At 41.2% G+C, this 72,089-nt stretch overlaps 1 protein-coding gene across 1 annotated transcript; it reads left to right on the top strand.

The window, feature by feature from the left end:
* The first annotated feature begins 46,074 nt into the window (after window positions 1–46,074).
* On the top strand, window positions 46,075–58,835 carry zgc:162592 (uncharacterized protein LOC561993 homolog). Its single transcript, XM_060941902.1, has 2 exons — window positions 46,075–46,882; window positions 58,552–58,835. The coding sequence occupies exons 1-2, from the start codon at window positions 46,075–46,077 to the stop codon at window positions 58,833–58,835; spliced, it is 1,092 nt and encodes a 363-aa protein (XP_060797885.1).
* The last annotated feature ends 13,254 nt before the right edge of the window (window positions 58,836–72,089 follow it).

Genomic DNA, 72,089 nt, shown 5'->3' with positions numbered 1-72,089 from the left:
CTGCTCATTAAGGCTTAATTAGTCCCTTAACTTCATTCTCTCACCCCTCTCCTGATTGGCCTAACACCTGTCAGCAGATCAGCTTTTCCATTTATCCCAATCTTTAAATAATTTGGCTTCCATTACAGAGTCCAAAGATGTCAATCTTGCTGTGAGCGACTCAGTAATGTTTTGGATCCATAGCTTTCTTGGCCGTCCTACAGGTCTTTTAGTTGTCATAATCATCATTTTTCCCCTTCCACTCCTTCAGTAGGTTGGGTGCCTAGGATTAAATGCTCCAACAAAGGCAGGAAGCTTGACTTGCACTGCATTTCTCTTTGTAGTTGCATTGTTGCGAGTCCAGTGAGTTTTTCGTAGCTTTTCCAGATATTATGAGTACACGGCTTATTGTTAGATCGGAACAGAATTTGTTTCTGGAGGGCAGAATTAGGAAGTCTAGTTATATGGGCAATATACTTCAGGTGTTGAGACAGACAGAAGTTAAAGATGAACTGAGGTCATTTTTAAACTTGCTTTATTTCTTAATTAACGTGTTATTCAATTACGTTTTCGGTTTTAGTAACCTTATATCATGACTCGTATTGGCAACTAATTGCAATTAAATATTATACTTATTGGCCTATTAGTTTTTTAGCCATGTTGAATTTAGTTCATTTGGTCCATGGCAGGCGTCACTTATCCGCGCGATCTTCATGAGGCTTGTGTGAGACTTCGAAACGTGAAGTGTTAACCAGGTTTTAGTGCTGCCATTTTGAAAACTATTTTCCCAAACGAAATATTGCATGAGTTTAAATGATGATTACTGCCTACTTTTTTCAAACTTTCCTGACTGCTGACAAAACAAACAAAATGTCAGAAGTGGCGAGCTGAGGTGAGGACCCAAGAGCAGTCTCAGAAAACAGACAGTGTAAAGAGAAAACTTCTTTAATGAAGTAGATGGCAGAAAGGAAAAGGTACAGTAGGGCTCAGGCAAAAATCAGTAGACAAAAAAAAACAGGCCAGGAGGTCAAAAACACAGAGGAGCAGGTAGACAAGATCAGGGACAAAAAAACAGGACAGAAAAACCTCACAAAAACTGATGAACACAGGGACAAGGGAAATCCAGGCAGAGGTAGCAAAAGACACAATTCAAAAGAACAGGCAGGCAAAAAACAGGGACAAAAAACCTTGACAAATAAAACAAGGAGAAATTCAGGCAGGGGGAATCAAGAAGATACAATATCAATGAGCTGTAGCGAGGCGAGGAAAGTCTACAAGAGACAGTCTGGCAAATGGAGTAGCTCCAAACAGTTCTTAAAAAGCCCTGGCTGATGGGAGAGGAGTGGTAGCAGGTGTGGAAGTGCTGCTTCAGGAAATGGCCTTCAGCAAGGCAGGACTGAATTCCTGTCCTGGAGCCGGCGTGGAAGTCCCACAATCTAAAGTATGGATGGACTGGACTGGACTGTAACAGTACCCCCCCCCCCAACGGGCACCTCCAGGCACCTTAGGAAGTGCCTCAGGGTGTTGTTGGTGGAAGTCCATGATGAGGGTGGGATCCATGATGAACCTGGCAGGAACCCAGCTCCTCTCCTCAGGACCATACCCCTCCCAATCAACCATGTACTGGAGTCCTCTGCCTTGGCATTGTACCTTCAGCAACCTCCTGACGGTGAAGACCTCACCACCATCTATGAACCTGGGAGGAGGAGGGGGTTTGGAGGGTGAGGACAGGGAACTGGAGACAAGGGGTTTGACTTGGGAGACATGGAAAGTTGGGTGAATACAGCGCATGGTTATGGGCAGAGACAGTCTTAGGGAGCAGGGATTAATTACCTTGGAGGCGGGGAAAGGTCCTATGAACCTGGGAGCCAATTTGCAGGAGACTGTCTTGAGGGGCAAGTGGCAAGTGGAGAGCATTACCCGCTGCCCCACTCAATAGATGAGAGCTGCTGAGCAGTGTTTGTTGGCTTGCTCTTTAAACATCTTGACAGAATGTAGGAGCTTTTTCCTGGTCAATGCCCACGTTCTCCTGCAGCAGCACACAAACAGCTGGGCAGAGGGCACGGCGACGACTTCTTCTTGTATGGGGAAGAGTGGTGGCTGGTAACCCAGAGAGCGCTGGAAGGGGGAAAGACCTGTAGCAGAGGTGGGTAAGGAGTTGTGAGCATACTCTATCCAAGGAAGGGTCTTGCTCCAGGAGGCAGCACCCTTGGACACCATGCACCTGAGAGCCACTTCCAGCTCCTGGTTGGCCTGTTCCATCTGTCCATTGGTCTGAGGGTGAAAACCTGAAGACAGACTGCGAGAAGCACCAATGAGTTTACAGAAAGCCTTCCAGAATTGGACAGAGAACTGGGGTCCACGGTCTGATACGATGTCTGAGGGGAGTCCGTGTAGACGGAAAACATGGCGTATCAGCAATTCGCCGGTTTCCTTGGCAGTGGGAAGCTTGGGCAGAGGGATAAAATGAACAGCTTTAGAAAAACAGTTGACAACAGTGAGGATATAATTATTGTTACCTGAATTGGGGAGTCTTGTGATGAAATCCAGGGCTATGTGTGACCAGGGCCAGTGGGGAACAGGAAGAGGTCTCAGCAGCCCAGCAGAGGGTCTGTTGCCAGTCTTGTTCCTGGCACAGATGTCATAAGCTGCCACAAACCTCTGGACATCCTCCTTGATGGATGGCCACCAAAAATGTTGTCGGATGAGTGCCAGAGTCCAGGCTGCTCCTGGGTGGCACGCCATTCTGGAGCCATAACCCCACTGCAAAACCTGTGCCCGCACAGAAACAGGAACAAAAAGATGGTTAGGAGGTGCATTACTGGGCCCTGGGTCCTACTCATGGGCCTTCTGGACCAGGGTTTGCACCTCTAACAGAGCAGCCCTCACCAGGCACCATGGAGGAAGGATGGTCTCAGGGGAGGTCGATTCCTCCTGGAGGGGAGAAAACATTCTGGGCAAAGCATCGGGCTTACCATTCTTAGAGCCTGGGCAGAAGGAAAGTGTGAACTTGAAGCGAGAAAAGAAGAGAGACCATCAGGCCTGACGAGAATTGAGGTGCTTGGCAGTCCTGAGGTATTCAAGGTTCTTGTGATCTGTCCATACGATGAAGGGAAGGTCTGACCCCTCCAACTAATGTCTCTGTTCTTCCAAGGCCAGTTTAACGGCCAACAGTTCCCTATTGCCAACATCATAGTTTCTCTCAGAGGGGGAAACCCGATGAGAGAAGAAGGAGCAAGGATGAAGCTTGTTGTCACTAGCCGATCTTTGGGACAATATGGCCCCCACCCCTGAATATGAAGCATCGACCTCAACCACAAACTGCTGGGACGGATCTGGAATGGTGAGTATAGGCGCTGATGTGAATCTTCGTTTGAGCTCGAAGAACGCCTTCTCAGCCCCTTCCTCCCAACTGAAAGGGACCTTGGTGGAAGTTAGAGCCATGAGGGGCCCAGCCACTGTACTAAAATTCCTGATGAATCGCCTGTAGAAATTCGCAAACCCAAGAAACTGCTGGAGTTCTCGCCAAGAGGCTGTGATGGGCCAGTCAGCAACTGCCTTAAGTTTCAGGGGGTCCATCTGAATCTGTGTGGGGGAGATAATGAAACCCAGGACGGAGACAGAACTTCTATGGAACTCACATTTCTTGGCCTTAACAAAGAGTTTATTTTCCAGTAGTCGCTGAAGGACCTGCCTGACGTGGATGTGGTGTTCATCAAGGGAGAGGGGAAAATATATATATATATATATATATATATATATATATATATATATATATATATATATATATATCATCCAGATAAACAAAAACAAAAACGTTAAGGTAGTCCCTCAGGACATCATTAACGAGGGCCTGGAAAACCATGGGAGCGTTAGTCAGGCCGAACGGAACCACGAGATATTCGTAGTGGCCCATGGGGGTGTTAAACACCGTCTTCCATTCGTCCCCTTCCCTGATCCTCACAAGGTGGTAAGCATTATGCAGGTCTAGCTTGGTGAAAATCTGGGCTCCCTGGAGTAACTCAAACGCTGTAGACATGAGAGGTAGGGGTAATGGTTCTTGATGGTGATGTCATTTAGCCCATGGTAATCAATGTAAGGGCACAAGGATTTGTCCTTCTTCTCCACAAAAAAGAATCCTGCCCATGCAGGAGAAGAGGAGGGATGAATAATTCCAGCTGCTAAGGACTCAGTGATGTATTTATCCATGGCTTGCTTTTCAGAAGGAGAAAGAGAGTAAAGTCACCCCTTAGGTGGTGCAGTCCCAGGGAGAAGGTCAATTCCACAGTCATAGGGCGTATGGGGAGGAAGGGAAACAGCTTGAGACTTGCTGAACACAGGTTTTAAGTCATTATACTCGGGAGGCGCATTAGAGAGGTCAGGTTATTCACCAATGGTGGGCTGGAGCAGCTTGGCATGAGGGAGGGCAGATCTCAGGCATGATGATAAACAGAATTGACTCCATCCTAAAATGGTGTTAGTCCAGTTGACATAGGGGTTATGTAGAGTTAGCCAGGGCAGACCAAGAACTATGGGCACATGGGGATTACTCATGACAAAAAACTGGATGGATTCAGAGTGGTTGCCAGAAATTCTTAAGGTGACCGGGGCTGTTCTATGGGTGATGGTGGTCAGACCAGTACCGTTAAGGGTCAGGACAGTGAGGGATGGGTTCAGAGCCAGTAGTGGAATCCCCAGGTGCTGGGCAGTGGTCGAGCAGAACAGGTTTCTGTCAGCCCTTGAATCAATGAGTGCCTGGAGGTCATGGGGCTGATTGCCATGGATAATGACCACTGGGAGTAGTGGTTGATCGGTAGGGGGCTGATTCTGGACATTGCCCACCAGGGCCCCTAAACTCACCGGTGGGCTCTTCCTTTTAAAGGGCAAGATTGGCAGAAGTGCCCCAGCTGTCCACAATAAAAACATGCCCTCATATCCCGATGGTGCTGTCGTTCCTCAGGTGAGATGCGGACTCAGTCTACCTACATTGACTCAGCAGAAGGAATGGGAGGCTGAGGGGGAGCAAGACTAGTCTGAGTTCTCTCTTTCACCCACTTTCTGATCAGGGAGTCAATACGACTGGCGAGGTCCATGAGACCAGGGAGATCAGGTGGCAGTTCTCATGAGACCAGCTCATCCTTGATGGAGTCTGACAGCCTGTTCAAAAATGCGTCAAACAAGGCACTCATTCCAGCCACAAGATGCCACCAAAGTGCGAAACTCAATCGCATAGTCAAAAGTGGACCGGGCACCCTGCCGCGGCCCCATGATTTCTCTTGCTGCCTCTCTGCCAGACAGAGGGCAATCAAAGGTTTGCACCATCTCTTCTATGAAATCCTTGAAGCTGGCACAGCATGGTGCATTGGCATCCCACATAGCTGTTCCCCACTCCCTAGCTTTGCCAGTGAGGAGAGTGATGGTGTAGGCCACTCGGGAACGCTCTGTAGGTAAGGCCAGTGGTTGAAGCTCAAGGGTTAGAGAGCATTGAGAAAAATGATCTGCAGGTGCCTGGTTCTCCGTCGTATGGCTGTGGGGCAGGAAGTCTCGGCTCTCTGAAGAGGGCTGGAGCAGGAGGAGCGGTAGGTGGAGGGGGTTGTGTAGGAGCAGACATTACTTGAAGCTGTTGTAGCTGAGTGGCAAGAAGATTGAGAGTGTAAAAGATGGTGACAAGGTTTTGATTCACCTGTTGGATGTCCTGTTGGTGGGTCCCAAGGAGAGCTCCCTGTTTCTGCACTGCTGCTCTTAGCTGGGCGAAATCTGCTGGGTCCATGTTGGCCAGACTGTGCTGTCAGGAGTAGCAAACTGAGGTGAAGTGAGGACCCAAGAGCAGACTCAGAAAACAGGCAGAGTAAAGAGAAAACTTCTTTAATGAAGTAGATGGCAGAAAGGAAAAGGTACAGTAGGGCTCAGGCAAAAATCAGCAGTCATAAAACAAGCCAGGAGGTTAAAAACACAGAGGAGCAGGTAGACATGATCAGGGACAAAAAACAGGACAGAAAAATCTTCACAAAAACTGATGAACACAGGGACAAGGGAAATCCAGGCAGAGGTAGCAAAAGACACAATTCAAAAGAACAGGCAGGCAAAAAACAGGGACAAAAAACTGGACAGAAAAATGAAAAAAAAAAACAAGGAGAAATTCAGGTAGGGGGAATCAAGAAGACACAATATCAATGAGCTGTAGCAAGACGAGGAAAGTCTACAAGAGACAGTCTGGGAAATAGAGTAGCTCCAAACAGTTCTTAAAAAGCCCTGGCTGATGGGAAAGGAGTGGTAGCAGGTGTGGGAGTGCCACTTCAGGAAATGGCCTTCAGCAAGGCAGGACTGAATTCCTGTCCTGGAGCCAGCCTGGAGCCGGCCTGGAAGTCCCACAATCTAAGACATGGATGGACTGGACCAGACTGTGACACAAAACTTCCAGCTTGATTACATCAGCATTTGAAAGAGGGCGTGAGTGTCTTTTGACAATGTTGGCAGATGTTGGTCACTTTGATTTCCGCTGTACGTTTTACTTCCATCCTACCATGTCTCTCACAGGTCTCAATGAATCTTGTTTATGGCCATTGCTTTGACATATGGACTGATATATTACATAGCATATTTCAAACACTCATAACTTGCTATAGCAGTGACAAAATAGCGATCAAAAATGCATTCCTATATTTAATAAAATGAGATAAATAGAATTTTGATAATAAAAAATTTGCCTTCAGTTCTCCTTTAAGGATTGATGAGGAGTGGGTGAGGGAAAGTATGTCACTGTTGGTATATTTGTAGCACCAATCCACATCGTCTTCTTCGATAAATGGGGTTATACAGCTGCCTCTTCTTCTTGACAGTGGGGTATTGACACACTTGAAACCATTGCGGGCAAGTTTTCTAAGAAAATCCATCCACATGGATTCCAATTTTGCCAGCTGCAAGGCATTAAGATTACAGGCTTGGGTACTGTAGTACTGTTTCCAGATGAACCATTTCTTTGGTATTTGGTGGTCCTCCATTCTCATAATATGACCAAACCCACCAAGGTTGTCACACTCCACAAAAGTGAGGACATTCTCCAAACCTACCATTTTAGAAATAGTTTAGTTTTTCCTTTTTCCTTCTCTTTTCCTTTTCCGTTCCTATAGGTCGATTATTCCGAGTGTATCCATCCTTTCCATGCTTATCTTGAGTAACATATGCAATGTTTATCGAGCAGTGGCTTGCTAGGCCTATCCCGCCTTCACCAGAGCCCCTTTAGCCACGCCATCCATAGACAAGAGCGTTATCCAGGATGCATCATGAGGAGGTGGCGCTGGACTTTGTATCCTAACTTCATTAATAATTGTAATGAAGCAAATCTGGATAGAAGTTATATGCAACCTAGGTACCCCTACCTTCATGCCAGAAAGAATCAAAATCAGTGAAGAATTGAGGGACAAGAAGCAATTTGTGTGGAAACTGCTCATTAGGGATTGATTAATTACTCCATATCTTCATTATTAATTGCAATTATGCAAATTTGGGTAAAAGCTACGTATACGCAACCCAAGCAGACCTACCTTCCTGCCAAAAAGAATAAAAATCGGTGAGGAATTGAAAGAGAGAAGAAGTGATTTTTGTGAAATGTGGACAACGCTGGACGGACAGACGACGGACAGCACATGATGGCATAAACTCATCACCTGTCGGCCGGATGAGAATAATAAAAACGAGTCCCCAATGTACAGACGTTTATGCTTTCTTGATAAGCTTCACTTTTTTGTCTTATTAACTTCAAGAGAGAGTAAAAAATAAAGGCTGGTGAGGGAACGACCATTTATAGCTGCTATACTCTACAACCGATACTCCAACTAACTTGTTTTGTCGATGTTCCATAACTTTAAATGGATAAAAAGTACCATGTGCTGATCGTAATTGATAAAACATTGTTAGCATTGGTAAAGTGCTGTGGTATCAGAGGAATAAAGCACTTTGAAACTATTTTTGGAGAATAATCAACTTAAGGGTGGTAATACAGTAGTAGCTCTGCTTTATCGCACCACCCCGTTGTTGCTTATTTTCCTTTCTCAGCATGACACAGAGATTATTCCTTACATAATACTCTAAATATGACTGAATAGCCCTGACTTCCTTCAAGGGAAACTCTCGAATCTCACATTTAAACTGGCAGCCTTCAAATATCAATACTTCCTTGTTCAGCTCAATTTAATACTCTGTGTAGAGTATTTATCAAAGAGTATTTATTGCTTTCTTGTGATAAACAGATCATTAAATCTGCTCAAGGTGTGATCCAGGACTATCGTTCCTTACTGCACTTGTGATAGATCCTTATAAAACTTTAATGTGGAAAACATGCAGATCTTCTTCTGAGAAGAGAAAACAAGGTTGCAGATAGAGCTTTCTAATTTATCAGAATTATTTTCAACTTCCTTTCGTCTAGAAAATTTCCAGCTGTCATGGTGAAAGCTTGACATCGCTGCCAGGGTTGATAAGTTCACCACACTGCTTTGTGTCTGAGCGCAGCGAACTGGAGATCTGCCAGAACCTCTATCTTTCAGAGAGTTATTATTGTAGATGGTGGACAGTGAGGACAGATACCTATAGATCATCATGTAGTGTAGATGATATGGTTATTAAATTCCACTTCTCTCCAAACCCTGAGGAGATTAAAAGGGTTTTTAAAAAATCAATATAAAAGAGCTAACAGTGGGAGAAGCAGTATATAATAGCAGTAAATGACCATGGTGTTTTTTTAATGGGATGCAGTATGAATCTAAAATATGAAACATCCAGAGATATTTTTATATTAAATGTTGAGAAAGACTAAAGACTGAAAAGCATGATTTTAAAGATGTACTACACACTTAAATATGTTTATTTTACTGTCAACTAAATGATGTGATTGTACTGTGATGATACACATCACTGCTCATGATAATATTGACAAAATTACCATTTTTCTTTTTTAAAAAAAGCCATTTTATGGGTTGAAAATGGGTCAAAACACTTTCTACTGGGTAAAATCATCTTGAACCTTTCAAGGCCGATTCGGATGTAGAGTCATCCATTTGGTACTCTCAAGGTCATGAAATATATAATTAACAGTTATTCCACGAAATCGAGTCGTACATAAGCTGATAGCCAACGAGCCGCGTAGCACCGAGTTGTCTGTAAGCCATGTACGTTGAGATTGAGTGAAATAACTGTTTTATTATGTTCACATTCACTGGATTTTGAGAAACAGCATTTTTATTTTTATTTTTTGCAAATTCGATAAATAAAAACTTTATACAAAACAACAAAATCATTTCTGTTTAAATGTAAACAAACCAGCAAAATGACAGGAGCAATTTGAGAAAAATGTGATAATAATAATTCTTGAAAAATAAAATAAAGATATGTTCTTTTATTCCATACTTTGTTGCTTTTTTTTTGTATTTTTTGGGGTCTTGTTTTCAAGTAGAGTTTTTATTTCGTCCTTGGTTGGTTCAGCAACATGCTCCACCATTTTGTTTTTCTCAACTCACAGTATATGAGCTGATAGCCTAGTAGTAGAGTAACCAATCAGAGAACACGATTGGGAGTCTGGTGAAACTGGTAAAAAACAATAAAACTGCACTCATTTTCAAATATATGCTGATCGAGACTCATTATTCAACTCTTGCCCCTAAACAGTCATGTCTTCCTTCCCACCCCCTCCCAGCCCCTCCCAGCCCCCCTCTCAGCCCCTCCCAGCCCCCCTCTCAGCCCCCCTCTCAGCCCCGGCCCACTTTTTCTTAAAAGCATTTTTCAGAATTATGCAGTGGGTGGAGTTACACTAAATCAAAAAGACTGATTTGCTTTGACTTAAAAACAGGTTAAACTGAGCCATTTTACATTTCCTAATTCCATGTGAACATTTCTAACTAACAACCAACATATAGGTTTATAACAAGATCAACTGTGAGCTACTGCTCTCGCTTATATCAGAATGCAAGCAATTGAAGGAATAGGACACTTATTATGAATGTTGACTTCAACAAATAATTAACCCTGAAATAAGTAAGTAAAGAGCAGTGTCTCTCCCCAGGGATTTCAAATAGCATCCTGGTAAACTGTCATTTTGAAATAGCATTTTGCTTCTTGAAATAGCATCAAAATCCACCCTATATGTATGAAAACAAAGTCGATGTGCGACAAACCTGAAAATGGTATACACGGTCTAGAACCCCAAGCTGAAGCTCGGTACCAAATTTCAAGCAGTTGTGATTTGTAGTTGCTGAGAAAAGTGTTACGAAAATTTTGTAAATCTACCCTATATGTTTCGTAAATACATTCAGTCGGTAAACAGGAAGTCGATGCAGGACAGACGTGAAAATGGTATACATGGTATAGAACCCCAAGCTGAAGTTTGGTACTAAGTACCAAGTGGCTATGATTTGTGGTTGCTGAGAAAAAGGGTGTTTTGGACAGATGGAAAGAGGTAAACCAGTATACCTCCCTCCTTCAATGAAAGAAAGAAATGGTCCTATGGCACAACTGGACCCAAAGGCAGGGGTAACTTGAACTTGAAATGGGGCAAGTTGAGGACCAGGGAGCTAAAGAATACCTGAATAAAACTGAAATAAAACCACTCCACTTTGGAATCCACTCCACATGAGAAACTTAAGAAATAAAACACTTCAGGGTATGAGGTAATAGGAAAATAATCAACAACAGGTTGGTGTAATGAAGCCGAGTTACTGTTGCCACCGTGAAGTTGACAATTTTCCAAAAACAGCATGTCCTGAAGTGTTTTATTCCTTTTATATGACAGCAATTTTCCAATGATTGCATGTTTTGATTCATAAATAATGGCACATCATACTTTTTCATCTGTTTATAGTTCCAATTAATATTGTGAAACGTTCATGAAACAAGTTAGTTTCTGTTCTCATTTACATTATAGCAGCTGTAAACAGTTGTTCTAAGGGAATCCATGGCCTAAAGGTTAGAGAAGCAGCTTTGGGACCAAAAGGTTGCAGGTTCGATTCCCTGGCCCAGTAGGAATGGCCAAGGTGCCCTTGAGCAAGGCACCAAACCAACTGCTCCCTGGGCTCTTACACTCACTGCTGTGGGTATAAGGGCATCTGCTAAATGCATGTAATGTAATGTTCTCTCACCAACCAAAAAAAAAAAATGCATGTTACTGAGAAACTGTAAACTTCTGTCCTCAAGATATTGGAAAACATATACAGTAGTTACAGCTTTACTTCGGACTGTTAAAAAGGCGCCGACACTAGAGACTGTTCTGTAAATGTTAAATAAATATCTTTTCAACAGTTACTTGTGTTTTTAACAGGTTAAATTATAAGATCTTCGAATGAGCGTATTACAATAAACCTTACAGTCGGAACTACTGTCAGGGCTGCTGTCTTAGGAAATGAATCAACCCCTTCTGACCAATCAGAATCCTGAATACAACAGCACCATAGTATCATTGTCAGTAACACATGAACCTTGTGGCTCAGATAAAGCTTTTAAACTCATTTAATGCTTTTCCCATAAACAGTGGTGATATGTCGGAGAAAATGGCACCAATTTGCCACTGTAGTGCTTTAAAGCGTGCATGTGGAACGATGACGTAGGTGAGGGTTAAAATGTCCTCAAGGTCACAGGTGTCCATTTGCAGAGAACAGGGAGACAGGGAGCAGCTGGGAGCAGACAGAAAAACAGAAATAACTCAGAGTCCCAATGCACTCAAAAACACACATCTGTTTAAAGGGTTTGGTAGAAACACACACACACACACACACACACACACACACACTTTTTTTGTTGTTGTTGTTAAACCAAAAACCACACTGGCTGGAGAGAGATGTGGATGCATTAAAGCATGGAGCTGAAAACCAGACTGGAAGCTTTTTAGACAAATCATTCTGATGGTTTTTATGTAAGACAAGATCCTTCTAGGTCCATCCACAAATCTTTACATGCAATTTAAATCATCTTTAATAAGCTTAAGCTCATCGTGCTGTTTGAGGAAAACAATCTACAGCATGGTGATGTGATGAAGTGGAGTTATTGCTGCCATACTGAAGTGTTTTATCCATCCATCCATCCATCCATCCATCCATCCATTATCTGTAGCCGCTTATCCTATTCTACAGGGTCACAGGCAAGCTGGAGCCTATCCCAGCTGACTATGGGCGAGAGGCGGGGTACACCCTGGACAAGTCACCAGATCATCGCAGGGCTGACACACAGAGACAAACAACCATTCACACCTACGGTCAATTTAGAGCCACCAGTTAACCTAACCTGCATGTCTTTGGACTGTGGGGGAAACTGGAGCACCCGGAGGAAACCCACACAGACACGGGGAGAACATGCAAACTCCGCACAGAAAGGCCCTCGCCGGCCACGGGGCTCGAACCCAGACCTTCTTGCTGTGTGTAGTGTTTTATTCCTCTTATAATTTATGACATAAATTTGTCAGTGATTGCAATTTTATATCAGTTGACATAGACGTTTCATCCATTTATTATTACATGTAATGTGTTTGTTCATGTTTTTACTTATGTTATAGCAGCTGTTTAACAGTTATTCCACGAAATCAAGTCGTACGTAAGCGGATAGCTATAAGCCATGTACAACAAGATTTCATAGAATAACTGTTTTATTCTATCCACATTCACTGGATTTTGAGAAACAGAGCATTGTTATTCTAATTTTTTGCAAATTCGATAAATAAAAACTATACAAAATGTCCGACAAAATTGTTTCCGCTTTAGAATGTAAACAAACCAGCGAAATGACAAGAGCAATTTGTGAAAACCATAATAATAATAATAATAATAATAATTCTTGAAAATATATTTTTTTAAATATGTTCTTACCATCAAATACTTTCATTCCATAGTTTGTTGCTTTTTTTGTTGTTGTATTTTTGAGGCTTTGTTTTCAAGTAGAGTTTTTATTTCGTCCTCGGTTGGTTCAGCAACATGCTCCACCATTTTGTTTTTCTCTACTCATAGTATATGAGCTGATATCCTAGTTGTAGAGTAGCCAATCAGCACATGATTGCTCATATCCAGTGAATGTGGACTCTTTCTCTCTCTTTCTCTCTTTCTTCTTTGAATCAAACAAAGCTTGTCATGCTACTGAGTAACCACAAAGCAAAAATTCCTCTCTCTCTGAAGTTTTCAGGTAAAGCTACACCACTGACACTGGAGACTCCTTCCATAAATGTTAAATAAATAGAGGATATTACACACTGGCGCAAAGATATGAAGTTTATCTTTGAGTGATGAACATACCGGTATTTCACGAGTGAGCGAAGCGAACAAGTGATATTTTTCAACACGAGAAGATAAAGTTCACAGCTTTGCATGACCATGTAATGTTCCTTATATTATATGGACACATCCACAAAAAAAATGCAAGTTAATCAAAAGAATTTTAACTTTGAACCGGTTCGCCATTTTGACAACGCACATCTAGTCAGTGGGAAAACACTGGGAGTGACGTCATCTGAGTGAAATATCGGGAAATATGTCACTCAGCACCGCAATGTGTTTCATATGAAAAATGTGAGTTTTTCAAGCCAATGTGTGAATTTTCTTTTTATTATATCAACACATTCACAAACAAAAAGTACCAAATTTATCAAAACAACTCACTCATCGATTTCCTCACAAGTGACATACGGTATGTCCTGGTCTTGGTTCTCCACGTCCCGGATGGAGCTTGGATGAAAAGTACGAGTGGTGTATTTCCCAATAAAACACTCGTGTCTATATAATATATAAAGTTCTCCTTACAGAAAACTTCATCATATCAGTGAGTATGGCTTTTTTTAATCTGCTTATGTAAAGTAAGTTTGCGTAAGTTGTTACTATGGAAACGATCTGATGAGTGGAACTACTGTCAGAGCTGCTATTTAAGAAAATGAATCAACACCATTCAAGAATTCAACAGCGCTGTGATGTACAGGTAGTCGTCGACTTACGACCTATGCGACTTACAACTGATCGACTTTACGACCATCTGGTTATGACTGGCAAGTGTTTCCCAGCTAAGATAGCTGAGCGTACAACAGTTTCCGCCCCAGCTCCCGGCAGCGCCTCTCGCCACGTACAACAGTTCCCGCCCCAGCTCCAGGCACATGCGCAGTCTCTCTCGCGCTCCCTCGCGCACTCCGTCATACAGTTTCCGCCCCAGCTCCTGGTTTATGAAATGAGCAAATCCTCCCACCAGCCCGGGCGCTGCAACAGCTGATGATGTAGACGACCAACAGCCAAGCACCAGTGATGCCAGCGGTCACTAAGTTTTGTATTTTGCTATGTTTTACATTTGTATTTTGGTATATTTCAAACTAAAATGTTTTCTATTTTTCACACCTGTATTTCGGATTTTTTGTTTTGCACATATTAAACGAATTGTACTGTACGCAGTGTAGTATGCAGTGTTTGACTTAAACCAAATAATGAGCCAAGGTAATGAAATAAGAAAATGTTGATAAAATAAGACTTTAAGATGATTACAATATCATTACACATCACAATATACTTACGTTCATTTAACATAGGCCGACTTACGACCAGATCGGTTTACGACCGGTCAGTCGTAACCAAACGCAGTCATAAGTCGATGACTACCTGTAATGAAAACAAAATTTAAAAAATAACTAACAAGCTTTGTGCACTTCTGGAAGTCATTATCAGAGAAATGTTGTTCATTTGACACAGACATGCAGTCATCTGTCTCTCTCCCTCTCTCTGCCTGTTGTAGTCATCTGTTCATTTCATTTGCCTTGCTGCTATCTCTCTGCATCGGCTATGTGGCTGTGTGTATTTGCTTAGAAAGTTAAAAGAAAATAAATTATCACAAAGGTTTTCAATGTACACTCTATGGCCAAAAGTTTGTGAACACCTGACCACCACACTTATGCTTGTTGAATATCCCGTTCCTCATCTAGTCCCTCTTTTCTGTAATAATAAGCTGCACTCTTCTGGAAAAGCTTTCCTCTATCACATATTCTTTATTAAACATTAATTAAAAGCTGTTATTCTGTATAAGAGGAATAAAACACTTCAGGATGTGTGTCAATTAACAATTATTCACCGATATTCACTGAGCTTGAGGCAGGTAATTGTTTTAGTAGAAATACACAGGTGATTATTACAAAAAAAAATTTAAAAATTGTATTAAATATTTTTTTTATTTCAATCTTCAAAAGCAGCATGTAAATGTAATAAACGCATGGTGCAAACTTGTGTCACTTATCTACACCAAGTCACATAAAATACTTTGTTTTGAAATCGATAAAATAAATTCCACAATCTTTCACAATTCCACTTTACCTTTGAATAGTTTTAGACCAAACTTTGGAGCATCTTTATTGCTTTTAGGAACAGCATTTTCTTTCATCATTTGTAATTCTTCCTCACTTACAGTGACGAAGCGATTGGATGCCATTTTGCCGAGTCACTTGAGGTAATTATCGAGAAATAGTCTGAATTTCTTGACTAATCAGCACGCACGATTTCCTATAATCACCTGCATATTTATACGAAAGGAAAATAATCAATTTTGGGTAGTAACAGTAATATATATTAACAAAATAGTTTTTTTAAAAGACATTTAAAAACAAAAACAATAATAAAAGCCCATGGCTGAAATTTATTTCTAAGACCAATATAAATTTATTTCTGAATCAAAACATATTTTAAGAAGTAATTTTTTACATAAAATTAAATTGTTTCCCCAAACAAGTATTCCTGATATTGAACTTAAGAGAAGCAGAAAGAAGCTCAGGTTAATCTGTGATCTTTAATGCTCTTTATCTGGTTGAATCCGGTTTGAATGATGCAGAATGTGTGCCGAGTTTCATCAGGAAAATTAATTACACTTTTCTTAATCACTGCATGACTCCATGTGTCATTTCATAGTGTTAAATTTAAAGCTTAATGTTTCCATTATTATTAAAAAATAGTAGAAAATTGTGAAAGAAAGACTTCTATGACCAGTGTAGTATCTAGAAAGAAAGAAAGAAAGAAAGAAAGAAAGAAAGAAAGAAAGAAAGAAAGACTTATATGACCAGTGTAGTATCTAGAAAGAAAGAAAGAAAGAAAGAAAGAAAGAAAGAAAGACTTCTAAGATCAGTGTAGTATCTAGAAAGAAAGACTTCTATGACCAATGTAGTATCTAGAAAGAAAGAAAGAAAGAAAGAAAGAAAGAAAGAAAGAAAGAAAGAAAGAAAGAAAGAAAGAAAGACTTCTATGACCAGTGTAGTATCTAGAAAGAAAGAAAGAAAAAAAGAGAGAAAGACTTATATGACCAGTATAGTATCTAGAAAGAAAGAAAGAAAGAAAGAAAGAAAGAAAGAAAGAAAGAAAGAAAGAAAGAAAGACTTCTATGACCAGTGTAGTATCTAGAAAGAAAGAAAGAAAGAAAGAAAGAAAGAAAGAAAGAAAGAAAGAAAGAAAGAAAGAAAGACTTCTAAGATCAGTGTAGTATCTAGAAAGAAAGACTTCTATGACCAATGTAGTATCTAGAAAGAAAGAAAGAAAGAAAGAAAGAAAGAAAGAAAGAAAGACTTTTATGACCAGTGTAGTATCTAGAAAGAAAGAAAGAAAGAAAGAAAGAAAGAAAGAAAGAAAGAAAGAAAGAAAGAAAGAAAGAAAGAAAGACTTCTAAGATCAGTGTAGTATCTAGAAAGAAAGACTTCTATGACCAGTGTAGTATCTAGAAAGAAAGAAAGAAAGAAAGAAAGAAAGAAAGAAAGAAAGAAAGACTTCTATGACCAGTGTAGTATCTAGAAAGAAAGAAAGAAAGAAAGAAAGAAAGAAAGAAAGAAAGAAAGAAAGAAAGAAAGAAAGACTTCTATGACCAGTGTAGTATCTAGAAAGAAAGAAAGAAAGAAAGAAAGAAAGAAAGACTTATATGACCAGTGTTGTATCTAGAAAGAAAGAAAGAAAGAAAGAAAGAAAGTTTGCAATTACAGAAGCATGTTCACGTCCCTCTCGGTACCTTTTTGTTGAAAGTGTTGTGGTCTTGTGCTTTAATTGCAGGTACCATTTGGACCATCGTTCTTTCATCTGCTTAATGCATCCATTAGAAATCCCACCACTGCAGCTCCACAGAAGAATAGACACAGAACACTGTTCAGCTCTGAGTGGAGTTTTGGTTTTTTTAAGAAGCCTGTCATATTTCAGCATTCAGAACAGGTTCAGGCTGAATTTGTTGAATCTGTTACAGGAAAAAAAACCTGAGATGCTTAAATATACAAGGCAAGGCAAGTTTATTTCTATAGCGCATTTCATACACAGTGGCAGTTCAATGTGCTTTACAGAGGTAAAAGCAAAACAGTAAACAATAGAAAATAAAATTACATAAAATAAAGGGGAAGAAGAGAGAAAAAATAATAAGAATTAAACAATAGTAGAAATAAATAATAAAATGAAGTAAAAGTTCAGTAAAAAACAGCAGAATAAAATAGAATAAAAGTTAAGTAAAGTTTAAAACATGCAGAGACTGTAAAAGTTAAGTAAAGTTTAAAACATGTAAAGATGATGATATTTATCAGTTAGCAGAAAGCATCTGAGAACAGCTTGGTCTTTAATCTAGATTTAAAGCTGCCAACAGCAGGAGCATTTTTGATGTCCTCTGGGAGTTGGTTCCATAGCTGTACTGCATGGGAGCTAAAAGCACTATTTACACTAAAAGTCTGGCGTTAGCAGGTGCATGGGTGCAGATCCTGGGGGGGACATGACCCCCCCCCCATTTCTGAAAAGCATAAATTGTCCCCCCCCCCCATAAAAATCCCCTAAATTATTCAAAATTGTACAAAAAAAAGGATTTTCAGACAAATGATTCCCTGTGCAGTACTTTTTGAATGATGTGGCAAGCCTCTACGAAGTTGTGATTTATGGTTGCATGGTATGAGTTGCATACGGGCAAAAAAAAAAAAAAATCACTTTTGTGTCTCCCCCCCCCCCAATTCTGACATCAGATCTGCACCCTGAGTGGGTGTATATTCACCTCACAGGAGCAGTCAAATGTTTGGACACACCCTCTAATTCAGTGTCGTTTCTTCATTTATTTTTAGGTGTGTCTCGTTAAGTTAATTAGTGGATGAGTTATTTGCCTTCTTAATGTGTTTGAAATCATCAGACAGTAAATAGCAAATAATAAATATACAGTAAATAGCCCTATTCCATCCACAACTGTAGTAATCCATACGGTATTATATCAAGAGACAGTCAACTAAGTAAAGAGAAACAACATCCATCATTATTTTTAGACATGAAGTGACTTTAATTCTGTTAATTGAAAAGCATTCCAGGTGATGACCTCATGAAGCTGGTTAATGACAATAGTGTACAAAGCGTCATCAAGGTAAACACTGGATACTTTGGAGAATCTAAAATATGAAACATATTCGTCTTTTGTTTTTTTAACACGTTTTTTGTTCACCACATAATTCCATCTATGTTCCAGATATTATTTCATAGTTTTGACGTCTTCATTATTGTTCTACAATGCAGAAAATACAAAATACAGAAACACCTATGAATGAGTAGGGCTGTACAAACTTTTGACTAGTACTGTAATATATATGACTTGTGATTTATTGATTAAACTCCTGTAAAACCACATAGCACAATGTGTTCTTAGAGATTTTATTCATTATTTAAATTATTTGATAATAAATTATGCTTTGTTTATCAGCAAATGATCTACAGGTTCTGATTTCTGCTTTCCAAATATGACGTGTTGTTTTTCTAGTAAATTTTACATTACTATTTGTCTTCTTCCATCTTCCTCAGGTGTTTTATAACAACATGGCTGGTGGTTGAATTATAAAATATTTGTAAAAAAAATTAATGAAATAAAATAAATAAAAAATAAAAAAGAGAGATCGTGGAATATATTTATTGGTTGGTTGGTTTTTGTTTTCTTTTAGATATTACTCACTTCAAAGTGTGATCAGTTTTTTATTACATATAGACATGAGTGTTTGACTGGGAAATACACTACTTGTATTTTTGATATAAACTACATCTGAGATATTGAGTCACATATTTTCCAATACCCTTACTCGTGAAGATATTGATGAGTGACTTGTTTTGATAAATTTGGGGACTTTTTGTTTGTGAATGTGTCAATATAATAAAAAGAAAATCAGACATTGGCATGAAGATATGAAGTTTATCTCCTCATGTTGAAAAACTTGCATTTTTCATATGAAATACATTGCGGATCTGAGTGACATATTTAAATAACAACTGGCTGGCTTTTTTTCGTGGTATATCAGATATATTCCATTCAGCTAGCATGATACTGAACAAGTTGAAGATGAGTAGCTGAATGGAATATATCTGATATACCACGAAAAAGGCCAGCCAATATTATTATTATTATTATTATTATTATTATACATACACATTCCTTTCAGGTGTTCAACATGTCTTTCTCTTTCAAAATTCTCTCAAAATCTTCCGTATTTAACGAAGCAAACCTGGCGGCCATGTTTGTTTACAAATTGTCAGTCGCTTGCTAGCGCGGAATTTTTACGTCTCCAAAGTGTGGCATTATGTTGTTTTGACAACCATGGAATATCGTAAACCATATTCAACGCTCATTCTCCATTGGGTAGAGTGACGTAATACACGTATGATAAGCGATATGCTAACAATATTGCATGCTGTCAAACCAAATGAATGAAACCCACTAGAAGGGAATAGAACACATGTTTTTATTCCATGGAAATAGTGTCCTGTATGTATAAGAATTCCCAATATTTCACTTGATGATGTCACTCCCAGTGTGTTCCTGCTGACTAGATGCACGTTGTCAAAATGGTGGACCAGTTCAAAATTAAAATTCTTTTGATTAACTTGTGTATTTTTTTTGGGGTTGTGTGGATGTGTCCATATAATATAAAGAACATTACAAAGTGAGGCAAAGATATGAAGTTGATCTTCTTGTGTTGAAAAGTATGTTCACCACTCGAAGATAAACTTCACATCACCATGTAATATCATATATATATATATATATATATATATACAGTGACATGAACATCATCTTGGATATGAATGTCATGGCAATATTTGGGCTTTCAGTAATTTCTTTGAACTGTTCTTTTTTTTTTTTTTTTTAAAGATATTTTTTGGGCTTTTTGCACCTTTATTGGATAGGACAGTGTAGAGACAGGAAATGAGCGGGAGAGAGAGAGACGGGAAGGGATCGGGAAATGACCTCGGGCCGGAACCGAACCCGGGTCGCCCGCATTCATGGCACGGCGCCCCAACCACCCGAGCCACGACGCCCCCTGAACTGTTCTTTTTCTGTGACAGAATGATTGTACAGCATACATCTTTAATTAAAAAAAACACTAGAATTTGGTGCACAAGTTTTAATTTTCTTTGGGTTTTCTGAAATCAACACGGTCAAACATTTACATACGCTAATGTAGATTATTAATTCAGAGGTGCTGAAACTTCCAAAATATCTCTTATCTTGCCAAGGCCAAGGCCTCTAAACTTCCTTTTAGTGATCATGATTGACTACAGCTGGTAGCTTCTCTGTGCCTTCATAAAAAGGGTTTGTTTACAGCACTCATTGAATTGACCAACACAGTAAAATGGGAAAGTCCGAAGAGCTCAATGCAGATCTGAGAAAGAGAAATCACAGATATACTGTACACAACTCCGGAATGTCTCTTAGAGCAATTTCTAAACAACTGTAAATTCCAAGATTCCTGCCAAGAACTGGAAGCTGATGGATCACTGTCTACAGTTCAGATCACCAAGGACGAAGAGGCTGCTATCCAAGAAATAACCCCCTGCTCCAAAATTGACACCTTCAAGCTTAACTAAAGTTTGAAGCTGACCACACGGACAAAGAAAAAGCCTTTCTGGAGGATACAGTGGTGCTTGAAATTTGTGAACTCTTTAGAATTTCCTATATTTTTACATAAATATGACCTAAAACAACATCAGATTTTCACACAAGTCCTAAAAGAAGATAAAGAGAACCCAGTTAAACAAATGAGACAAAAATATTATACTTGGTCATTTATTTATTGAGGAAAATGATCCAATATTACATATCTGTGAGTGGCAAAAGTATGTGAACCTCTAGGATTAGCAGTTAATTTGAAGGTGAAATTAGAGTCAGGTGTTTTCAATCAATGGGATGACAATCAGGTGTGAGTGGGCACCCTGTTTTATTTAAAGAAGAGGGATCTATCAAAGTCTGATCTTCACAACACGCGTTTGTGGAAGTGTATCATGGCACGAACAAAGGAGATTTCTGAGGACCTCAGAAAAAGGGTCGTTGATGCTCATCAGGCTGGAAAAGGTTACAAAACCATCTCTAAAGAGTTTGGACCCCACCAATCCACAGTCAGACAGATTGTGTACAAATGGAGGAAATTCAAGATCATTGTTACCCTCCCCAGGAGTGGTCAACCAACAAAGATCACTCCAAGAGCAAGGCATGTAATAGTCGGGAGGTCACAAAGGACCCCAGGGTAACTTCTAAGCAACTGAAGGCCTCTCTCACATTAGCTATTGTTAATGTTCATGAGTCCACCATCAGGAGAACACTGAACAACAAAGGTATGCATGGCAGGGTTGCAAGGAGAAAGCCACTGCTCTCCAAAAAGAACATTGCTGCTCATCTGCAGTTTGCTAAAGATCACATGGACAAGCCAGAAGGCTATTGGAAAAATGTTTTGTGGACGGATGAGACCAAAATAGAACTTTTTGGTTTAAATGAGAAGTGTTTTGTTTGGAGAAAGGAAAACACTGCATTCCAGCATAAGAACCTTATCCCATCTGTGAAACATGGTGGTGGTAGTATCATGGTTTGAGCCTGTTTTGCTGCATCTGGGCCAGGATGGCTTGCCATCATTGATGAAACAATGAATTCTGAATCATGGAGCACTTGCATGTGACGTCACATCCGATCCAGATTGTAAACAGACGCCACCTTGTCAGTCAAACACCATATTTCCGCCTTCTATTTCTACTTCTGCTTCTACTTCTACCTTTTCTTCTGGAAAACCCTACTATATACAATTCTACTACAACGTCAACTCCACTGAAAATCAATAAAACATAAGACGAGTGGAATCCTGTGTCCGAGTCCTTCCCTTTCAAGTGTGGGAAACCCATGATGCTCACATACACTTGACAGTAGGCTGTCACAGGACCCTGACAGGCGTGCAAAATGGATTGCTGCTATCAGGTAGACCATATATACAGTAATAGTGATAGACTACTGATACTTGATCTAACTGATAATATAAAATATTCAACCATAATAGTGGATATGGCGGCGCATGGTGGGGATGCTGTGGCTACAAGCTCTCCCTACCTGTGCACGGTTTTTATGTTTTTTGTGTGTATTTTTACATGTTGTTCGTCTGTACCGGACTTCAATATCCACTACAACCGTATGGACTTACTGGACATTGGTTTCCAGCAGAAAATGACGGTTTGTAGCGATTTCCATCACATGCACAACATTCCGGACGAGATAGCGAGACCAGCGGGGTCTCAATACTTAAGTGACTTACCCGTCCAATGAGGATTGTTATTTTCTTGTTTACAAGATGCCACATCTGAGGGGGGCTGACAAATCCTGAATTTCTGTAAAGATAACTGTCCAGAGATTTATAAGCACGCAGTGCTTCACCACTGAACAGCGAGGGAAAGTTAATGAGGTAATTATACACATCTGGGTATTCCGCTGGCAGTTCAATATCCACTGACACGGTCGTGAAAACTACGTCCGGTAATCGATAAGGGTCACTAATCTGTAGGTCATTTATTTTAGACATCTAGTTATCTGTTCATTAGAAAAATGAGCCATGTAGTCCGTTGGTTGAAATTGATCCATTTTGTACACGAGTGCAGCAGTATTCAGCTGTGTTTTTTACCGACAAGATGGCGGCTGTTTACATTCCGGTCACGTGACTGCAAGAGGTCTATACCAGCAAATTCTAAAGGAAAATGTCAGGACATCTGTCCATGAACTGAATCTCAAGAGAAGGTGGGTCATGCAGTAAGACAATGACCCTAAGCACACAAGTCATTCTACCAAAGAATGGTTAAAGAAGAATAAAGTTAATGTTTTGGAATGGCCAAGTCAAAATCCTGACCTTAATCCAATCAAAATGTTGTGGAAGGACCTGAAGCGAGCAGTTCATGTGAGGAAACCCACCAACATCCCAGAGTTGAAGATGTTCTGTATGGAGGAACGGGCTAAAATTCCTCCAAGCCGGTGTGCAGGACTGATCAACAGTTACCAGAAATGTTTAGTTGCAGTTATTGCTGCACAAGGGGGTCACACCAGATACTGAAAGCAAAGGTTCACATACTTTTGCCACTCACAGATATGTCATATTGGATCATTTTCCTTAATAAATAAATGACCAAGTATAATATTTTTGTCTCATTTGTTTAACTGGGTTCTCTTTATCTACTTTTAGGACTTGTGTGAAAATCTGATGATGTTTTAGGTTATATTTATGCAGAAATATAGAAAATTCTAAAGGGTTCACAAACTTTCTAGCACCACTGTAGCTGTATGGTCAGATGAGACAAAGATTGAGTTGTTTGGCCACAATGACCACCATGTACAGAGGGACACTGTACCAGCTGGTGGTGGTGGTAGGGTCATCATGCTCTGGGGCTGTTTTGCTGCCAGTGGAACTGGTTCATTGCACAAAGTTGCTGGAATAATGAAGAAGGAAGACTACCTCAGAATTCTTCAGCATAAACCATCAGAAACTTGAACATAACTTGGGACTTACAATAGGACAATGAACCCAAACACACATCAGAGCTGGTTGTGGAGGATAAAGCAGGCTAACATTAAGCTTAAAACAAGTCCTGACTTCAACCCTATTGAAAATATATGGACCGTGCTTATAAATTGAGTCAATGCCAAGAAAAAAAAATTAATTGAACTCTACTAATTCTACTATGAAGAGTCGTGAAATATCCAACCAGAATTCTGCCAGAAGCTTGTTCATGGTCAAGGTGAATCTAGCAGAGATATTTTACCCAAATATTAGGTGTTTTTTATGTATATTTTTGACCCTGTATATATAATTTTGACCACGTGCTGATTTCAGAAAACCCCCAAAAAATTAAAACTTGTGCACCAAATTCTAGTGTTTTTTTTTTTTAATTAAAGATGTATGCTGCACATTCTGCCACAGAAAAAGAACAGATCAGAGAAATTACTAAAAGCCCAAATATTGCCATGACATTCATATCCAAGATGACATTCATGTCACTGTATGTCAACTTCTGACCACAACTGCATCTTTCTATTGTGAATGAACCTACGGTATACATCCCAAAGTAAAACCTAGTTAGTGCAACAAAATGTGATTCTGAATTTAACCAGTCAAATCTAAGTGTACAGTCATGGCCAACAGTTTTGAGACTGAGACAAATTTTGGTTTTCACAAAGTTTGCTGCTTCAGTGTTTTTAGACCTTTTTGTCAGATGTTTCTATAGTAGACTGAAGTACAATTATGAACATTTTATAAGTTTCAAAGGCTTTTATTGACAAATACATCAAGTTTATGCAAAAAGTCAGTATTTACAGTGTTGACCCTTCTTTTTCAAGACACCTGCAATTCGCCCTGGCATGCCGGATATCAGCTTCTGGGCCAAATCCTGACTGATGGCAACCCATCTCATCTCATCTCATTATCTCTAGCCACTTTATCCTGTTCTACAGGGTTGCAGGCAAGCTGGAGCCTATCCCAGCTGACTACGGGCGAAAGGCGGGGTACACCCTGGACAAGTCGCCAGGTCATCACAGGGCTGACACATAGACACAGACAACCATTCACACTCACATTCACACCTACGGTCAATTTAGGATCACCAGTTAACCTAACCTGCATGTCTTTGGACTGTGGGGGAAACCGGAGCACCCGGAGGAAACCCACACAGACACGGGGAGAACATGCAAACTCCACACAGAAAGGCCCTCGCCGGCCATGGGGCTCGAACCCAGACCTTCTTGCTGTGAGGCGACAGCGCTAACCACTACACCACCGTACCGTGATGGCAACCCGTTCTTGCATAATCAGTGCTTGGAGTTACCCAAATGTTAGGTGTGCTGCATGTATATTTTTGACCACGTGTTGATTTCAGAAAACCCAAAGAAAATTAAAACTTGTGCACCAAATTCTAGTGTTTTTTTTAATTAAAGCTGTATGCTGTACAATCATTCTGCCACAGAAAAAGAACAGTTCAAAGAAATTAATGAAAGCCCAAATATTGCCATGACATTCATATCCAAGATGACATTCATGTCACTGTATGCAAACTTCTGACCACAACTGTACATACCTACATACATCCTTATTTATTTATTTATTTATTTATTTCTATCTATCTATCTATCTATCTATCTATCTACATTCACTGGATATGAGCAATCATGTGCTCTGATTAGCTACTCTACTACTATGCTATCAGCTCATATACCATAAATAGAGAAAAACAAGACGGCAGCGCGTGTTGCTGAACCAACCAAGGACGAAATAAAAACTCTACTCGAAAACAAAACCCCAAAAAATACAAAAAAAAGCAACAAAATATGGAATAAAAGTATTTGATGGTGAGAATGTATCTTTTATTTATTTTTCAAGAATTATTATTATTATAGTATTTTTCACAAATTGCTCCTGCCATTTTGCCAGTTTGTTTACATTCTAAGCGGAAATTATTTTGTTGGACGTTTTGTCTAAAGTTTTTATTTATCGTATTTGCAAGAAATAAAAATAAAAATGCTCTGTTTCACAAAATCCAGTGAATGTGGATAGAATAAAAGTTATTCCACTCAATCTTGTCGTACATGGCTTATAGCCGGCTCGGTGCTACGCGGCTCGTTGGCTATCAGCTCATGTACGACTTGATTTCGTGGAATAACTGTTATATAACAAAGTATTATTAATATTCTCTGGGTTTTTTCCTTTAATATATTGGGTTCCAAAAAAATTTGATTTTACATTTGCAAGAAAACAAAGTGTCCCTGTGCAGGAAATTAAGCAGTTAAATATTTACGGTAAATAATTAGTTATCCTGCCTTATAAATTAGTTAAATAAATAATAAGTAAATAAATAAAGGGTGGCATGGTGGTGTAGTGGTTAGCACTGTCGCCTCACAGCAAGAAGGTCCTGGGTTCGAGCCCAGCGGCCAACGAGGGTCTTTCTGTGCGGAGTTTGCATGCTCTTCCCGTGTCTGTGTGGGTTTCCTCCGGGTGCTCCGGTTTCCCCCACAGTCCAAAGACATGCAGGTTAGGTTAACTGGTGACTCTAAATTGACCGTAGGTGTGAATGTGAGTGTGAATGGTTGTCTGTGTCTATGTGTCAGCCCTGTGATGACCAGGCGACTTGTCCAGGGTGTACCCCGCCTTTCGCCCGTAGTCAGCTGGGATAGGCTCCAGCTTGCCTGCGACCCTGTAGAAGGATAAAGCGGCTAGAGATAATGAATGAATGAATGAATGAATAAAGGGTGGCATGGTGGTGTAGTGGTTAGCACTGTCGCCTCACAGCAAGAAGGTCCTGGGTTCGAGCCCAGCGGCCAACGAGGGTCTTTCTGTGCGGAGTTTGCATGCTCTTCCCGTGTCTGTGTGGGTTTCCTCCGGGTGCTCCGGTTTCCCCCACAGTCCAAAGACATGCAGGTTAGGTTAACTGGTGACTCTAAATTGACCGTAGGTGTGAATGGTTGTCTGTGTCTATGTGTCAGCCCTGTGATGACCTGGCGACTTGTCCAGGGTGTACCCCACCTCTCGCCCATAGTCAGCTGGGATAGGCTCCAGCTTGCCTGCGACCCTGTAGGACAGGATAAAGCGGCTAGAGATAATGGATGGATGGAATAAATAAATGAGTTAGCCAGCCAACAGGTATTCAAACAGCATTTTGAGTAATGTAGGAAAGTGAAAATAGACCAATATGTCAATGGAAGATGTTCAAACCAAAGATATTAAGTAGGAAAAGTTTTGCGATGTTTCAACACTATCTCCTCAAATTCCTCCACAAACTTGGCTGCTTGGCCTGTGTACATTATTCTGTATGCAAACTCCATTGTTTTCACACATTTAACTAATTATTTAACATTAGAAACTGCTTCAAGCTTCTATCATTTATATATATAAACACTGTACATATATTGGAGCATGATCCTGAGCTTGATGATAAAAACATTCACGAATCTGAAACCTTTATAACCACAGTCATACATCATTAAAACCTGCAAATATACTGCAGTTTACTCTCATTTCTATAATCCTGGATTTGGTAGTAATACAGCATTTGTAATTATTTTCAGCAAAGCTCTTCTCACTAAGATTCCTCCTGAATGGTCTTATCATCACCACCGCCTGCAGCGCGAAGCATAATTGCAGTATTAATGTAAATTTTGCTTCTGTTCCACATTGTGCTGGCGGTCAAAAATAGCTTAGCCGTAGCAGTGCCTATGCTAATGCTCTTTTAAAAGCTAATTAGCAAAACTGCTGCTCTGTGAGGCGTGTCAAGTGGTGCAGCAAGTCCAGCCCTGAGCAGCCTGTTCAGTGGCGCGGCAGCTGAAACCTGCCATGATGCATGCTCTTGTCAGTGTCTTAATGAACAGATCCCTGTAGATGAACCCAGTACAACGGCTCAGATATAGAGAAAAATGGCTCTTCCGAAATCCACACAAACCTCCTTGTCTAATGGGCTAGACCTGATCCTGTCTCGAGGGCTGCAGTTCAGATGAGCTCAGGTGTCTTCGGGCTGAATCAGGCTCATTAAAAGCACACTGAGGAAAGCACAAGGGTATTAGAGCCAGAACGTCTCAGACAAGCGGAGGAGGGACTGCAACATGGTGAAGGCCTTTAATGTCTGTATCTTCTCTGATTTCAAGGTTAGAGTTAATTACAGGCATAAATGCATTTATATTGGCAGAATAAAAGAGCCGTAGAGATGACACTTTTCATCCATAAAATAGACCGAAGGCCCTCTTTGGGTCGATCTCCTCTCTCAAAGGGTCAAATGGTTCATTCTGTTGATGCACATGGATTAATTATCATTTCTTTTAATACCATCCTGGAATATACAACTGTTTTGACCATTATAGATATCTAACAAAACATGGTATAATATAAATGGACTGTTTCACAATCATGGTTGTCTTTTTGAACAACACCAACTACCTCCTGTATCTAGGTCCAGTATATTATATATATATACAGTACACACTGCAGTTTCTTCTACCTTATTTTACAGGGACACACCTACTGTAGGGGCGGCACGGTGGTGTAGTGGTTAGCGCTGTCGCCTCACAGCAAGAAGGTCCTGGGTTTGAGCCCCGGGGCCGGCGAGGGCCTTTTTGTGTGGAGTTTGCATGTTCTCCCCGTGTCTGCGTGGGTTTCCTCCGGGTGCTCCGGTTTCCCCCACAGTCCAAAGACATGCAGGTTAGGTTAACTGGTGACTCTAAATTGAGCGTAGGTGTGAATGTGAGTGTGAATGGTTGTCTGTGTCTATGTGTCAGCCCTGTGATGACCTGGCGACTTGTCCAGGGTGTACCCCGCCTTTCGCCCGTAGTCAGCTGGGATAGGCTCCAGCTTGCCTGCAACCCTGTAGAAGGATAAAGCGGCTAGAGATAATGAGATGAGACACCTACTGTACAACCCGACCTACAGCACTAATGTCTCTATAAGTTCTTATAAATATGTTTAAAAGTCAAATGCAGGCTCAGTTTTGATCTTGTGGTCATTTCATTTAATTCTACTTTAATTACAGTGGTGCTTGAAAGTTTGTGAACCCTTCAGAATTGTCTATATTTCTGCATAAATATGACCTAAAACCTCATCAGATTTTCACACAAGTGCTAAAAGTAAATAAAGAGAACCCAGTTAAACAAATGAGACAAAAATATTATACTTGGTCATTTATTTATTGAGAAAAATGATCCAATATGACATATCTGTGAGTGGCAAAAGTATGTGAACCTTTGCTTTCAGTATCTGGTGTGACCCACTTGTGCAGCAATAACTGCAACTAAATGTTTCCGGTAACTGTTGATCAGTCCTGCACACCGGCTTGGAGGAATTTTAGCCCGTTCCTCCATACAGAACAGCTTCAACTCTGGGATGTTGGTGGGTTTCCTCACATGAACTGCTCACTTCAGGTCCTTCCACAATATTTCGATTGGATTAAGGTCAGGACTTTGACTTGGCCATTCCAAAACATTAACTTTATTCTTCTTTAACCATTCTTTGGTAGAACGATTTGTGTGCTTAGGGTTGTTGTCTTGCTGCATGACCCACCTTCTCTTGAGATTCAGTTCATGGACAGATGTCCTGATATTTTCCTTTAGAATTCGCTGGTATAATTCAGAATTCATTGTTCCATCAATGATGGCAAGCCATCCTGGCCCAGATGCAGCAAAACAGGCCCAAATCATGATACTACCACCACCATGTTTCACAGATGGGATAAGGTTCTTATGCTGGAATGCAGTGTCTTCCTTTCTCCAAACATAACGCTTCTCATTTAAACCAAAAAGTTCTATTTTGGTCTCATCTGTCCACAAAACATTTTTTCAATAGCCTTCTGGCTTGTCCATGTGATCTTTAGCAAACTGCAGATGAGCAGCAATGTTCGTTTTGGAGAGCAGTGGCTTTCTGCTTGCAACCCTGCCATGCACACCATTGTTGTTCAGTGTTCTCCTGATGGTGGACTCATGAACATTAACACTAACCAATGTGAGAGAGGCCTTCAGTTGCTCAGAAGTTACTCTGGGGTCCTTTGTGACCTTGCCGACTATTACGTGCCTTGCTCTTGGAGTGATCTTTGTTGGTTGACCACTCCTGGGGAAGGTAACAATGGTCTTGAATTTCCTCCATTTGTACACAATCTGTCTGACTGTGGATTGGTGGAGTCTAAACTCTTTAGAGATGGTTTTGTAACCTTTTCCAGCCTGATGAGCATCAACAACGCTTTTTCTGAGGTCCTCAGAAATCTCCTTTGTTCATACCATGATACACTTCCACAAATGTGTTGTGAAGATCAGACTTTGATAGATCCCTCTTCTTTAAATAAAACAAGGTGCCCACTCACACCTGATTGTCATCCCATTGATTGAAAACACCTGACTCTAATTTCACCTTCACATTAACTGCTAATCCTAGAGGTTCACATACTTATTGCCACTCACAGATATGTAATATTGGATCATTTTCCTCAATAAATAAATGACCAAGTATAATATTTTGTCTCATTTGTTTAACTGGGTTCTCTTTATCTACTTTTAGGACTTGTGTGAAAATCTGATGATGTTTTAGGTCATATTTATGCAGAAATATAGAAAATTCTAAAGGGTTCACAAACTTTCAAGCACCACTTTATTACAGTTGTGTCCAAAAGTTTTGAGACTGACACAAATCTTGGTTTTCACAAAGTTTGCTGCTTCAGTGTTTTTAGATCTTTTTGTCAGATGTTTCTATGGTATACTGAAATATAATTATAAGCATTTCATAAGTTTCAAAGACTTTTATTGGCAAATACATCAAGTTTATGCAAAGAGTCAATATTTACAGTGTTGACCCTTCTTTTTCAAGACTCCTGCAATTCGCCCTGGCATGCTGGATATCATCTTCTGGGCTAAATCCTGACTGATAGCAACCCATTCTTGCATAATCAGTGCTTGGAGTTTATCACAATGTTTGGGTTTTTGCTTGTCCACCCGTGTTTTGAGGATTGACCACAGGTTCTTGATGAGATTAAGATCTGGGGAGTTTCCTGGCCATGGACCCAAAATTTCAATGTTTTGTTCATTGAGTTACTTAGTTATTACTTTTGCTTTGTGACATGGTGCTCCATCATGCTGGAAAAAGCATTGTTCATCACCAAATTGCTCCTGGGTTGTTGGGAGAAGTTGCTCTTGGAGGATGTTTTGATACCATTCTTTATTCATGGCAGTGTTCTTAGGCAAAATTGTGAGTGAGCTCATGCCCTTTGGTGAGAAGCGACCCCACACATGAATAGTCAAGTCAAGTCAAGTCAAGTTTATTTGTATAGCGCTTTTAACAATAAACATTGTCGCAAAGCAGCTTTACAGAATTTGAACGACTTAAAACATGAGCTAATTTTATCCCTAATCTATCCCCAATGAGCAAGCCTGTGGCGACGGTGGCAAGGAAAAACTCCCTCAGACGACATGAGGAAGAAACCTCGAGAGGAACCAGACTCAAAAGGGAACCCATCCTCATTTGGGCAACAACAGACAGCCTGACTATAATATTAACAGTTTTAACATGAGGACAGTTTCGTTGATGTTATAACTCTTCATTGATGGAAACTTGAGTGCAAAACTGTTCATGATAACTGCAGTCCTAAAGTTAGCAAGACAACTGTAGTCCTCAGCCATAAAAGCATTACTGTAAGAGTCCAGAGCATCCTCCAGGTATAACCCTCAACTGTCCTCATGGGGCCGTCCTTCACAGGAGCGGTGCGATAAAACTCTGACCAGACACAGGGCACCAGGATGGACCAAGCAGGTCCGAGGGGCAGAAGAGGCCAGCACCTCAATCCCAGGACCAACATGCAACCCAGAGGGACAGATTGGGGGGGGGAGAGAGAGAGAAAGAAAACACATGTTGTTAGGTATGCCCTAAAAATGACAAGTATTAAATATGTGTGGTAGGCTCGCAGAGACGAGAGTCTTTACATCAGGCATAACACACAACAATGGCATGTCAATATGGTAAAAAATATATCATGACCTGATCTGGCTGGATGCTTGATTGGGTGATGGGAGCACACTCCTCAGCAATGATGAGATGCAGATGGGACCCATAGGGCTGGCCAAGACAATTCAGTTACATTTCACCGGGTCTGGGACACGCGACAGAAAGTCTGACGGCCGATTCCCTGCAGGCTACGATAGCCAGTCGAGGTCTCCACCCTCTCCACCAAAAGAATAGTCTCAGGATGCTTTACTGTTGGCATGACACAGGACTCATGATAGCACTCACCTTTTCTTCTCCGGACAATCATTTTTCCAGATGTCCCAAACAGTCTGAAGGGGGCTTCATCAGAGAAAATAACTTTACCCGAGTCCTCTGCAGTCCAATCCCTGTACTTCTTGCAGAATGTCAGTCTGGCCTTGATGTTTTTCTTGGAGAGAAGTGGCTTCTTTGCTGACCTTCTTGACACCAGGCCATCCCCCCAAATGTCTTCGCCTCACTGTGCATGCAGATGCACTCACACCTGCCTGCTGCCATTCCTGAGCAAGCTCTACACTGGTGGTGACCTGATCCTGTAGCTAAATCCTCTTTAGGAGACAGTCCTGGCACTTGCTAGACTTTCTTGGGTGCCCTGAAGTCTTCTTCACAGCAATTGAATAAACAAACAAACAAACACCCCAAAATTGTGATAAACTCCAAGCACTGATTATGCAAGAATGGGTTGCCATCAGTCAGGATTGGGCCCAGAAGTTGATATCCAGCATGCCAGGGCGAATTGCAGGAGTCTTGAAAAAGAAGGGTCAACACTGTAAATACTAACTTTTTGCATAAACTTGATGTATTTGTCAATAAAAGCATTTGAAACTAATGAAATGCTTATACTTGCACTTCAGTATACCATAGAAACATCTGACAAAAAGATCTAAAAACAATGAAGCAGCAAACTTTGTGAAAACCAAAATTTATGTCAGTCACAAAACTGTTGGCCATGACTGTACACTTAGATTTGACTGGTTAAATTCAGAATCACATTTTGTTGCACTAACTAGGTTTTACTTTGGGATGTATACCGTAGGTTCATTCACAATAGAAAGATACAGTTGTGGTCAGAAGTTTACAAACAGTGACATGAATGTCATCTTGGATATGAATGTCATGGCAATATTTGGGCTTTCAATAATTTCTTTGATCTGTTCTTTTTCTGTGGCAGAATGTACAGCATACAGCTTTAATTTTAAAAAAACACTAGAATTTGGTGCACAAGTTTTAATTTTCTTTGGATTTTCTGAAATCAACACGTGGTCAAAATTATACATACAGGGTCAAAAATATACATACAGCCCACCTAATATTTGGGTAAAATGTCTCTTCGCAAGATTCACCTTAACCAAACATTTTTCTTTACCATTAACAAGCTTCTGGCAGAATTCTGGTTGGATATTTCACAACTCTTCACGGTAGAATTGGTAGAGTTCAAATACATTTTTTTTCTTGGCATTGACTTGACTTATGAGCACGGTCCGTATATTTTCAATAGGATTGAAGTCAGGACTTGTTTTAAGCTTAATATTAGCCTGCTTTATCCTCCACAACCAGCTCTGATGTGTGTTTGGTTTCATTGTCCTGTTGTAAGTCCCAAGTTGTGTTCAAGTTTCTGATGGTTTATGCTGAAGAATTCTGAGGTGGTCCTCCTTCTTCATTATTCCATCCACTTTGTGCAATGAACCAGTTCCACTGGCAGCAGTGGAACAGCCCCAGAGCATGATGATCCTACCACCACCACCAGCTGGTACAGTGTCCCTCTGTACATGGTGGTCATTGTGGCCAAACAACTCAATCTTTGTCTCATCTGACCATACAGCTATCCTTCAGAAGGCTTTTTCTTTGTCCGTGTGGTCAGCTTCAAACTTTAGTTAAGCTTGAAGGTGTCAATTTTGGAGCAGGGGGTTATTTCTTGGATAGCAGCCTCTTAGTCCACGGTGATCTGAACTGGTAGACAGTGATCCATTAGCTTCCAGTTCATGGCAGGGCTGTGCCATGGTGGTTCCCAGGTTGTTCCTGACCATCCAAACCAATTTCCTTTCAGCTGAGGGTGACAGTTTGAGTTTTCTTGAAGCAAAGTGGCTTGGCAAAGTGACTACACCTTACAATAATTTAGATACAATTGTTTGAACTGATCTTGGAATTTGCAGTTGTTTATAAATGGCTCTAAGAGACATTCCAGAGTTGTGTATATCTGCAATCCTCTTTCTCAGATCTGCACTGAGTTCTTTGGACTTTCCCATTTTACTGTGGGTTGATCAATCCAATGAGTGCTGTAAACAAACCCTTTTTTATGAAGGCACAGAGAAGCTACCAGCTGTAGTCAATCATGATCACTAGCAGGAAGTTAAGAGACCTCAGGCTTGGCAAGATAAGAGACATTTTGGAAGTTTCAGCACCTCTGAATTAATAATCTAAGTGAGCGTATGTAAATTTTTGAACCTGTATGTATAATTTTGACCCTGTGTTGATTTCAGAAAACCCAAAGAAAATTAAAACTTGTGCACCAAATTCTAGTGTTTTTTTTTTAATTAAAGATGTATGCTGTACATTCTACCACAGAAAAAGAACAGTTCAAAGAAATTACTGAAAGTCCAAATATTGCCATGGCATTCCTGTCACTGTATGTAAACTTCTGACCACAACTGTATTTAAGTGGAAGTTACATTTTTTTTTTGTAAACTAAGCACCTCTGACAGGATCCTTCATCCATCAAAAATGTCCTCTACGGAAATCTCTCATCATACTTTGATGAGGTTATAAATTATTTTTTAAGAAAATATTTCTCTTCTGAAGCAGAATACTGTTGTTGCGCAGTAAAAACAGGATTTGAAACAGATATAAGACACTTTTGCAATGGAGCTTCACATATGGTTGAAATGTGTCCATCAATAAGTGTCTTCTCTGGAAAATCACAAGGATCATCAGTCCCCACTTCAGTTGTTATTACAGTCACCACCATTTACACACAATGCTGCACAGTATGTACTTGAAAATTTGTCCTTAACATATGTCATGTCCATTTCAACAGTTTTTCACTTTGTATCCCTTACTCTTGTGGACTATAAGAAAGGAAATACAATATGTATACGCCTCTTCTCACCACAGTAACACACCCAGTATATGACCTGTAGCTTGGAAATTCTGCGCCATTCATTTCCATCTCAAAAGGTCATTGTTGGCGGTGTGACGCCCTGGCTCAACCATGCCGTCCGGCGTTACGCCACTGCCTCCCACACTCTATGCTCCCACAGTAATACTAACTGCAGGCTGTGTTTTGATTTTGCTGTGTTCTTTGCATAGCCTGCAGGTGGAGTTGGAGCCTGTAGTCTGGGCGTAACCAGGAGGCGGAGTCCAGGGTATTTAGCTGGGGTTCTGTCACCTGGGAGGGGGCTCACTCATTTCCAGCCCTGGCCTGACGGCGAGAGGCTGGTGGCTCTCTCATTTCCAGCCCTGGCCTGACGGCGAGAGGCTGGTAGCTTGCTCTTCCAGCGGGTGTGGCTGGCGGCCTGCTTGTTGTGTCTTTGCTGGCTTGGTTCATTATTTGTAAATGTTGTAAAATAAATGCGCACATGTATATATACCACTAACAGTGTATGTCTCCTTATATGTGGTGGCTACCTTGAGCCAGGTGGCCCTCACAGCGGCAAAGAAACACAAAAATCTGAGGTTTGATTTTAGACTATTGTGGATCCGAAATGTGTACCCTGATTGTGAAACAGCCTGTACTATTGAGGTTTTTCACCTGACGTCACAGGGTCACGTGACGCCCCGGTGTCCGCCATTTTGAAGGTCAAGCTAGCTAATGTCAACAACAGTAGCTAGTATGTTACTGTAGCAATGTTTACGTTCAGTCATTTGGATGATTGTTAAAACCTTTCAGTCTCAAGTTTTTCCTTTACTGTATTTACTAGTTTACTGTAATTATGATCCGACAGCTATTTATACCGGATCCAGTGTAAATAGCTGCCGGAGCCGACGTCCCAGCCTGCCCGAGCGCGCTAGCTCCCAGCCTGCCCGAGCGCGCTAGCTCCCAGCCTGCCCGAGCGCGCTAGCTCCGGCAAGCTCGGACGTCGGCTCCAGCAGCTATTTACACTGGATCCGGTGTAAATAGCTGCCGGATCATAATTACAGTAAACTAGTAAATACAGTAAAGGAAAAACTTGAGACTGAAAGGTTTTAACAGTCATCCAAATGACTGAATGTAAACATTCCTACAGTAACATACTAGCTACTGTTGTTGACATTAGCTAGTGCTAACAGCTAGCTGCTAGTACACTGCTACAACACAGACACCAACCCTAATAATACAGTTCTTGGTCATTGCCTGGTAACAGCAAATTTATAACGGGCCATGTCTCAACAGACTAAGAAATTATTTCAATGACATTTAATAACATTTTGTTTATCCTGAGGACCGAAAGTAAATGAAAATGTGAACAAACCTTAGCTGTAATAAGATGGCGACCACCGGCTCCAGGGACAACCCGCTGATGTAGGCATGTTACCCAGCCTGACACAAAATATTTGTAGGCATCCAAACTCTTGTACGCTTTCAGATCAATACCTGTGTATGGCGATGGGTTTTTAACGACATAGGTATACAGATCATGTGGGCCGAAGTCAGGTAAAGACGAGGGCTTCGTGTACTTCCGTACGTCAGTGAACAATCCTGGTGGAAGCAGGTAAACGTCGTTCTCTAAGCCTGCTAACCTCAATTTTTGCAAATACCTCTCCCTCTGCTCACCCTGTAAATGCCCTACGTCGCTGGATAGTGAAGGTGTTTTCTGCATCTCGCTCCTTTTTCTTTTATGTTTTTCGTTTGTCGCCTTCCTCGCATTCAAACTGATTTGAGCCGTGACGTCCAAAATGGCAGCATCACATGACTTGGTCACGTGGGTGAAAAACCTCAATACATACTCCACATGGCAAAAACATACACAGTACTACTAGAAAATGTTGTTTGGTGTTTTGTTTGTTTGCTTTATTATTTTATGTAATACATTTCAAATAGTTTAGTTTTGTTTGTGAATGTGTCAATATAATAAAAAGAAAATCACACATTGGCTTGAAGTGTCAGTAAACCTGTTGAAAACGAACAAACTACAAACATGGACACCTTGAACTACAGTTCCCACAAACCACAGCACCCTCTGGCTCCATCCTATTGAACTCAGCTATCACTCGTTTCCCCTAATTACCCATCCCTCTATTTAAGCTCCCCTCACACACACACACCAGTGTGAAGTATTGTTCTGCTATCTCAGTTCATACCAAGCCTTGTATCTTTCTGACTGCCTCTTGTATTTCTGACCCTTTGCTATTTCTCTCACGTTTTCGCTCTTTGTCTTCCCTCTATTATGTTGTTTGCTGGTCGCCTGACCCTCGCTAGTTTACCGACTCCGATTCCAGTCTCTCATCTTGGTTTTGTTGATAGTTTGTATCCCACTCTCCTCTGCACATATATCCATAAGTGCCTGCATTCTAATATGAAGATATGAAGTTTATCTTCTTGTGTTGAAAAACTCGCATTTTTCATATGAAATACATCACAGGCTTGAGTGACATATTTAAATAACATTGGCTGGCGTTGGGTGGTATATCAAATATATTCCATTCAGCTAGCAGGATACTGAACAAGTCGAAGACAAGTAGCTGAATGGAATATATCTGATATACCATGAAAAAAGCCAGCTAATATTATTATTATTATTATTATTATTATTATACATACACATTGTCTTTATATCAGCATTCTCAAAGGCCAACACGAGCTTAACCTCAAGTCGGCACCATCAGTGCAGCAGTGAAGTCACCTTCCAGCCGGTGTAGCATTTATCACTAGTGTTAACAAATGCTAAAAAAGCAGTCATGCCAGTGCTATCGAGAACAAGTAGCACAGGCTAACGACCGAGAAACTAAGATTTCTGTCTCCAGACTCTTCTTCCACGCTGCACGCTCGCCATAGTATTTTTCACTCAGACTTAAGTATTCATTTCCCTGTGTAATTTACTGAGTTACTTTTAAAATCAACATCGATAACTACACACAACGGAGTGACTTGGCAGCCTGCCACTAATCCCTTGCAAAAATCCTTTGCCCTGTGGCTTTTTTGGTGTCTGGCTAAGTTTTGGCTGAGCTCGAGTCCCAGCTCTAATAGTAATGGTTCATCACTGCTTGTAAATATACGTGAAGAATATCTACTGAAGTTTTGGTCGCCTTTCAGGTGTTCAACACGTCTTTCTCTTTCCCAGTGAACAAAGAAATGCTTGTGCATATGCGCAAAAGAAAACTTTCTCATTGGATATTTGCATCAGTTCCAACGTGTGACATCATGTCATCTTAACAACCATGCAATATCGTAAACCATATTCAACGCTCATTCTCCATTGGGTAGAGTGATGTAGGATAAGCGATATGCTAACAATATTGCATGCTATCGAACCAAATGAATGAAACCTGCTAGAAGGGAACAGAACACGTTTTTATTCCATCGAAAACATGTCCTGTATGTATAATAATTCCTGATATTTAACTCTGATGATGGCACTCCCAGTGTTTTCCTGCTGACTAGACATGCATTGTCAATGTTGAACCGGTTCAAAATTAAAATTATTTTGATTACCTTGTGTATTTATTTTACGGATGTGTCCATATAATATAAACATTACATGGTGGTGCAAAGATATGAAGTTTATCTTCTCATGTTGAAAAATATTTTCACTCGTTCACTTCACTCACTCATGATATATATTCACCACTTGGAGATAAACTTCATATCTTCGCACAACTGCGAAAATGTGTATACAGTGCCTTGCAAAAGTATTCATACCCCTTGAACTTTTTCACATTTTTCCACCTTACAACCACGAACTTAAAAGTTTTTTATTGAGATTTTATGTGATAGACCAACACAGAGTAGCACATAATTGTGAAGTGAAACGAAAATGATAAATGGTCTTCAAAATTTTAAACAAATAAAAATCTGAAAAATGTGATGTGCATTAGTATTCAGCCCCCCTGTGTCAATACTTTGTAGAGCCACCTTTTGCTGCAATTACAGCTGCAAGTCTTTTGTGGTATGTCTCTACCAGCTTTGCACATCTAGACACTGAAATTTTTTGCCCATTCTTCTTTGCAAAATAGCTCAAGCTCAGCCAGATTGGATGGAGAGCGTAGACCTGTGAACAGCAATTTTCAAGTCTTCCCACAGATGCTCAATGGGATTTAGGTCTGGACTTTGACTGGGCCATTCTAACACATGAATATTCTTTGATTTAACCATTCCATTGTAGCTCTGGCTGTATGTTTAGGGTCATTGTCTTTCTGGAAGGTGAATCTCCTTCCCAGTTTCAAGTCTTTTGCAGCCTCCAACAGGTTTTCTTCCAGGATTGCTCTGTATTTAGCTCCATCCATCTTCCCATCAACTCTGACCAGCTTCCCTGTCCCTGCTGAAGAAAAGCATCCCCATAGCATGATGCTGCCACCACCATGTTTCACAGTGGGGATGGTGTGTGCAGGGTGATGAGCAGTGTTAGATTTCCGCCATACATAGCGCTTTGCATTTAGGCCAAAAAGTTCAACTTTGGTCTCATCTGACCAAAGCACCTTCTTCCACATGTTTGCTGTGTCCCCTACATGGCTTCTTATGCCTGTCTTTCAACAATGGCTTTCTTCTTGCCACTCTTCCTAAAAGGCCAGATTTGTGGAGTGTACGGCTTATGGTTGTCCTGTGCACAGATTCTCCCACCTGAGCTGTGGATTTCTGCAGCTCTTCCAGAGTGATCATGGGCCTCTTGGCTGCTTCTCTGACCAGTGCTCTCCTTGCTTGCTCTGTCAGTTTAGGTGGACGGCCATGTCTTGGTAGGTTTGCAGTTGTGCCATACTTTTTCCATTTTTGAATGATGGATTGAACAGTGCTTCTTGAGATGTTCAAAGCTTGGGATATTTTTTATAACCTAACCCTGCTTTAAACTTCTCCAGAACTTTATCCCTAACCTGTCTGGTGAGTTCTTTGGTCTTCATGATGCTGTTTGTTCTTCAGTGTTCTCTAACAAACCACTGAGGCCTTCACTGAACAAGTGTATTTATGCTGAGAGTAAATTACACACAGTAGGACTCTATTAACTAATTAGATGACTTCTGAAGGCATTTGATTGCACTGGATTGTATTTAGAGGTATCAGAGTACAGGGGGCTGAATACTAATGCACACCACATTTTTCAGATTTTTATTTGTTTAAAATTTTGAAGACCATTTATCATTTTCGTTTCACTTCACAATTATGTGCTACTCTGTGTTGGTCTATCACATAAAATCTCAATAAAAAACTTTTAAGTTTGTGGTTGTAAGGTGGAAAAATGTGAAAAAGTTCAAGGGGTATGAATACTTTTGCAAGGCACTGTATATAAGGTTAGCAAAAGAAGACATTATATAAATATATCACATGATGTAATGCCATGTTACAATTAAGGTATTAACTTCGTTTTTCTGCTTTTTTATTTGTAACACATTTCTAATCATGGACATATATAAATATCAGAGTTAGACAACCTGAACATTGTTTTGTACCACTCTATTTCAAAGTATGAAAGTGAAATTTCACATAAAACATAAAAAAAAAATCAGTAATCATCACTGCTAACCACCACTGGTGCAAGTGACCTCCTTTAAAAGAGAAGAATGAGCACTCAGTCATTTTTTTCAGGCATGATGGACTTGCTAATGGTTTGAGCAACAGCGTTCATTCATCTTGAGTGAGTACTTTATCCTTGTCATGGTCACAGTGGATCCAGAGTCTATTCTGGGGAAAACTTGGCGTGGGCCAGGATTTCACCCTGGATGGCACGCTGGGCACCATGCATACATATGGTCACACTTTGGGGCAATTTACGTTCACCAATCCACTTTCTGACAGGAAGATGTGAGGAAACCTCGAGAACCCAGAGGAAACTCGTATGGTCATGGGGAGAAGGAGTGTGTGAAACTCAATGAAGACAGTAACCTGGGCTCAGGATCAAACCAGGAATCCAGAAAGTGTGAGGTGTCAATGAGATCCACTGTACTTGACCTTGACTTATATCACCTGTTGATAAAGTGACCATTTTTCCATTCAGACTAAAAAGAGTGTTTCATCCAGGGCTTTGAACCGGTTCAAGGAACGAAAACGAAAACCGGGAACTTTTTCTATTTCACATGGAACAGAAACGAAACCAGAAACTTTATTATTTTTTATGTTCCGGAACAGAAACGCTTATTAAAAATAATGGTAACCGGTTAATACCGGTTTTTATTTCGTTCCTCAAAGTTTCTGTAGCCTACAAATAGTCATTCTTCTCCTGCGCAAGTTTATGACCCGCTGGGGTTCACTTCCTGTGTGACGTTCGCTGATTGAATGGAGAGAGCGGGAAGGTGGACTACTAGTGAGTAAGTGCATTACTGAGTGTCTGAGCAAAGAAGAGCCTGAACGATGCAACCTCCCTATTGGCTGTTTGTAAAAATGTATCAGTTGTTGCCCTTCCCACGGGAATCATCGTGGGTTCGAGAGACGAGACCTGACGAGTTAGTTCGTTGGTAGCAGAACAAAATGTCTGGACACAAATCGGGTTTTCAGAAAAGGAAAGAAAATAAACAGAGGGTCGAAAATACAAAAAAGGAGGCAGAAAATGCAAAACGAGTTTTAAGGTAGGACAAATGGTTACTTTTCTGAGGCAGCCCGCCGTGGCTGCCTGCAGGCGTATTTATTATAGCCCATTTAGTTAAAATAGTTGATATAAAATGTTTATAGTTATAGTTATGTGATGGTTGTCCTGATTTAGACTGGTGTTTTTTTTTGGGGGGGGGGGTTGCGGGATGTTACACCCGGGTCCAGATTAGGGCAGAACCGGCCCTGGCTACATTTCAGGTGTAGTTTGTTTTATGTATGTATGTACTTGCATAGATGTGTACTTGGTCTCCCAATATGGCGCCTAACAAAATCTCGCGGCGCGGTGACGTCATGCGGTAGCCCTCTATAGGGCCTGACTAGCCTTTGGTAACACACTAAACGAATTATCTTTCATTTTTGGCACTTTTTCTGTTTGTGTAGATGGGAAGACATACTGAGAATCCAAATCACCAACATTTGAAATAATAATTGTTTTGAATTATTTCTTGTCTTATTTAATGAAGGTTGTAATAGAATTAGCCTACATTTGGCTTAAGCTGGATGAGACAGAGACATAACTTTATAGCTATTTGTTAAACAGCTGACAGGGAACGTAATTAACCGTTCCGGGAACGAAATTTTTTTGTTCTAACAGGTTCGGGAACGTCTATTTAATGGTGGAACCCAAAACCGGAAACGTTAAAATTCCGTTTCTGTTCGGAACCAACCAATAGGAAAAAAATTCCGGTTCAAAGCCCTGGTTTCATCAGTTTAAAATTTTACTCAAACATTTTAATCACGTTTATTTTTCAAGTTTCATTACCTTTTGTAGCATTTTATTGTGTAAGTAGATCCTTATACTTCAAATGAGGCAGCTAGGGCGTGTCACGTGACTGATGGGGTTCAGTACCTGCTCCAGGTGTCTAATTGGATGCATTACGTCATATGACGCTTAAAGTTTGATTAGTCACAGGTGTTGATTTTTCCCCCTTGAATATTTGTTTGTATCCTAAAATTCTGACCTGTGTGCACTTCTAAATTCTTCTGATGTGAAGTGATGCTCTTCCAACTATCCCTTTATTACAACCATCCCCGGTCTCTCCGACTTGTTGGTAAAGTGACTATTTTTCCCCATTCAGAGTAAAAACTGTCACATCAGTTTAAAAATCCATCCATCCATCTATTATCTGTAGCCGCTTATCCTGTGCAGGGTTGCAGATAAGCTGGAGCCTATCCGCTGCTGACTATGGGCAAGAGGCAGGGTACACTCTGGACAAGTCACCAGGCCATCGCAGTGCTGACACATAGAGACAACCATTCACACCTACGGTCAATTTAGAGCAGGGGTTCCCAAAGTGTGGTGCGCGCACCCCCGGGGGTGCGCGAGCTGCCACTAGGGGGTGCGCAAGATAAAAAATGTAATGGCAATTTTTAACTCTTCTTCTACGCCGTAACGCTTCTGCAGTAATTTGTGGCTTCATTAATTAATTAATTCATTCATTCGCGATGCTCAACTGGTTGAAATCGGCAAAACTAAATGCCGATCGGCAACTAAACATCGGCAAAGACTGGGAGATGTTGAGAAAGATTTGAGGCTGAGACTGTCTTCAGTTACCCCAAACATCGGAGAGCTCTGTGCCAAGATGCAGGCCCATCCGTCGCATTAATATTGGTAAGTATTTGGCCAAATGGCATTGATCTTGCTAAAAATATATACTGCTACTGAAAATAGGACCTATATAGCCTACTGACCCACCCACCGTCTGTCTGTCTGTCTGTCTGTCTGTCTGTCTGTCTCTCGCTGCAGACTGAGCCGCCAGCACTGCACAATGATCCTCTTCTTTATCTGTTCCTGATATGCTCCTTAATTGTTGTATCTCTTTAAAATGCATATGTTCATAATTATCATTGCTATTTTTACTGTTATTGTATGTTAACTTTTTTGCAAATTAAATTCATTCTCAATTCATTTTCATAACCTTGTAATGACAGGGTTGTGTTGCTAGTGTTTTAAACACGGATGAAAATCATATATTTTCCCCATATCTCGCTGGTAGACTACATGCCTCGATGTGATCTCCCTTTGTAATGAATTTGCGCATTTACCGTTTTGCAACGTTTTAAAACTGTTACATTTCAATCAAATTCTATCTAATTCAAATACGAGCGCGCATAATATGTTAATGTGATTCGATGTTCTCATTCGAGCATGACGTGCTGCCTTTGTAAGAAAGCTTTGGTGTTTTTTTTTTCACTTTTGTGGTTTCCTGCAAGTGTGGCAAACGATGTTTGTTATCATTTAGCACGATTAAAGATGCTTCCCTTATAAGAAAGTGTGTGTTTTTTTGAAACTGGGGAACTGGGGGTGTGTCAACCTGGTTGGAGTATAGAAGGGGGTGCGCGGCCAAAAAAGTTCGGGAACCGCTGATTTAGAGCCATCAATTAGCCTAGCCTGCATGTCTTTGGACTGTGGGGGAAACCAGAGCACCTGGAGGAAACCAACGCAGACATGGGGAGAACATGCAAACTCCACACAGAAAGGCCCTCGTCGGCCACCGGGCTCGAACCCAGGACCTTCTTGCTATGAGGCGACAGTGCTAATCACTACACCACCGTGCCACCCAGTTTAAAAATTTACTCTAAAATTTTAATCACATCTATTTATGTTTCATTGCCTTCTGTAGCATTTTATTGTCATTTATACTTCCAGTGATGCAGTAGGGCATGTCACGTGACTGATGGGGTTCAGTACCTGCTCCAGGAGTCTAACTGGATGCTTTGCATCATATGATGCTTAAAGTTTGATAAGTCACAGGTGTTGATTTTTTTTCCTCCTTGAATATTTGTTTGTATCCTAAAACTTTGACCTGTTTGCGCTTCTATACTCTTCTGATGTGAAGTGATGCTCTTCCAACACGCCCTCTTACAACCATCCCCGGTCTCCCCTATTTGTTGGTAAAGTGACCGTTTTTCCATTCGGAGTTAAAACAGTGTTGCATCAATTTAAAATTTTAATAACATCCATTTATGTTTCATTGCCTTCTGTAGCATTTTATTGTCATTTATACTTCCAGTGACGCAGCTGGGCGTGTCATGTGACTGATGGGGTTCAGTACCTGCTCCAGGCCTCTAACTGGATGCATTACGTCATATGATGCTTAAAGTTGGATTGGTGACAGGTGTTGATTTTTTTTCCTCCTTGAATATCTGTTTGTATCCTAAAACTTTGACCTGTTTGCCTGTAGCGTAGTTTGGGGGGGGAGGGGGGGGCATCGGCGCCAAAAACCCAGGGCCTCACCACTAGGGGGGGCCCCTGCCAATCACCGGACGTGCTGGTCAAACTTTATTTACACTATGTGCCTGCGCCGGTGGCGTCTACACATAACGTGGAATATGGTTATATAATTATTCGATTTTCTGTGACGAGACAGCTTATATCAAGGTAAGACACACTAGGCCTACTGGCACTGACATAGGCTTATGGCTTGTTTATGCGTACCCTCCAGATTCTGAAGTTGCCCCTGCGCAGTGGTCCATGCTGCTCAGGATTCTAATGCTATGGTTACTCAAACAAAGAATTAATCTGCTAGCTGAGTTGTGGTGTGGTGATGGTACGGTTTTCTTAGCAGTGTTAAAACAAGTATGAGGCGGTTTAAATCCGGCACACGTAAAAGGAGAGAAAGATTAGAGGAGCAACAGAGGAGAGATGCTGTGACAGATTTGCTAGTATGAAGGAGAGAAAGCTAAAGCTGAAACTAAATTAAATGTGTTAAGGCTGCCCTTTTTTCTTCAGTTGAGCCCACAGACGCAATCTTAATAATCAATCATTATGGGCATAGGCATTACTTTTTTTGATGGACATACAATACTTGTTTGATGGGCATACAATAATTTCCACCAAATGATATTTTGCCACTGGTTTGTACTTGTTTGCAATGCGCAGTTCCAGTGCGCTACGCAGTGCTGCAGAGTTCGAATGATATAATCACCCAGAGCGAGCTGCATGATTTATAATTGATGTGAAATAAAATTAAAGCCTGTTAGTTTGCACTTATTGTCATGCGTGAGTCTGTTGCTGAAGATTATGGTCGCATTTTCGAAATTGTAAAAATGCCTTTATCGCCGGTATTTTATTAGGCTATAGCCTAAGATATGGGTAGGGGTGCCTCTGAAACATCTACCGCCCCCCGTCACAATACCCAAGCTACGCCCCTGCTGTTTGCGCTTCTATACTCTTCTGATGTGAAGTGACACTCTTCCAACCATCCCCGGTCTCCCCTATTTGTTGGTAAAGTGACCGTTTTTCCATTCGGAGTTGAAACAGTGTCGCATCCGTTTAAAATTCTAATCACATCCATTTATGTTTCATTGCCTTCTGTAGCAATTTTTTTTTGTCTTTTATACTTTCAATGACGCAGCTGGGCGTGTCACGTGACTGATGGGGTTCAGTACCTGCTCCAGGCGTCTAATTGGATGCATTACGTCATATGATGCTTAAAGTTTGATTGGTGACAGGTGTTGATTTTTTTTCCCTCCCCCTTGAATATTTGTTTGTATCCTGAAACTTTGCCCTGTTTGTGCTTCTGATGTTTGTTTTATTTTTTCCTTCCCAGTTGATCCCAGAGTAACTGAACTGAAAGGGTCATGAACACCAGGTGGGGTTTATGGCTTTAGGGTTTATTCCAGCATGATGAGCAGTAACACCTCTTTACCGGGTGACTTGTCCGAGGTGGGAGATGTTAAAACCACGGACACACTGAAGCTGCTGGAGGCTCACCGGCCCATTAAAATCGGGATTATTTTAGTCCTGGGTGTCATGATCACTTTGGGGAATGTGGCTGTGGTGTCGGTGATCTACTCGGCGGTACCGGGCTGGTCACGGAACTCGCGATACTTTTTGTTATCGTTAACCGGTGCGGACTCGGCATTCGGTTTGATCGTCATGCCGCTGAACCTGTGCGTGAGTCTGGTGAAGGACTACAGCGCCGAGCCCGACCCGTTCTGTCACGTGGTGGCCTTTTTTAACGCCACCGTTTACTCCACGTGCATGTACACGCTGGCCAGCATCAGCCTGGAACGCTACGTGGCCGTGTTTTACCCGCTGCAGTACTCCTCCATCCTGACCCGGAGACGCGCCCTGGCGCTCATCGCCTTCGCCTGGCTCTTCCCTCCGGTCCTCCTGGTGCCCATCTTGTGCCCGGAAGGAATCATAGACGTGTACTTCTCCACGGCATCCCTAGTGTGCAACCCATCCTACTCCACCAACGTGACGTACTCTCTGACCCTCACCGGCTTCATCTTCTTCCCCTGCTCGGCCCTCATGACCTTCTGTAACCTCAGGCTGTGGGTCGCCGCCAGGAGGCAGCGGAGGAAGTTGAGAAGATACTGCTCCGGTCGGTGGACCACACCTAACGTGGCTTTGCGTGTCCTCGTGCCCGTCATGACCGCCTACTACACATGCTGGACCCCCTGCATGGTCATAATGATCTACACTGGTGGGTTTGGCTCATAGATGCAACACAGTGCATGGGCGTAGCCATCATTTTAGAAGTGAGGGGGGCAAATAGAATTAAGAATAGTAGTAGTAGTGACATAGGGGCGGCATGGTGGTGTAGTGGTTAGCGCTGTCGCCTCACAGCAAGAAGGTCCAGGTTCGAGCCCCGTGGCCGGCGAGGGCCTTTCTGTGCGGAGTTTGCATGTTCTCCCCGTGTCCGTGTGGGTTTCCTCCAGGTGCTCCGGTTTCCCCCACAGTCCAAAGACATGCAGGTTAGGTTAACTGGTGACTCTAAATTGACCGTAGGTGTGAATGTGAGTGTGAATGGTTGTCCGTGTCTATGTGTCAGCCCTGTGATGACCTGGCGACTTGTCCAGGGTGTACCCCGCCTTTCGCCCATAGTCAGCTGGGATAGGCTCCAGCTTGCCTGCGACCCTGTAGAAGGATAAAGCGGCTAGAGATAATGAGATGAGAATGAGATGAGTAGTGACGTAGCTAGTTATATTCTCTTCCAGTGGCAGCTCCAGAGATTTTTCCTTAGGGTGGCAAAGGAGGGGCATAGGTTCCAGGAGGGGGGCATAGGTTGTCGATGCAGCAGTTTATGCAAATCGTAGAAATCGTTTTTACTTACACTCAAAGACTGACAATCAAGTCATCTTGTCAAATATGTATTGAGCTATTGTACCATCAAGGAAAACAGATTCAACCATCTTTTCTGAAAGTATATTCCCAAGCAATGAATGGAACTATTCTGCCCTAGCGATGTATCAAAAAATACAGATAGCGAACGGTTTAGATTGTGGATATTTACTGAAGACTTCAAACTTTTTATACAAATGTGTTCATCCTCGATTTCCATAAAACTAAAAGAAACAAATTAAGTATATCACTAAACTAAATAGCACGCGAGCTAGGCTGACCTGCTAGTAATGCTAACACACAACACACAAGTTGTTTACTTTCTAAAGCCTATCACTTTACAAAACTATTAGCTTTCATTTCGTTGCCTAGCATACACAGAAAGTAAAACATAACTTGCAGGTATAGCTACTACCGGAACCTAGCGAGACAGCACTCCACACATCCAACCAATGACGTTGCCTCATCAGAAGTCGAGCGTTCAGAAGAATCATAACAGAAGAACATCTCTCTGTGGGTGAAACCATTTCAAAATTCCTGGGGTGGGGTGTGAAATAACGGTAGGTAGAGATGAGATGAGGGCTTAGTATCTCTGTAGATAGATAATTGAATTTCAGAAATGTGTTTTAATAAATAATTCTTTTTAAAATAGGGGGGCAACTGTGGTGGCAAGACATATTTTTACAGTGGCAACTGCCACCTTTTGCCACCCCTTCAAACCGCACCTGTTCTCTTCTCACCTGTGACCCTGCATAATCACCCCTGTTGGCCTCTGGTCCACTGTCTCCTCTCTCACCCTGCTCTTTCTATTGTGGCAATAAAGATTAAAAAATATGTGGAAAGCAGCATTTTGAAATAGAATTAGGAATGCAGTAATAATGATCAGCAAATTCATGTACTTTAAACTTTAACTACCACAAAAATAAATTAAATCTTTACAAAAATAAGTCAAAGGAACACAAATACATTTATATTCTTATTTTCTACCCAGAAGTGAGTAATCTTAGAGTAGCCAAAATAGTAACGTTACTCAAGTAAGAGTATTGTTACTTTAGAATAATATTACTCAAGTAAAAGTAAAACGTATTTTGCAACAAAACAACTCTTAAGAGTACAATTTATCCAAAAAGTTACTCAAGTAAATGTAACGGAGTAAATGTAACTAGTTACTACCGCCTCTAAGTTGGCTAGCTAGCTTAACTAACTAAATTGACATCTATTTGCCATCTTTTAGCTAAACATTATCTACATTCAACAGCATTACTCAACTTGCACGGTTTGTTTGGAAAAAACTGTCAAGTCTTTAGTCTGTTGGCTGAACATACAGAAGTGCTGCCCAGATCTGAATCACACCAAAGATACTCCTACAATATTTTCTAAAGCGTCTCCGATCACACACAACAGCGGTGTTTGTTTGCTGCCTTAGCTCCGCCTGCTCATGATGCGTTTAGAGGTGGCTCAGAAAAATTCGTTTCCACATGTTAAAAATGAATTGAGTGGTTGTAATGGCTGTAAAAAGTGCAGGGGACAGAGGGCACAAATATGGGAAATGCAGGGGATATGTCCCCTGTATCCGCTACGCCCATGCTTGGGGGGGATCCTTGGGGGGTCCCCTCCCCTCTTTGTCAGATCATGCATTTTTTTCAATAGCCGCATAAGAATATTAGAAAAGCGCCCACTGTAATTTTTCTAACATTTAAAAAAAAATTTTTTAAATTATACTAATAATATATAACCTGGTTAGCATTGTCGCCTCACAGCAAGAAGGTTCTGGGTTCAAGCCCAGTGGCCGGCAGGGGCCTTTCTGTGTGGAGTTTGCATGTTCTCCCTGTGTCTGCGTGGGTTTCCTCTGGGTGCTCCGGTTTCCCCCACAGTCCAAAGACATGCAGTTAGGTTGACATGGGGTGGCCTTGGGCTGAAGTGCCCTTGAGCAAGATAACCAACCCTTGACTGCTCCCCAGGTGCTGTAGTGTGGCTGCCCACTGCTCTGGGTGGGTGTGCATGTGTTCACTGCTTCAGATGGGTTAAATGCAGAGGATGAATTTCACTGTGCTTGAAGTTTGCATGTGACAAAGGTTTCTTCTAATAATAATAATAATAATAATAATAATAAAATTGTTATTATTATTATTATTATTTAAATTTATATAGTGCCTTTCACAAACCCAAGGACGCTTTACACAGGAGTTACCAAAAAAAAAGCGCCACACTAGGAAGAGTAGTGAGGTAAAAAGAAAAAGTTTTCAAGTTAGCTTTGAAGGAAGAGAGTGGAACAGTCACGATGTGATTGTGGTAACGAGTTCCAAAGTTTAGGAGCAGCAACACTGAATGATCTGACACGCATAGATGCCAGTTTAAAATGTGGGACAGTCAGAAGTCCACAGACAGATCTGAGGGAGTGGGAGGGACAGTACAAATGAGTCAGGAAACGGGCAGGTAACATCTCTGCAGACCGATCACACCCTGGTCACAAACTGTTTAAACTTCAACCCTCAGGGAGGCGATATAGATCACTGTATGCAAAAACAACCAGACACAAGAATAGTTTCTTCCCTCAGGCTGTCTCTGTGATGAACAGCTAAAATCCGGATTCACATATCAGTAATATCACTTGCAAAATATCTGCACACACATACTGTCATTCTGTGCTCACTGTTACTTATTATATTTGTACTTATTTATATTTACTATTTCATCTTTGCACTCTGCGACCCTGTAGAAGGATAAAGCGGCTAGAGATGATGAGATGAGATCTTTGCACTATGCACCATATTGCGCCAAAAGGGAAAATCCTTTGTGATGAACAGCTAAAATCCAGATTCATATATCAGTAATATCACTTGTAAAATAGCTGCACACTCGTACCGTCATTCTGTGCACACTGTATACTTTTTCATACTTGACTTACCTGGATTAGTTTGCACTATGCACCTATTGCACCATTTTTTTTGTGTGCGTTTATGCTTTTTATCTGTTTTTGTACTATGAGAGCTAAGTGAAACCGGAGTCAAATTTCTCGCGTGTGTCCACATACCTGGCAATAAAAGTGTTTCTGATTCTGAATTGGCTCACAGAGATGGGGGTGGGCGAAACCATGAAGAGCTTTATAGGTTAAAAGCAAGATTTTGTATTTAATCCGAGAAATAACTGGCAACCAATGCAGTTGCTGTAAAACAGGAGTGATGTGAGCAGTGCTCTTGGTGAGTGTGAGGACTCTAGCTGCTGAGTTTTAGATGTACTGCAGGTGATTGAGCAATGTGGCAGGGAGACCATAAAAGAGAGAATTGCAATAGTCAAGACGAGAAAAAAAAAAACCCGCATTGACCAACATTTTGACATCAGTTTCCAAGAGAAGAGGGCGGAGACGTGCAGTATTGCAGAGGTGAAAATGGGGTTCAAATGTAAGGGTGGAGTCAAGGAGAACTTCAAGGTTTTGTTTTTTTTTAAATACAACCCCGATTCCAAAAAAGTTGGGACAAAAAACAAATTGTAAATAAAAATGGAATGCAATGATGTGGAAGTTTCAAAATTCCATATTTTATTCAGAATAGAACATAGATGACATCAAATGTTTAAACTGAGAAAATGTATCATTTAAAGAGAAAAATTAGGTGATTTTTAAATTTCATGACAACACATCTCAAAAAAGTTGGGACAAGGCCATGTTTACCACTGTGAGACATCCCCTTTTCTCTTTACAACAGTCTGTAAACGTCTGGGGACTGAGGAGACAAGTTGCTCAAGTTTAGGGATAGGAATGTTAACCCATTCTTGTCTAACGTAGGATTCTAGTTGCTCAACTGTCTTGGGTCTTTTTTTGTCGTATCTTCCGTTTTATGATGCGCCAAATGTTTTCTATGGGTGAAAGATCTGGACTGCAGGCTGGCCAGTTCAGTACCCGGACCCTTCTATGCAGCCATGATGCTGTAATTGATGCAGTATGTGGTTTGGCATTGTCATGTTGGAAAATGCAAGGTCTTCCCTGAAAGAGACGTCGTCTGGATGGGAGCATATGTTGCTCTAGAACCTGGATATACCTTTCAGCATTGATGGTGTCTTTCCAGATGTGTAAGCTGCCCATGCCACACGCACTAATGCAACCCCATACCATCAGAGATGCAGGCTTCTGAACTGAGCGCTGATAACTTGGGTCGTCCTTCTCCTCTTTAGTCGAATGACACGGCGTCCCTGATTTCCATAAAGAACTTCAAATTTTGATTCGTCTGACCACAGAACAGTTTTCCACTTTGCCACAGTCCATTTTAAATGAGCCTTGGCCCAGAGAAGACGTCTGCGCTTCTGGATCGTGTTTAGATACGGCTTCTTCTTTGAACTATAGAGTTTTAGCTGGCAACGGCGGATGGCACGGTGAATTGTGTTCACAGATGATGTTCTCTGGAAATATTCCTGAGCCCATTTTGTGATTTCCAATACAGAAGCATGCCTGTATGTGATGCAGTGCCATCTAAGGGCCCGAAGATCACGGGCACCCAGTATGGTTTTCCGGCCTTGACCCTTACGCACAGGTTCTTCCAGATTCTCTGAATCTTTTGATGATATTATGCACTGTAGATGATATGTTCAAACTCTTTGCAATTTTACACTGTCGAACTCCTTTCTGATATTGCTCCACTATTTGTCGGCGCAGAATTTGGGGGATTGGTGATCCTCTTCCCATCTTTACTTCTGAGAGCCGCTGCCACTCCAAGATGCTCTTTTTATACCCAGTCATGTTAATGACCTATTGCCAATTGACCTAATGAGTTGCAATTTGGTCCTCCAGCTGTTCCTTTTTTGTACCTTTAACTTTTCCAGCCTCTTATTGCCCCTGTCCCAACTTTTTTGAGATGTGTTGCTGTCATGAAATTTCAAATGAGCCAATATTTGGCATGAAATTTTAAAATGTCTCTTTCGATATTTGATATGTTGTCTATGTTCTATTGTGAATACAATATCAGTTTTTGAGATTTGTAAATTATTGCATTCCGTTTTATTTACAATTTGTACTTTGTCCCAACTTTTTTGGAATCGGGGTTGTAACTTGGGAAGGACTAATAGACACATCAATAGTGAAACTGGAGAAGTTCAGAATCTGTCTTTTGGTACCTACTAATAGAACCTCTGTTTTGCTAGCATTAAGTTTAAGGCAGTTCTTATGCAACCATTGCTTAAGGTCAGTGATGCAAGTTCTTAGATTGTCACCTCAGCCTCATTAGGGTTTCTATAACCTTGTATGAACTTCCTGTGGTTTGGGTGCGAAAACCCAGTTCTGCACAAGCGCAACATGATCGCACTAGAAAGCATGGTCAAGCTGCCAGTGTAGCTGCAGTCTTTTTAGTTGCGAATTACAAGTATTTCCTCTTGTGTTAATAATTCGCCATGTCAAAACAAGCAACTTTTTCCTCTTTCTTTTGATGTGAAGACAGGTAAGCAATTTTATTTATTTGTAACATCAAAGTTGCATTTTTTTTGGCTTCGAAGCCAAGTTTTAGTGTGTTGTTTCTAGAGCACATCAAGAAAATGTGGAAGAAACAATGAAAGAGCTGGTTTCTAAGCTACCTAAAACTAGCAATGTTAATTATTTTTTGTTACATATTTTTCATAGTCAGGACTGGCGATGATGAACATACACTATGGCAGAGCGATCGACGTTGACAAGATCATTGACATCTTTGCTGTTCGTCATCCACGACGCCTTTTACTTAGAAACATTTTGGCCGATGAGCAGTAAAACGACAAGAATAGAGATCTGCATCAGTTGACTAGGGTAAGATGTCAAGCCGCTATCCATACACTGCCGGATAAAGCTGATTTGGCCTAATCATTGTCCGATGTCTCAACAACTCGCAACATGAGATGAAAGAATGATGCAAAGACCATGTTATTTTCTTTCATTTACAGACCTGTGGGTACATACTCAGGCTGCCAGTCAGTGTGTGACACACACCCTCCCCTGAAAAATCCTAGCTACGTCCCTGCAGTGTTGTCATGTCAACATGCTCTCATCAGTGTACTGTAGTTAATCTCATGCATGTGCTGCAAGTCTGCTACATGACGTTATGAACCAATTTGCATATTAACTTAAGACCATTTCAAGTAAGCTTGATTTTATACCCAGAGTCGCAGTACACAAAACAGCAATGTCAGAAAAGAGGACCAGAACACAGAGAAAGAAGGAAGCCTTTCTCCAGAGCACCACAATTTATGTAGGAGAGAGTTGGGGTATTAGGGGAGAGCGGGAACAGTTTGTATTCCCATAACTTCTGCTAATCAGGAGTTAGATGTTGCTCCTTAGAGTAACCGACTTCCTTTGGAGCCACGAAGCTGGACACTGCAGTCACGTTTGTGCAATTCAATATTTTCTCAACCAAAATTTGTATTTTTGCCTCCACCTCCATTCTATGGTGTAATGTATGCTGGTGAATTGGGGATTTGTTAGGAATTAAGGTGTGTAGTCTTGAGTTACTGTATATCAGAGGTGGACAGTAACGAAGTACGTTTACTTGAATAGTGTACTTAAGTACACTTTTTTGAGTATCTGTACTTTTACTTGGGTTTTTTTTGGAAACTTTTATGACTAACTTCACTATATTTTGAAAGACAAATATCGTACTTTTCATTACATTTCTATCAGGGTCCTCGTTACTCGTTCCTATGAAGCAGCTTTGAAAGTGGATGGGTTTTTTTGTTTTGTTTTGTTTGTTTTTTCTAAAGCATGATTTGGTTTTGGGGCGGCACGGTGGTGTAGTGGTTAGCGCTGTCGCCTCACAAGAAGGTCTGGGTTCGAGCCCCGTGGCTGGCGAGGGCCTTTCTGTGCGGAGTTTGCATGTTCTCCCCGTGTCCGTGTGGGTTTCCTCCGGGTGCTCCGGTTTCCCCCACAGTCCAAAGACATGCAGGTTAGGTTAACTGGTGACTCTAAATTGACCGTAGGTGTGAATGTGAGTGTGACTGGTTGTCTGTGTCAGCCCTGTGATGACCTGGCGACTTGTCCAGGGTGTACCCCGCCTTTCGCCCGTAGTCAGCTGGAATAGGCTCCAGGTTGCCTGCGACCCTGTAGAAGGATAAAGCGGCTACAGATAATGAGATGATTTGGTTTTTTTCGTAGGTGACACTGAGACAGTCTATCAGTAATCACTAGGGTCATGTCCATAGACGGTATAAAATCAAGTTCAGTGATTTTTCTCAGCAGCATTATTTGAGCGCGATCAGTTGATGGCAGAATGGAAGGACGTGGTTCTTCTAGGAAATGCATGCCCCCATGGCCCATGAGCCCATGTTTCAGTTTTCTGAAAGGATTACAGATTCATTTCATTTGAAATGTTTGCTTTGTTTGCCCAAAATGAACCACATCACGGCCTACAAAAACTCACCGTCCAACCTGCGGGAGCATATTGAGGTCTGTAAACGTTTTATTCCAAGAGAAAGCTTGCAATGAAGTTGTCTGTGCTTTTAGAGCTAGCGATAACATTGCAATAACTATACAGTCTGGTTAGTCAAATGACTTCTGTGGATTTGCCCGCCAAGTTGCCGTAGCCTTGTCCACGGCTAATGTTTACACACAGCTAGTTAACTTGGACACTGTTAGTTAGCATGTAAAAATGGAGTTATGCTAACATGAATAATGTTAACTTATCTGAAGTCCTTTCAGAAATGTTTCAACATAATCTTGCCAAATAAGCAATGTAGAAAGCTTTCTTTTCTGGTAACATTAGCTACCCAATATGATTTCAAGTTTGAAAGGAGTTTGCTAGCATGTCAGGTGGCGCTTCAGTTCTACAAACTAGTCAGTAAATCCGGTAGGTTGCTTCAGAGGCGTTAGGTTTTGTAAGCGTTGTGGCAATAATACAACAATGTGTTGACAGAAAATGTACTTAAGTATTTCTAAAAGCAAGTACATCAGTACTTAAGTAAAAATTTGACTGTCCAACTTTCACTTCTGTCAGAGTAACATTTGACCAGTGGGATCTGTACTTTGATTTAAGTCATGAAGTTGGATACTTTGTCCACCTCTGCCGTGTATAGTGTGTGTTTGTTTGTTTTTTATTAAACTTAAATTCTGGGAGCAAAAAAAACATTTTAAGGATTTTTTTTCCCCCAAAATGGCCAGATGGGAGAGTTGGGACAGTTCATAATGTTGCAGGGTTTTTGTTTTTTTTTTTTTCTTGTGGTTTTTAAAATATAAAATGGTTTAAAAATGTTTAAAGTGGGTGTGTCCCTGCACGAGGATAAAACTTATTTCATTCCTTCTTGAGTATGGAACTGTATTTTGTCATCAGGTTTTGGGTAAACTGACATTTTTCTATTGCTGTACCAGCACTGTGTTCATACAGTTCATATGGGACAAGTTTTGATGATTGATAAAAATTTTACATTTTTCCCCCCATGTCTCCCCACTATGTCCCAAGTCTCCCTTCAATGTCTCGCGTCTCCCTGCAAAAAAGACAGGAAAAAGTGAAGTCTGAAGGCTAGTATGTGACAAGTTGAGAAACTAACATTGTGCTAAGAGGGTATAGTAAATCTTCTCTAATGCAGTATGAATGTGACGTGACCTGCAAAGAATTTCACACAATCTACAAAAGCTGAAAACTCATCCCAAGTCTCCCTACTCTCCCCTATTTACAAGGTGAGGTAAAGTAAAACCAACTTTATGTAGACCCCTTTACAAAATAGTCAAACTATTTACCCATTTTAAAAAAATAAAATTTACAAAACAATGTTTTCTTTCTCTGTATTGAAGTTAATAGGTGAAAATGTCATTTTACAGAGGGGAAAACAAATAATGTAAAGTGGTCTGAGCTGAAGACCTTCTGGCCTTTTTTTTTTTTTTTTTTTTTTTTTTTTTTTTTAAATGCGCGCACTGACATTGGAGACTTCTTCCCTAAAAGCTAAATGTCTTTTTACAGAAAACTTCACCACATCAGTAATCGGTTTTTAATATAAATATGCAGGTGATTTTTATAGGAAATCACATGTGCTGATTGATCGAGAGATTTGGACTGTTTCTCGATAATCGCCTCAAGCAACTCGGCAAAATGGCGGCCAATCGCTTAGTCACTGTAAGTGAGGAAGAATTACAAATATGAAAGAAAATGCTGTTCCTAAAAACACTAAGGTGCTATGAAGTTTGGTCTAAAATTATTCAAAGGTAAGGTGGAATTGTGACTTATCCATTATAAAATAAGTTATTCTATCCACATTCACTGGATATGAGCAATCGTGTGCTCTGATTTGGCTACTACTAGGATATCAGCTCGTATACCGTGAGTAGAGAAAAACAAAATGGCAGTGTGTTGCTGAACCAACCGAGGATGAAATAAAAACTCTACTCAAACAAAATCCCAAAAATACAAAAAAGCAACAAAATATGGAATAAAAGTATTTGATGGCAAGAATTTTTTTCTTTTCAAGAGTTATCGCGTTTTTCACAAATTACTCCTGTCATTTCACCGGTTTGTTTACCTTCTAAGCGGGAATTATTTTGTCTGTTTTGTATAAAGTTTTTTTTTTTTTTTTTTTTTTAAATCGAATTTGCAAAAAATAAAAAATGCTCTTTCTCAAAATCCAGTGAATGTGGACAGAATAAGTTATTCCAGTCAATCTCGTTGTACATGGTTTATAGACAGCTTGGAGCTACGCGCCTCGTCAGCCATCAGCTCATGTATGACTCGATTTCATGGAATAACTTGTTTTATGTGAGTCAGCGTAAAGAAGTGACAAGTCTGCACCGTGCCATTATTACATTTGCATACCACTTTTGAACTTTGAATAACTTCTTTTTTTTCTTTTTTTTTTAATCAATCACCTGTGTATTTATACTAAAACAATTATCCACCTCGGGCTCAGTGAATATCAGTGAAGAATAACCTCGATTTCATCTCCGTTATTATTCACGTCACCTTTGGAGAATAATTGTAAAATGTGGTGTGTCTGCCATACAAGGTCCTGTTGTTGGAAAATAATGCATTAGAATAACCATATATTTTATTTAAAAAAAAAAAGTTCTGACTCCAAGTCAGGTTTCTACCAAACCTGCTGAGAATTTAACATATAACATTAGGATAGAACCAGCGCCAGTGATATTGGGTTGAGCTTTGGGTCATTTCACATTTTATTTTAAAATCTTTCAGTAGTGTAGTTCAGAGTCCTGAGCTGTGTCCAAAATCAATCCCTCATTCACTACTCACTATATAGTGAATTACTATATAGTGAGCTCATTGGTAAAATGAAGGGGGGGAACGGACACTATTCCACCATCATTACTGTCGCACAATTAAAACGTGCCAGATCAGTCGGCTGGTGGGTTTTCAAAATAATAAATACACCCATGTATTTTTGTGATAAACCCATATTATACTGAGCGCATTTCCCACATTAATAAATACAAAGTACTTTGTGTCTGCTGCATCTTTCAGTTCTTTTAAATCAAGGCTGAATACTTTCTTTGCTGCTGCCTTTTATTAAATCAGATTTGAGGCTTTTGATTAATTCCTCGCTCTGCATACTTTTATTCTTGTATTTTGTTCTAGTTTAGCTTATTTTCTATTCTCTTACTATTTTTAATTGTACTTGAATGTCTGTTTTTATAATGCATTTCTTCCTCTGTCCATTCACCCCAAAGCTGCTGCCCCACACGCGCGCAACCGCAATGCATGATGGTATATATTGCTTGGTTGGTGACACTACTTTTCATGATGCATTGTGCGACACTGAGTGCACTATATAGGGTGTAATAATCCTCACTATATGTTCGGACAGCACTACAAAATGGCAAACAGTAAATAGTGTATAGAACACTAATATATTGAGTAGTGAGTGATTTCGAAAACAGCAGTGGATTTTAGCTCAGTGGCTATATCCTGATGAGATGGAATCTACATTTGGTGAATTTTGCATTACAAATCTAGTTCAGAGATGACTTGTGTCCTTCACCCTGAGGCGATCTCAGTAGGTTATATTCTAAAGAATTCTTAATGGTCCAAACATCTCTACCATAACCCGCTAACTTGCTCTTCCTGTCCTGACGTTTCTCAGCGCTCTCAGGCAGCGGCGTCCCGGAGTGGGTGGAATTTGTGGCCGTGTGGTTACCGACCTCCAACGGCTTCCTCAACTGTATCTTTTACTTTTGGATTAACCAGAGCTTCAGGAGAAAATTCCACTTGGTTCTGCAGAGACTGTGTTTCGGATTTTGTCCCAACACGAAACCCGTACACGAGTCGGTGATCGCTACTTTAAATAACAACCTCGTGCACGAGAGGTCTTCCAGCGTGTCGTCCACGTGCACCTTGCTCACGATCAATGTCGAGACCTACATCTGATGGCCAGGAACCAAGCGGGCATCTAAAAGCTGCGCGTCCAGAGCTATAAATTCCTTTCTCTGACGTGTGGGGATCAGAAAAGGTGAACGATAACCCTGTGGATCACTGGTATGGTTCATTTTCAACCTCAATAGTCATACAGACTTTTAGCTTATGGGCAAATTGTGCCTTTTTACATTCACTGCACTTTGCACTGTTTTTTTTTTTTTTTGTGTGGGGTTTTTTTTTTTTTTTTTTTTTTTTTTTTTTTAAGTTGGATGATGATGATGACTTCAAGCATTTCATGTAATTTAAAAAAAAAAAAAACAGTAACAACTTAGTGAGGACTTTTTTTTTTTTTTTTTAAATATAAAACGGTCTTATTTTCCTACGATATTAATGCATATTGCCTGGAATTGCACCACAATTATTTTCCCTCATTTTAATGTTCAGTCGACTGCATAATGAAAGTTATTCTGTCAGATTTTATCAGCGTCAACAGCCAGCAGTACCAAAAGGTCAACCTTTATACAAAATGAAAGTAATTAGGCACTTAACGTCATATAAAGGTCAGCTCAGCTATGTCTGTTGAAATCAGGAATTTTTTTTTTTTCTCCCTCATTAGATAGAGGTCCATGCACCCTTTATCTGCTCTCCTGTAGCCTGAATTTAATTTGATTGTAACTATGTAAAGGTTAAGTGTGTGTATATAGAATATTTTGGCACGGTTTTGTACACACCTTGTCTATTGTAACTTTGTGTGTTTTTCTATGTTGTAAAAAAATTTTAAATGATATTTTGTCAGCAGCTTGTGATGGCAGTGCTTTTTTTGTGTGTGTGTTTATAAAGGAAGACTTGAGGTCTATTAATGTCTAACTAAGCTACTTTCAGAGATTGAGATTTCAGAAAATTAAAAAAAATTGTAAAGTATTTTTGTAAATAACTAATTTTAGTGTTGGTGTTAAATGTTTGTGCTGTAAAATAAAGCTTAAAAGCCCTTGTATTAGACTTTTGTATTTTTATATTTTATGAATTGGGCAGAGAGATGCAGTATATTTAAAGAGATCCTTAAAGGTGACTTGTCTTTGGCATTGTGGTGGGGTTCACCCCCCCGCCAATGGACTGTCACTGCTAATATCACGCCTCATGTCTGTATATCAGTGGTGAACTGTTAGAGCTGGGACTTGAGTTCAGCCAAAACTTAGCAAGACACCAAAAAAGCAACAGGGCAAAGGATTTTGTAAGGGATTAGCGGCAGGCTGCCAGGTCGCTCCGTTGTGTGTAGTTATCAATGTTGATTTTTAAAAGTAACTAATGCCGCTTTTCCACTACAAACGCGGCTGAGCCGTGCCGTGCCGAGTCGAGCTGAGCGGGGCTGTTGGAGTTGCATTTCGACTACAACCGCGCTGAACCGTGCTGGCTGGAAGTGGGTGGACACATTGGGTGGAGTTAGCGAAAGTGGGTGGACGTCATGTGATGCCGTTAAGCAGCGCAAACAGTGACATCAGTGACAGTGGTGGAACAAGTCAGAGCCGGGCCGGGGGCGGGGCAAATGACCGGGCCCTTTATTAAAGCTTATCATAACATCATTTTAGGCTACAAAATGTCCGCAACTGCGGTGTTTACCAATTTCAACACTACCGGGTGCAACTATGTTATTTAGTACATCAAGTCCTTCAAACGAACATGTAACTCAGAAACAAAAAACATTAGGATACTGTACATGGCTCATAATAAAACATCAATAGCCTATACTGCGCACATTATTTGAAGGGCATACGAATGAGCGCTCAGAGGTTGCAACGCTGACAGGAAGAGTCAGAAATAAAAGGAGGGCGGTGCAAACCTCACTGAATGCACTGTGTTTACCAATTTCAACACTCCGGGGTGCAACTATGTTATTTTGTACATTAAGTCCTTCAAACGAACATGTAACTCAGAAACAAAAAAAAACATTAGGCGACATACTGTACATGGCTCATAATAAAACATCAATAGCCTACTGCGCGCATTATTTGAAGGGCATACGACGAGCCTTGCGCTCCGCGAACTCGTCCACGATGCTCTGTATGTCACTGATTCAGTGAGTTTTTAAGCGATAGTCTCACGACCCGAATAGTAAACAATAAACATGGAGGACATGGAGTCGTTAGTGTTGCTGGTCTCGGTGCTGTGGCTTGTTGTCACCGACAACGCCAACAGATACTGGCAAGAGCGTATAGATGAGGCGAGGCGCATAAGGCTTCAGAAATTCTCGTAATTCATAATTCTTCTTCTTCCGGGTTTGCGGTGTTTACAGATCCCAGCGCGCTCGTGGGGCGTGTGTGGGCATGTGAGGACACTCCTCCTCACCAATCAGTGCACAGGGGAGTGTCTGCTCACGCCCCCAGCCTCAGTCGGCACGGTTTGGCTCGCTTCAGCCCCACTCCAAAACGGTGCGAGTTTTAGGGGCTAAGCAGGGCTGAAACGAGCTGAATCGTGCTGGTTTTTGGTAGTCGAAACGCGAGCCGTGTCGGGCTGAAGCGAGCTGAAGTGAGCTGAAAAAGGGTAGTGGAAAAGGGCCAAAAGTGCACAGGGAAATGAATCCTTAAGTCTGAGTAAAAAATACTGTAGTGAGCGTACAGTATGGAAGAGGAGGCTGGAGACATAAGTCTTATGCTGTGTCCACATTTATACCACTATCGTACCGGTATAACTGTATCGATACAAAGTATACCGGTACAGTTTAGTGCATCTGTCCACACTAGCAAGAAATGTTTGTGGTTTTCTTTCACAGTAGTTGAAATGCACGTGCGTGAAATGTTTCCGTGGTTACCGAGTAACTTCCTTCCGAGAATATATGGCGGATGAAACAACGTGTGTGCTTTTTGTTGTCAATGTACAGTCTGTATTTCTGGTGGTCATTTATTCAGTCAAATCGTATAAAACGCGCGAGGCAGTTGAGAAAGAAAGAAACAAACAAATCTCCGTTCATTTTATTCAGCGAAGACATCGATTGAGGTGTGTGACTTTGCGCATTATATTTGTATTGATACAGAGCCGCTTCATCTGTCCACACTACGCGAAGCACTACAGTACCGATACTGTACTGGTACAAAACCCATACGTTTGTGGGTTTCATACCGATACAGTTATACCGCTACAGTACCGGTGTAGTTGCTAGTGTGGACAGGTGTTGCAGTACGAAAGTAGTTTCGTATCGGTACAAAATCCCTAGTGTGGACAGGGTATATGTTTCTCAGGCATTAGCCTATGCTATTTGCTCTCAATAGATGGCACTGGCTTGACCACTTTATTAGCATTTGCTAACACTACTGATGAACGCTACATGGGCTGGAAGGTGACTTAACTGCTGTACTGACTTGATAATTTTTGGTCCCTCCCACTATAAATCAAAATCTGATTGGTTAATTACTCTGTCACTTCCTACATAAACATACACTGCCATGGCCTTCTGTCCAGGCAATGAAATCCTAACCAATGAGTGAGCAGCTCTAAACTCTCTTCTCAGCCTAGAGACGACAAACCAAAAAAAATCTCATTGGATAACTCAATTTAAATATTTTAACGACGGTAACCCTTTCACTCCTGAAGCACATTTGATAGAAAATGAGGCCAAATTAGGAGAGAATAATTATAATGAAATTATGAAAGAAGTTAAAATATTTGAAATGCTGATATGTTTGGGCTCCTCTGAAGGCCTAGCAGGCCCTGATGATTCCCTTCTGCTGTACATCACCAAACTTCATTCCTGTTGAGCTTAGACCTGGGTTTGGAGTTAAAGTGATGTCTCATCCACCCGACAAGTGATGAGTTTATGCCACCATGTGTTGTCTATTATCCACATTTCACGAAAATCACTTCTCTTTCAATTCTTCACTGATTTTTATTCTTTCTGGCAGGAAGGTAGGTCTGCCTGGGGTGCATATAGCTTCTACCCAAATTTTCATAATTGCAATTAATAATGAAGGATTTATGGCTCTTTGATGGGATCCGCATCTTTGTGACCCGTTCTTTGAAAAGAGCCATTCAAAAGACTGGCTCATTTGGCTCTTTTTAAATATTTATTCAGTTTTAAGAAGACAGCGTCTAAAGAAGCCAGATCCCTCTGAACTGTAAACTCAATGCTATCCCAGAAATCCTTCCTGTAATATGCAAATTTGGCCGCCTCTGATTGGACAGCGCGACGCATCAACAGGCAGAAAGTGTAAAAGTACAAAATGTGTTAAGTGAGCTGAAACAGTAAAGATCAGATTCAATGCAATATTTATCAACGAACAACTTAGTTAATATAATAGTGTACTTTATATTATAATCAAGCATGTCAAGCCTACCGTCACTGTGAGTTGTAGACTAACTCAAGCGGTAGATCACTTCACTCATGGTACTTTTGCTAGCACTGGTGCTCGGCTTAGGTTTCACTTTGCAGTGGCTGTGTCAAGACGTGTTATGCTTAAGCCCATTCACTTTTTTATGCTGATAAGAGAATTACAATGGTTTTTCATGTGACAAAAATGTGCGATTAAATTGCGATTAACCGTGAGTTAACTATGACAGTCACGACATTAATCGCGATTAAATATTTTAATCGCTTGACAGCACTAATATATATATATATATATATATATATATATATATATATATATATAAAATCAACCATTATTAGGCCACTCAGTAACCTATGGAGTTCATTCAATCCAAATGTTTGTGTTGAGAGAAATTGCATGCATCACTGTATCAGTATGGATTTATAACATTCTGTATGCACATTATGGATACTCCACAACCCTCCAGCAAACATCATCAATAATCAGGATTACAAAGCGTATTCTTTTATTTCCTCCATTTATTGACTTATTGTATGTAATCAAATGTATGCCTTGATGAATAACTACACTAGTTTTTTGATACAATTACATAGTGCACTGCAAGAAATCCACTAAGTGTTTTTGGTTTCTTTTAGGCATCACACATTTATTAGAAAACACAGCAAATGTTCAAATATTCAAGTTAAATACTTAGCAACAGTATGAATAAATCCACACATGAACAATAGCAATGATATCTATGACCACAGCTAATGTGCAACATATTAAAGTTAAATACTTAACAATATCAACAAATCCACACATGAACAATGGCAAAACACCTAGACTTAATTATACAATAAAGATACCTATGAAAAAAAGGTAGGGCGGCACGGTGGTGTAGTGGTTAGCGCTGTCGCCTCACAGCAAGAAGGTCCTGGGTTCGAGCCCCGGGGCCGGCGAGGGCCTTTCTGTGCGGAGTTTGCATGTTCTCCCCGTGTCCGTGTGGGTTTCCTCTGGGTGCTCCGGTTTCCCCCACAGTCCAAAGACATGCAGGTTAGGTTAACTGGTGACTCTAAATTGACCGTAGGTGTGAATGGTTGTCTATGTGTCAGCCCTGTGATGACCTGGCGACTTGTCCAGGATAGGCTCCAGCTTGCCTGCGACCCTGTAGAAGGATAAAGCAGCTAGAGATAATGAGAATGAGATGAGATGAAAAAAGGTGATTTTTTTTTTCACACACAGTGTGATATCCGGACTTCATAATTTATCACACCTGCTCCTGCTTAGCATCTTCTAGAATGTATACCTCTGTTGCGCACGTAGAAAAACTGACAGCTGATCTAAGCTGCGCTAATAGCGGCGCTGTGCATACATGGAACTACACATTTCACATGTCCAGCTCCCAGAATCAGACTGTACCATTAGTAAAAAGGGTGGAGGGGTGAAATGTCTCATATAATCTCTAGCCGCTTTATCCTGTTCTACAGGGTCGCAGGCAAGCTGGAGCCTATCCCAGCTGACTCCGGGCGAAAGGCGGGGTAGACCCTGGACAAGTCGCCAGGTCATCACAGGGCTGACACATAGACACAGACAACCATTCACACTCACATTCACACCTACGGTCAATTTAGAGTCACCAGTTAACCTAACCTGCATGTCTTTGGACTGTGGGGGAAACCGGAGCACCCGGAGGAAACCCACGCGGACACGGGGAGAACATGCAAACTCCGCACAGAAAGGCCCTCGCCGGCCACGGGGCTCGAACCCGGACCTTCTTGCTGTGAGGCGACAGCGCTAACCACTACACCACCGTGCCGCCCAGGTGAAATGACAAGATCATAAATAATTCAAGAAAAATGTTATAGCAAATCTTAACCATGTATAATTTGCATATTTTAACAGATGAAATGAAATATTTTATTTCAAAAACTTACACAAGGCAATACTATTAAAATAATATTAATATCCCTCACAGGCCCCCCTGTCAGTGCCAGGCCCTTAGAATCGTCCTAACTTCCCCCCCCAGCGGCGCCCCGGCATAGAACTTCTACCCAGATTTGCTTCATTACAATTGTTAATGAAGTTATGGACTAATTAAACCTTAACCTCTTGTAGTTGAACAAAAATCGCTTCTTCTCTGTCAATTCCTCACCGTTTTGGATTCTTTCTGGCAAATGGGTTGGTATTCCTAGGGTGGATATAGCTTGCAATATTTATTGTGCAAGGTGGTTCACTTTAGATCGTTCCTTCTGGACTAGACGGGGCTGGAGTGAACTACGCCGTCATTGACTGTCTCTGTTATTGTTTATTGATCATATGCTGGGTTATTTATTTATTTATTTATTTATTTATTTAAGCCAGTCATTTCTGTGATTTCTTCCATCTCATCCCCATGCTGTCAGATCAGACGCATCATTGAGATGTTACAGAGCTGGCAGCCCGGTGCGAGTTGCCTGCATGTCTGATGAAATCCCAGCACGCCTCTATCCACACTACTAAAGAATGATACGTGTGAGCGCTTGGCTGTGAACGACACCTCTGGAGATTGAAGCCTGTTTTCTGGAAAGGACCTGAGGAGAATACACACTTGCACCAAACTGACAACTCAATTTTATTCGTCTAGTGCTTTTAAGAATTGACGTCATGAAGCAGCATTACAAAAACATATAAATTACATAGATGATACCAGTCAAAAGTTTGTACACCCCTACTCTACTTACTCATAGTTCTGTATTTTGATTATTTTCTACATTGTGGAACACTGAAGACATCAAAACTATGAAATAATATATGGAATTATGTGGTGAATAAAGTGTTAAAGGAATGTTTCATATTTTAGGTTCTGGAGTGTATCCAGCATTTACCTTAATGACGCTTTGCATGCTATTGGCATTATCTTAACCAGCGTCATGAGGTCGTCACCTGGAATGCTTTTCAGTTAACAGGTGTGTATCGTCAAAAGTTAATTAGTGGGCGAGTTTCTTGCCTTCTTAATGCATTTGAAATCATCAAACAGTAAATAGTAAATAATAAAATACAGTAAATAGTCATATTCCATAACTGGAGTAATCCATATTAAAGGGGAACAGAGGGCAATATATAGAGTAAATATAACAATAAAACACACATTGATGAACCTTATTCAAGACTTACAAAAGTTTTTTGTTCTAAGGTTGGAAAGTTATAGTGTTTTGAAAGTAGCTCGAGCAAACTATTTCCGCAGTTTGAACAGCCCGCCATGATATTAATTTTATCCAATCAGAATGCACGTTCATTTTCTCTGCATAACACTCATGACATATGTATGTGCCCAGTTGTGTTGGCTCATTGAGGTTGGGAATAGCACGTGTGAATCGGAAAGTAGGATGAATTGTAAGTGATCGGCTACACAATGCCACAGTGTGTTGCTTTCGGGTGTAATAACAGGACCGATGGAAAGCATAACGATCCTCCAGACGTGTCTTTTCACTCGTTTCCGCTGAAAAACACCAAGCGAGTTCGAGCTTTCTTCTCTTCTTTCGTCATCACCGGAGTCGAGAGTACCTCTCCTAGGTTTAAACTGGTACCCTTCTAAGCCATAGCCTGCTTGCAGTGTGTCTTGCGGGATCTCTTCGTACGATTCGACAGAGCTGTCGCTTTCACTTGATGCGCCCGACGCCATAATTACACGCTTCTCTCCTAGTGCAGTGGGTAGGGCTGACGTCACGGTCTTTTAAAAATGGCGACTCTTGTGCCGTTTAGCGTACTGACTATTATATTTACAATTACCAAGATATTTTGTTGTTTTCTAGTATATGAATTTGATAGAATACTTAAGAATATGTTACTTTGTCACATCAGCAACTGTATATATTATATTTGGTACCCCTTTAAATTACATTACAGTAATGGCATTTAGCAGACACTCTTATCCAGAGCAGCCTGGGGAGCAGTAGGGGGTTGGTGTCTTGCTCAAGGGCACTTCAGACATTCCTGCTGGGCCAAGGAATCAAACCAGTGAGCTTTTGGTCCCAAAGCTGCTTCTCTAACCCTTAGGCAATGGCTTCCCCATATTATGTCAAGAACTGCTCAATTACGTAAAGAGAAATGACATCCATCATTACTTTAAGATATGAAGGCTTTTGATTGTTACTGTATGAGTTTATAAAGTTATTAGAATCTTTGATATTAGACAGGCATCTAAAAATCTAACATCTGACAATGGCTCTACAATGAAACTATTAGGATTGAGGATTACACACCTACGGTATAATATCTAAATGTGCCAGCAAACAGACATCACTATAAGTTATATATAGAGAGGATATTACATGATGGCACAAAGATATGAAATTTATCTTCGAATGGTGATCAGATAGATCACAAGTGAGTGACACAAACAAGTGATATATTTTTCAACACGAGAAGATAAACTTCAAATTTTTGCACAACCGTGTAATGTTCTTTATATTATATTATATGGACACATCCACAAAAAAAAAACACAAGTTAATCAAAAGAATTTTAATTTTGATCCAGTGCATCTAGTCACCGGAAAACACTGGAAGTGATGTCATCAGAATGAAATATCAAGAATTATTATACATACAGAGGGCGGCACGGTGGTGTAGTGGTTAGCGCTGTCGCCTCACAGCAAGAAGGTCCTGGGTTCGAGCCCCGGGGCCGGCAAGGGCCTTTCTGTGTGGAGTTTGCATGTTGTCTGCGTGGGTTTCCTCCGGGTGCTCCGGTTTCCCCCACAGTCCAAAGACATGCAGGTTAGGTTAACTGGTGACTCTAAATTGACTGTGAGTGTGAATGGTTGTCTGTGTCTATGTGTCAGCCCTGTGATGACCTGGCAACTTGTCCAGGGTGTACCCCGCCTTTCGCCCGGAGTCAGCTGGGATAGGCTCCAGCTTGCCTGCGACCCTGTAGAAGGATAAAGTGGCTAGAGATGATGAGATTATACATACAGGACATTTTTTCCATGGAATAAAAACGTGTTCTATTCCTTTCTAGCGGGTTTCATTCATTTGGTTTGATAGCATGCAATATTATTAGCATATTGCTTATCCTACGTGTATTACGTCACTCTACCCAATGGAGAATGAGCGTTGAATATGGTTTACGACATTACATGGTTGTCAAGATGACATGACGTCACACATCGGAGACGTAAAACTTCCGTGCTAGCGAGTGGCTGGGACAATTTGTAAACAAACATGGCTGCCAGGTATGCCTTGTTAAATACAGAAGATTTTGAAAGAATTTTGAAAGAGAAAGACGCACTGAACACCCGAAAGGAATGTGTATGTACAGTGCTCAGCGTAAATGCGTACACCCCCTTTGAAATGTACACCCCAATGTTTACACCATGCATAAAGATGCCTACAAAGCCTACAGCAACATCACAGATCTCCAGGAGTACACGGAGACCGTCACTGCCTACATGAGGAAGTGCATGGATGACGTTACGGTCACCAGAACCATCTCCATTCAGGCCAATCAGAAGCCATGGCTGACAGGGGAAGTCCACAGGCTCCTGTGGGCTCAGAACGCCGCCTTCAGAGCTGGGGACGAGGTGGGCCTGAGGACAGCTAGGGCCAATCTGTCACGAGGCATCAGGGTGGCCAAGAGACAGTATTCCAGGTACATTGCTGACCATTTCAACGACAGCAGAGACACCAGGAACCTGTGGCGGGGGATTCAGACCATCACAGACTACAAGCCCTTGCCGCAGACCTGTGACAACTCCACGTCTCTGCTGAATCAGTTGAACGACTTCTTCGCTCGCTTTGAGGCAGACAACAGCACCACGGCACAGAAGACCCCACCACCTCCCAGCGACCAGGTGTTGATGCTTTCCCCAGACAGTGTGAGGAGAGCTCTCAGGACGACAAATGCACAAAAAGCCCTGGGTCCTGATAACATTCCTGGTCTTGTCCTGAGAGACTGTGCCAAGGAGCTCACAGATGTCTTTACAGACATCTTCAACATCTCATTGAGCCAGGCTGTTGTCCCCACGTGCCTCAAAACCACCACCATCATCCCAGTCCCAAAGAAGCCGTCTCCCTCCTGCTTCAATGACTACCGCCCTGTCGCACTCACTCCCATCCTCATGAAGTGCTTCGAGCGGCTAGTCATGTGGCATATCAAGTCTGTCCTCCCCCCCGCCCTGGACCCTTTCCAGTTTGCATATTAGTCCAACCGTTCGACCGATGACGCCATCTCCACTGCCCTCCACTCAGCCCTCACCCACCTGGAGACAAAAGACTTGCATGTCAGAATGCTGTTCATGGACTTTAGCTCAGCATTCAACACAATCATTCCTCAGCAGCTCATTCATAAACTGGACCAGCTGGGACTCAACACCTCCCTGTGCAACTGGCTGCTGGACTTCCTGATGGGGAGACCACAGACCGTATGAGTCAGCAGCAACTCCTCCAGCACCATCACACTGAACACGGAGGCCCCCCAAGGATGTGTGCTAAGCCCCCTCCTCTTCACTCTGCTGACCCACGACTGCACACCAACATCCAACTCTAATCTCTTCATGAAGTTTGTGGATGACACGACTGTGGTGGGTCTCATCAACAATGGCAATGAGACCATCTACAGGAGTGAAGTGAGCTGCTTGGCCATGTGGTGCAAGGACAACAATCTCCATCTGAACGTGGAGAAGACGAAGGAGATTGTTGTGGACTTCAGGAGAGAGCACACCCAGCATGCTCCACTATCTATCGACGGTGCTGCAGTGGAGAGGGTGAGCAGCACCGAGTTTCTGGGTGTGCACGTCTCTGAAGACCTGTCCTGGAGCAACAACACCACATCACTGGCCAAAAAAGCCCAACAGCGTCTGTACTTCCTCCGCAAACTGAGGAGAGCAAGAGCCCCAGCCCCCATCATGCACGCTTTCTACAGAGGCACCATTGAGAACATCCTGACCAGCTGCATCACCGTGTGGTACGGCGCCTGCACCGTGTCCTGCTGCAAGACTCTGCAGCACATCGTGAGAGCAGCTGAGAGGATCATTGGTGTCTCTCTCCCTTCTCTAATGGATATTTATAACTCCCACCTCACCCGCAAAGCCATCAGAATTGCAGGTGACCCCACCCACCCATCTCACAACCTCTTCAGTCTGCTGCCGTCGGGGAGGAGACTGCGAAGTCTCCGGGCCAAAACCAGCAGGCTCAAGAACAGTTTCTTTCACCAGGCAGTCAGGAGGCTCAACTCCCTCCCTGTTCTGCCCCTCTTCCCCCCTCTGCCCCCTGCCACAGATTCTGCTCGCACACACCCCTGCCCCCCCTTCAGAATCTGACATGTCATCCTCATGCCCCCCCCAACACACACACACACACACACACACACACACACACACATACATACATCTCATCGTTCATTAACACACTGAACTCAGGGACCGCACATCTCACTTTACCTCGCTCATTTGCACTATTCCGCACTACCTCACCTTAACAGCTGCTAGTTTGTTTATACTGCTTATTTCATGTTTACCTGCTATACCCCAAGTGCCCTTGACTGTTTGTTTATTTGCACCAATTTACGTGTGTATGTGTATATGTATGTATATATGAGTGTTTAGTCTATGTCTAGTTCTTATCTAGTGTTTATACTGTTTATATTGTTTGTTTGAGTGTTTAGTCTATGTCTAGTTCTGATCTAGAGTGTTTATACTGTTTATATTGTTTGTTTGTTTGTTTGTTTGTTTGTTTGTTTGTTTGTTTCAATTATTCTATTTTTATTTTTATTTATTGCATTGCCTGTTTGCACCATGGGTCAGAGAGGACTGAAATTTCATCTGTGCTGTATGTCGAGCATGTATAGCATATTTTACAATAAAGTTGACTTGACTTGAAAAGTAACATTTTAAACAATATCTCAATGAACACAAACAATTTCCAAAATATTGAAAAGACAAAGTTTAATATAACATCTGTTTAACTTATAACGTGAAAGAAAGGTTAATAATATAAACTTAGATTACACATTTTTCAGTTTTACTCAAGTTAGGGTGGTGCAAAAATGAGTACACCCCACAACAAAAACTATTACATCTAGTACTTTGTATGGCCTCCATGATTTTTAATGACAGCACCAAGTCTTCTAGGCATGGAATGAACAAGTTGGCGACATTTTGCAACATCAATCTTTTTCCATTCTTCAACAATGACCTCTTTTAGTGACTGGATGCTGGATGGAGAGTGATGCTCAACTTGTCTCTTCAGAATTCCCCAAAGAAAAGAATTTCTTTACCCCACAAAGGTGAAGGCTACAAGAAGATCAACAAAGCTTTACTTATCATTCAGAATACTGTAGCAAAAGTGGTACAAAAATTTAAGAAAGATGGAACTGCAGCCATCTCAGAGATGTCCAGGTCGTCCACGGAAGTTAACACCTCGACAGGAGCGTCTTCTGATGAGAAGTGTTGAAGAAAATCGGCATGAAAGTTCAATGCAGTTATCTAAAGAAGTAGAAAGCCAAACTGGGGTGACTATTTCCCGTGACACAATACGGCGTACACTGCAGAGGAATGGCATGCATGGATGCCGTCCACGAAAGAAGCCTCTCCTAAAGCCCAGGCACAAAAAAGCCCACCTAGAGTTTTCCAGGGCCCATGCTGACAAAGATGAAGACTACTGGGACTCTATACTCTGGAGTGATGAGACAAAGATAAATGTTTTTGGAACTGATGGCTTCAAAACTGTATGGCATTGCAAAGGTGAGGAATACAAAGAAAAATGCCTGGTGCCTACAGTGAAACATGGTGGTGGCAGTGTCCTTATGTGGGGCTGCATGAGTGCTGCTGGTGTCGGGGAGCTGCATTTCATTGATGGCTTCATGAATTCACAGACGTATTGCTCTATACTGAAAGAGAAGATGCTACCATCACTCCGTGCCCTTGGTCGTCGTGCACTTTTCCAACATGACAATGATCCTAAACACACATCTAAAGCCACTGTTGGATTTC

This window comes from Neoarius graeffei, chromosome 15 (genome assembly GCF_027579695.1).
Source record: "Neoarius graeffei isolate fNeoGra1 chromosome 15, fNeoGra1.pri, whole genome shotgun sequence".
In the NCBI taxonomy this organism is placed as follows: Eukaryota; Metazoa; Chordata; class Actinopteri; order Siluriformes; family Ariidae; genus Neoarius; species Neoarius graeffei.
The sequence above is the reverse complement of the archived record's forward strand: the minus strand, read 5'-3'. Positions and strand labels throughout refer to the sequence as shown.

Coding starts and splice junctions, on each gene's coding strand:
- zgc:162592 (XM_060941902.1), top strand. CDS start 46,075: ATGATGAGCAGTAACACCTCTTTACCGGGTGACTTGTCCGAGGTGGGA. Junction 46,883..58,551: donor GGTCATAATGATCTACACTG/GTGGGTTTGGCT, acceptor GACGTTTCTCAG/CGCTCTCAGGCAGCGGCGTC.